Source organism: Alnus glutinosa, chromosome 12, assembly GCF_958979055.1.
Source record: "Alnus glutinosa chromosome 12, dhAlnGlut1.1, whole genome shotgun sequence".
Taxonomy (NCBI): domain Eukaryota; kingdom Viridiplantae; phylum Streptophyta; class Magnoliopsida; order Fagales; family Betulaceae; genus Alnus; species Alnus glutinosa.
In genome coordinates, this window is record NC_084897.1 from 2171282 (window position 1) to 2240318 (window position 69037).

Sequence of the window (69037 nt, forward strand, 5' to 3'; positions counted from 1 at the left end):
ACGTAACTAGAAGTTCATGAATTGGGTTCGTGGGGCATCCCACTCCGACAAATCATGACAACGAGAAAATTGATCAGTACATGATCATATACCCCATAACGCACAAAGCTTGGACAATTTATCAACATATGATCATGTGCTCCGAAACAAATACTAATTGCACAGTTGATCAGTATATGATTATGTACCTCAAAGAATATTATAGTGAGCAGTTTGTCAAGCACACGACCATCTATGTCCATCCCCATACTAGATTGAGTAATTGACTAGCATGCGGTCATACGCTCCATACTACATTGGCAATTGTTGACAAATTAAGGAAGCCCATTATGCCCAACACAGTGGTTCAACATATAAAAAGGACTTGACTAGTGGAAAAACAAAAATGGGCATGTCAGACGCAAGTTGAAGCGTTAACGCTAAAGGCTACAAAAGTCCCATTCAACATTTAATGTTATCCCATGATAACCTTTCCCAATAAAGCAGAGGTGCTTCGACGAACAAAATGATAGGGCGGCAACCCTGCACTCAAATAGATATCAAAAGGAGGGAAAACATGGCACCGACTCGCCAAGTTATGACTGAATTTACATTTTTCGATGATATCAAAACCATGAAACCGGGCTCATGCGTTACCCGCCAAGGGAAAGATGGATATTGTGGTTTGATAAATAAGAATGTGATTTACGACTGTCAAATTGTCCATAATGAGTGGCATTGTGTGGCCTAGCACGATGACAACTTGTACGAAAAGACTAACAGCAAGAGTGAGCATGACAGAGCATCTAACTTGACGGATCAACAACACTAGCAAGCATCGTGTCCTTGCAAATAAGCCATGAAAAGCGGTTTTGACACCAAAGCAATCGCCTAATGGGAGTGAATAGGTAATGTGCTGCAACAAACCCTAATTAAAAATTATGCAACACGCAAGATGAATATATCAAACCACATAAGATAAAGATAAACAATCACACAATCAACAAACGAGTTTTGTTGACGAAGTAAAACCTTTTGAAGAACTCTTTAAAGGTAAAACATTATGGGGCAGCCAAACCTTATAAATCAATTTATTGTAGAAAAATGAAAACTTCACAAGTAGTTCATACTCACAGAACTTTCATAAATGACAAATCCCATGTACTGAACACGTGGCCTACCACAATAGTTTTCCCAAAACCTCTGGATATTCTTTTATTTGATCTCCTTAAACCGAAACTCCCATTAGACTAAGGTTGTTGTTGATTGACGGTGTTGTTTGAATAAAAAACACTCCAAGAGATTATAATGCAAATCTCACTAAAAAAAACTCTCTTGTCACACAATGACACATAAAGGCTAAGCATTCAATATCAAACTGCTACTACAAAGAAAACCCTGTGCTTAGTAATTCTTATAAAAAAAAATGATGAAAACCCTAATATGCACGTTGGAAAACCTTCGAACTCATGCAAATTACGCAGCAGCATCATGACACATTAGTAGCCCCGTCAAGATGCCTTTAGGGTTCCTTGTGTCTCGACAATGTAGTAACAAAGACACCAGGACAGGTTGCTGACAAAGCTCTCTGGAAGTCCTCGCGTTAGGACGTCTTGATGACAACACATTCTGTAAGTCCTCTGTAACAAGTTTTGTTAGGATGGCTTCCTGACTCCAGTTCAGTTCTTTAACAAACCAACTCCATATCAAAATACCAAAAAACCTAAGTTTAAATTTACTTACACACATCATTTTGATCACCAAATAAACTAATACTAAAACTTCACAAACTCTCCCTTGGCATTTCGGTGACAAAATCAATAACTAAAAATACAAATAAAAAAAGAAAAGAAAAGAAAAGAATATTGTACCTTTTTTCTGAAACCACAAACAAAATGACCTTGAGATTTGGGAAATATTAAGGCAACCCATTGGCTAACCATCAAAGTATAACAACAAAAAAGTTCTACCCCTTTTTGTCATGAAGGACAAAGGGATATAAAACGTGACACGTAATGAATGAATAAATGTCAAAATGTAAATTGCATATGAAAAGAAAAACAAATGAACAATACTACCCCAGATAAGTTCACAAAGATAGTTAGCAAAATAAACAATACATATCAACACTTTTGATATGTAATGAATATTCTTCTCATCCAACCAAGTTCAACGTGTGTAATCAAATACATAGGTTGTTTCAAATAGGATGGATTTCAAAAATAACAAAACACACCATGCATTCATAGTGTAAAGCATTTAAACCATGAGGTGTGTAACATTTCATAAGCAAGATTAAGACCTAGGTTTAATGAGGGGGTTAGGCTTTGACATGAAACCTCAGAAGTGAATTAAACAAATCCTTAAGACCAAAAGGTGAACTATATTTCTAGGGCCTAGAGATGCTCATGCACACACACATGCACAAACGCTCACACGCTCGAGCATACACACGCACTCGCGCGCACACACACAACCTTTTAGACTAGCACTAATTCGATCATTTGTCTTTTTTCGCAGTGAATTAAACACCAACTTTTTCTATAAAGACATTGGGTTTAATTTCAAATTTTGCAGTGTTCACCTTTTCTCTTGCTTATGAACACTAGTTTTTACTACTATGCACAAGGGCTCTTAATCAACGAGATGTAGTGTATTAAGATCAAGTCTTAGGTTCTACTAGCAAGTGTTCACCTTGGCCGACTAGAGGGAGTGGCCAAACCACCTGCAAGCTTTTGAGAGTTGTTTAGCCACCCCCAGTTTTAGCAAAAGAAGGCGGTTGAACCACCTTCATGGCCTACCAAATCCACCATGTTGAATTTCTTAATTTTTTTTTACTATAGAGCGATACAGGTCACATTATTATTGGTGCTAATGTGAAACTATGATGAATTCTGACGTGATACTATGATGAATTCCATGAAATTTTCAAACGAAAGTTTGGAATAAGAAGTGATTTGTAATTTTTGCTTACCATAAGAATTTTTAAGCAACTTTTATAACCATATGAGGCTGATTACAAATCGGTGCAATTGGACTTATTTTACACTTTTTTTCTTAGTTTAAAATTATCGATCTTGATGTTTAATCATACATATCTCACTCGACTTTCTTTCTTTAATCGTTATTTCTATCCATAAAACCCTAGCATGCCTATTTGTATAATATATGTTTATACTTTAGGTCTAATAATCTTGAAGGCGAAACCGATTTTAATTGATAAATATGATAGAATAAACCAAAAAGGATTTGAGGCACGCACACGCATATAAATCACAGTCCTAAGTACAATTTAAATTCATAATTCGGACAAAAAAATGCAATTATGGAAAGAAGATATTTCCTGAAAATAATAGCACAAATATTTGTTTCCAAAATTTTAAGAGATCAATATTAACTACTGGTGTAATGAGAAATGCTACTTAAATCTTATTTTTTTTTTTTTTTTTTTTTTTTTTTTTTTTTTATGTGATTTTTAAAATTATTATTAGTTCAAATTTTAATAATAATTTATTCAAAATTTAATAATAATTTTAAAAATCACGAAAGTGTTGGTAACATTACTGATGTGTAATATACAGCTCCAAATTACAGTCAGCTCAGCTTCTATAACCATGCTATAGTCGACGTCGTTTCAGGAAAAAAAATACACTTCCTATATCTTTCGGTGAAATAGACATTTTTAAGACTGATTCCCACCAATAGCCAAAGTGTAGACACAGATATTATCTAGATTAGACTAATTCCCACTAACGGCTAAAGTAGACCTAGATATTAATCTTTAGATATTTAAAAAATAAAAAAATATAAAAATACAAACCATGATTGATAATATCTTTGAAAGCATTCTTTTTAAAGAGAAAAAACTTACTTTTCTTTTTTTTTTTTCAAAATTATTAATAAATAACTCAAAACGTGGTAAGTTTGTTAGAATTTGTCTAAGGTGATATAAAAAAAATTATAGAAGATTACTAGTACATTTTTATTTTTTTATTTTTTATTTTTTTTATAGAAAAGATTTTATCAATAAGAAGTGAGTTTTGCATATTATGCATACGTTTTCTCGAAATAAGCACATGTATTTTATAAAAATATTATAAATTCTAAAAAAATTAAAATATTACTTTTTTTTTTTTTGAAGGGTAATATTACTTCTTATTATATCACATTAAAACATTATTTTAAACTAAAAAAAAATACTTTTCAAGAAATGATCAAATCACACACCTACCACGAAAATGAAAGAAATAATGAAAATAATGAATATAAAAAAAAGTCATGAGCACCTTCAGCGTTCCATCTTTATTTGATAATTGATAAAGTTCAGCTTTTACCCCAAAAGCGAAAAAAGTTCACAAGAAGTCTGTGAATTATCATTTTTTTCTTTTTCAGGTGGCATATAATAATGGACTGCCCATAGCCAGCCCCATCTTAATAAGGTAAATATATATATAAAAATGTTATAGCATCTCTTATGTATTTTTTTTTTTATATATTTAAAATGATATAAATGTAATTTTTTTAATTAAAAAATTACATTTATATTATTTAAAAAGACATAAATATAATTTCAGATGTAAACACAAAAAAAACTCAAAAATACTCTAGTATTTCTCAAATATTTATGACGGCAAAAAGTGAGACACGAAGGCAATCGGGCGGGTCTCAACCAAACCGGGCGGGTTTGGTTTTGGGTTTGACCCAGTCACTAAACAATAAACACTAGAGAAAGAGTGACGTGTACATACCTCCAAGTGCAGGTTCAGTAGATGCCGGGGACGCAATCGTCATTGTGATAGAAGACAGGGACAGCTGGTCCTTTCCTTCTACAAGGCTCTGCCACAATAGCATACGCATTGTATATTACAAAAGTATTATTATTATTATTATTTGTTTAAAAAAAAAAATTGGGATCCTTTTTTATTTATATAAATATTAACCCTTGAAAATCGTATAATTATGTTTGGCCGTGGATTTCTATGGTGGAAAACGCAAAGCTGGAAAGGAAAGGTCTTTCCCTTTCTCTCTCTCTCTCTCTCTGTCTGTCAATCTCTCTCTAGAGCTTCACCTTCTGGAGCAAGCAGAGAGAGTGAGGGGAGAAGAGAGAGTAGAGAGAGGCTGAGGCGGCGCATTGTAGCGAAAGGCTCTTATCCTGCGCCCTCGTTGGGGCTCAGGGAGGTTTATTCTTCTATTCTTCTTCTTCTTCTTCTTCTTCGCTTCGTTCCCACGGCATCCTTACTTTGATTGATTGATAGAAAAAGAACAAAAGCCGAATCGAAGAACAAGAACTTTCTCTGTGCGTGGATTTTTTTTCCAACACTTATTCTTTCGGTACAACTCTGGCGGACCTTAAGGGAACCCTAGCGTTCCTCTCGTCGATTCTAGCAGATCGGTTCGATTTCAAGTCAAAGAAGAAGAAGCGGAGGGGGATTTACAGGGGGATGATGCTCTGGATTATGAGGTTCTCCGGCTTCTTCTCAGCAGCAATGGTCATGATCGTCCTCTCGCCTTCTCTCCAGTCATTTCCTCCCGCCGAGGCCATCCGATCGTCTCATCTCGACAGCTACCTCCGGTTACCGGTTCATGAGTCCACCTCCGATTCCTTCGGCCACTTTTCTTTTCGAAAAGCCCCCGCATTTCACAATGCCGATGAATGCGGCTCCGTCGGCTCCGGAACTGAGGTCTGCGATCCGAATTTGGTGCACGTGGCGATCACGCTCGACGTGGAGTACCTCCGTGGCTCGATCGCCGCCGTCCATTCGATCCTTCAGCACTCGCGTTGCCCGGAGAGCATCTTCTTCCACTTTCTGGTCTCGGAGACGAATCTGGAAACCCTTGTGAGATCCACTTTCCCTCAGCTGAAGTTCAAGGTGTACTACTTCGACCCGGAGATCGTGCGGGGACTAATCTCGACGTCGGTGAGGCAAGCGCTCGAGCAGCCGTTGAACTACGCGAGGAATTACTTGGCGGATCTGCTCGAGCCCTGCGTGCGGAGAGTGATATACCTGGACTCTGATCTCGTCGTTGTCGATGATATCTCCAAGCTCTGGACCACGAGGCTCGGCTCCAGAACGATCGGAGCGCCGGAGTACTGCCACGCCAACTTCACAAAGTACTTCACGGCGGGGTTCTGGTCGAACCGGCGACTCTCCGGCGCGTTCAAGGGCCGGAAACCGTGCTACTTCAACACCGGCGTGATGGTGATAGATCTGGTGCGGTGGAGGCGGGTCGGGTACACGAGTCGGATCGAGCGGTGGATGGAGATCCAGAAGAGCCACCGGATCTACGAGCTCGGGTCTCTCCCGCCGTTTCTGCTGGTCTTCGCGGGACACGTGGCTCCCATCGAGCACCGGTGGAACCAGCACGGGTTAGGTGGCGATAACGTGAGGGGCAGCTGTCGTGACCTCCACCCCGGTCCGGTTAGCCTCCTGCATTGGTCCGGTAGCGGCAAGCCCTGGCTCAGGCTCGACTCCAAGCAGCCCTGCCCGCTGGACGCTCTATGGGTACCCTACGACTTGTACGGACACTCTCAGTGAACAAAAATTACCACTCAGCCGGTAAATTCCCCCCCACCAGGACTGTTTTGTCACTTCTTTTGTTCCCTTCTGATTTTCCATTTTTTTTCTTCATTATTTTGTGTTTTCTTCTTTTGACCATGACCTCTACGAAAATTTTCTTCCTCTTATTGATTTTTATTTTTATTTAGTGTTACTACTATTAGCCCATTTCTCAGGAAATTTGTACTCTATTCTATTATTCCTGCATCTGAAAATAAAACAAAAAAAATGGATATTCAATTTGTTATTGTATCATGTATAGAGACTCAGTTTTAGATTTCGTGTAGCATCGTGGTCATTTTTGATTGTAGAGCCAACCAAACAGAGCCGCTGTATGAAAGAAGTTGAAGAAAAGCTGTCCTGCAATGGAGGCTGATATTGCACGTGGTAGTGGAGACAACATAAATGACCAAATTGCACTTTTAATATCCTTAAACATAAAATTATTAAGCAAGCATCCTCTTGTTCTTTTGAGTTTCCTCTCTTTCTAGGCTCTTCCTTAAAACTGCTCTTGACAAGCTTGTTGGGGTTTGGGCTAGCATTGAATGAGTGTGTGGATTGTGGAAGGCCCCTATGGGTGGGTATAGCTCTATTTCTTCACTTCTCCTATTTTGTTTAGCGTGGAAGATACGGTTAATAACTGATACAAACAGGAGAGAACATTTCTATGTTAAAAAATTGCCCCCGAAGTTGTCGATATCCTTGTTGTGGGTGGGTGTCGGCTGGAGAGCCAAATTAGGGAAACAGGGCAAATTCGAAGAATCTAATAGTGTGGGAGGGCAAGGCCACGAGCTTCATGAGGCAACATGTGCGCTGCGGTGGCATTGGCGGAAGACTTGTGAGCTACCCTCCCGCCGTGTCCCGTTGCGCACTTTGCTGGCAATCCCTTATTCTCTTTCACTTTTAAGAATTGGATTTGTATAAAAGATCTATAATTAATTTATCCCAACCAAAGGAGATTAACTAGTAATTGTGGATAAACTTAATGGTGGCATCGGGGAGGGACCCAGATGTCATTGTTACGTAGGATGTGTCCAAAGTAGGCGGGGTACGGGGGACCGATTCCTTTGGCCCTGGCATCACACGTGGCTTGTGGCCTGGGGCTTCGTAGAATCAGGGTCTTACATGTGGTCACTCTGCTCTTATGATTAGATTGTTCTATATTAATCTTCTGTAGTTAAAATATGTTCTGGCTTACTAAGTATAGTCTCTATATATGCTGGAAACTTCTCGTTCACATTCAAATAAAATAAAATAAAATGTTTTACCTTCGTTCGTTGGGGCTGGGGCCAGGGGCCAGGGGCCTACACAATTTGGGTGGTGGAAATCATAAAAGATCAGTCTGACTGACATTGACAGCTTTGCTGTCGCAATTATTCTAATCATTTGCTAATGCAATTTTTTTTTTTTTTTTTTTTTTAATCATTTGGTATGGCTAGCTTGTTGTAGAAGAGAGGTGGGCAAATTGGCAATGGAAGCGGGAGGCCGACCGACAGGCAGAGCAGTTTGATAGTCGAAAACCGGTAATGTAAATTGAAGCACGCGAGAAAGACAGCGAACGAGTGAGTAGATTCTTTCCCTCCCCCCCACCCACCCACCTCAAATATGTGTAATTTTTGGGTAGGAGAGAGTAGGTTATTCATGTGGATGGAATTGGCCGGTGCTTGCTTCATATGTGATAATCCAGATTCTTTTTTTAACAACTCTTTCGGCATGGTAAAAACAACTTGAAGGTGAATAAAAATGATTGCGTAATAAAATGGCTAAAATATATCATTCAAAGGTACCGAGAGGTACACCGGCCGTAGACGCTTAACCCCTTAGCAATCAGTTGGTCCACATGTAGTATGCCGTGCCTTCATACATACTGTTCACCAATTATTCTACTTATACCCTTTATTTACTAAATAACATATATAATCTATATATACACCTGCCCTTCAATATAAACAGAAAGTTTGGACCTCATGGAATGTCCGTGGTGTCGGTGTCTCAAGCTGCCTATTAAAGGGTGGGTCATATGGTTTGTTTGTTATTTTATTTCATTTGAGAAGAGAAAACGAAAGAAAACAAAAACTTTGACGGACGTAGCTATAATTAACATTTTTTCTTCGTCTTCTAATGGTAGCTGTAATTATCATGATTAAAGAGTTAAGGGACCAACAGAAGAAGTATCCATCCCCGTTTGAGCTTTATGGGTCTAAATTAACATATACAAGTTGTTGTAGCATGTGAGGAAAGGAACAAAAGAAGAAAAAGGGGGAAGCACATGGATTAACAGCCAGAAACAGCCGGCGAGTTGATCCGAGGTTGAGGGACCATGCATTAACGATCTATTGGTCCGCCACCAAAAAATTGTCCTCTAAATTACATGTATCTTTGAACGTATATATCAAAGTCGTCCCACATTTTTAAGGTTGCTTGCCCAACCTAATAGTCTAACTGTCTAAGGGCAGCTCTCTGCTCCTTTTTTCGTAGGACTACCCACATAAATGCCCGAAAAGTACCTAAGAAAAATGTGCTGTGGACGTTGACCCAGCTAACATCCATTGGTTGTAATGGTTGAGCTTGCTAATGACAGTTAAGCATACCCAAATCCGAATAAATTTTTAGGCGGATCAAATTCTAAAACCAAAGGAAAGGGGCTTAAATCTGACTATTTTGTAGGGCATAAAAGCAGCATTTGGCTGCGCTAGACTATGTACTCTTCAACCGTAAATTCTCCGGACTATGTATGAAGTCAATAAGAGTTAGCTGGCTAAGATACCAAGATAGGATACTAGGTGCAACTTTTATAGCCTATAAATTTTTCTTACTGTTGGCGCAAGTTATCTGTTGAAATTTCTTAAAGTGAGGCACCGGAGCCGAACGAAGATTCCATAGAATCAAGCTGTTTGATTTTTTTATAAAATTCGGGTAACCTAAGAGTTAGCTAGCCAAAATACAAAGTTAGGATATTAGGTACAACTTTTATAGCATATAAGTTCTTCTTACGGTTGGCACAAGTTATTTGTCGAAATTTCCTAAAGTGACGCATTAGCCGAAAGAGGATTCTATAGAATTAAGCTGTTTGAATTTTTTATAAAATTCTGGTAGCCTAAGAGTTAGCTTGTAACGGCCCACCCCAAACGACACAATATTGTTCGCTTTTGGCTTCTCTGAACCAAGCTTCCCTGGAGGTCACCCATCTTGGTACTACTTTCACAGAAGCACGCTTAACTGTAGAGTTCTGATAGGTTCATGGTCATCACGGCTTTAAAATGTGTTGTGTTAAGAATGGTGTGTTTATACATATAAGCACATCCCCATTCCCAAGCGATGTGAGACGTCACATAGCTCGCCGAGATAAAAAGTCGGGATACTAGGTGCAACTTTTATAACCTATAAGTTCTTCTGACTGTTGGCGCAAATTATCTGTCAAAACTTCTTCAAGTGAAGTACTAGAGAATGATTATTTGAAATTAGGCTGTTCGAATTTTTAAAAAATTTGAGTAGCTTAAGATAATGAAGCTACGAGAGCCACTTGTCCTTGGTAGCCTAAGGTGTCGGGCTCACTTAGCCGAGGCAGGTGGGCCCACAGACCCTCTAAACTCCCAATCTATTGTAGCCTACCAATGTGCTCCAACAGGTAAAACTTGTTTGCATCAAACAATGCCATTGAGTTGAAAACTACAGGTTTGGCAAGTAAGGCTGTTCGAATTTTAAAAAAAATTTGAGTAGCTTAAGATAATGAAGCTGCGAGAGCCACTTGTCCTTGGTAGCCTAAGGTGTCGGGCTCACTTAGCCGGGGCAGGTGGGCCCACGGACCCTCCTCCTAAACTCCCAATCTATTGTAGCCTACCAATGTGCTCCAACACGTAAAACTTGTTTGCATCAAACAATGCCAATGAGTTGAAAACCACGGGTTTGGCAAGTGAGGCCAGAAATAAATATGAAAGGGATGATGGGATATGATAGAAACGTCCCGAGTTAGAAAGCAAAGAAATAGACTTGAAGCTTTTGGGCCATTGCAGCTGGTATCGCCAAGTAAGACAAACAACACATGCATCTCCTTTGCTAATCCCACTCCGATACAACAATGCACCTCCATCATGATCGTGATCAAGGGGACCATCTCTAAAATCTCAGCAACAATATGAAACTCTGACTTTGGAGGGGACACTTCAGCCTCTGCCCAGAATATAGACCTGCTTGCCATGCACCAGAATAAATGAAGTTTTTCAAAAAAAACCTGCTCATGGAGGAAGACCTCCTAAAGATAAGACCTGCAAAAGAGGATCTTTCGTTTGTGTATTAATCCTGCATAATCTCGAATGATAAAAGGCTAGCAAACTGCATTTTCTGGAGGACTTGCGCCTGTGGCTCCTAATAGTTACGTGGGACATTAACGAAGCAAGATGTATGATGAAATTGTTGATAAGATGGATCTTATCAACAATTAATGCAATTGTCACGAAGCCCATTTGGATTTTCACCCAAAAATAACTTTCCAAAATTCATACACACACACAAAAGCTATTTGCAACAAAACAGAGGACAGGACAATGCTTGAGCAAGACTTATTTATGGGCAGTATACAAATGTGGAAATTTTTTACCATTGGAAAAGAAGTACAGAGTCATAGCCTGGTTCTTGAAAGGAACTTCTTGAAGATTCAGGAAAACAATTTATATGAAGCTTCCAGCTCTGTCAATTGTCTGTCAAATCAGTCTCAGAACATAAATCATATGTTAATGCTTTTTGAAGAGTGTTTAAATCACAGATTTCAACAACAGAAGCTCCTTGAAATATGAAAGGGGCAACCCACTACAACATTCAAAACTACAAAGGAGTAGTAAACAAAAAATAATAATAACAATAATTCAGAGTGCAAGCCAATACAATTCAATGTGAAAACAACAAAACTAGTAACTACAACATGAAGCTGAGGAACTTCATTTCTGTTGGCTGTAACTGAATTTACAGCTGCCAAGGGACATTCAAGGAAAATCGAACTTCATGTAATCCTGTGTGGCAGAGGGAGGGCTAATATACACCCAAAGCAAAGAAATAATGATGGAGAGCAATCCAGACCAGACAAAGACAATGGTCGGAACCCTTCCCCTCCTTCCCATCAACCCCTTTGCAAATGGATAGAGATGGCACAACACCCAGAAGCTGAAGAACACCCCTCCAAGGAGCTTGCTCCACTGAGGGAACGGGCTGTACATTGTCCTGGCTGCTCCAACAGCAATTGCAATCATGTTCACCATTATGATTGTGATTGGAGGGATCATTAAGAAGCTCCACTTAACCTCATATAGATCTGCAAATTCGTCATCTCCCTCTTCAGGAGTGTTGGCCTTAGAGGTCAATGTGAATGAGATGTCAACTCCTGCTATAACCTTCAACAATCCTTGTAGCACGGCAGCAGGATGGGCACTTGTTCCGCCGATCAACCAAAACTGTTCATTTCGCCACCAATCATGGAGAGTGATACCTGACCATTTGATTTCAAGAATTGCAAGCATGCACAAAGTGAGGGTGATGGCCAACAAGAACACTAGAAAGGTCACACTGAGGGATTGGACTATGAACTGCCCAGAAAATAGAGAAACTGCAGGCAAAAAGCAATAGACTATGAGAAACAAGGATGTGAAAGGGTACATTCCCACATTGAAATATGCAACCCTCTGCAAGAACTTCATTCGCGGACTCGCGAATAATGCATTGTTTCTTGAGAAGAAAATCTCAACAGACCCTGTTGCCCATCGAAGCACTTGGTGTAGCCTGTCTGTCAGATTAATAGGAGCTGTCCCTCTAAATGCATCCCGTTTGGTGACACAGTACACTGATCTCCACCCTCTATTGTGCATTCTATAACCAGTTACCACATCTTCTGTTACAGAACCATATATCCATCCTACCCTTTTTCCCCACTCAGTTTTGTCCTCATAGAAGCAAGAAATTACACTTATCGCCTCTGCCACAGTTGCAGCATCTAAAGGTTCACGAGGCACGGCAAGAGAACCGGCTGGCCTGCCTTGCTTGCCTTTTCCTTGTAAATCTTGAAGCAACCTTCCCTGGTATTCTGCTACTGGGATAGATGCAGCCAGAGAATTAGAGTTACCAAACCTTTTCGGAAGAAGCAAGGACTCAATATCTGCATCTTCATCACCATCATTGTAATCCTCATTGATGGGCAAAGCTATCTCATCCTCTTCCTTCTTTGCCACCTTGGCCTTCCTTAAAAACAACTTAATTTTCCTTCTACCAAACCACCCGTGGTGCTCTGTGGCTCTAGGAGGACTAAACCCATAAAGTGCAGTTCTTCTGAAAATGCAGCCTGTCCCTACATACATTGGACCCTGTATACCATCCAGAGCTCTCATGCTTACATCAAAGAACACTGTATTGTGATTTGCATACCGGTCATTTGGATCAATGCCCTCAAACCTTTGTGGGAATTGAACGTAACAGATCCTATCACCTCCCCTATCAAGCATAAAGCACATTCCTTCCCTGAGAGCGAAGGAGTTGTAAATGTAGTGATCACAGTCAAGATTAAGAATGAATGGGCCATTTGACATGATTGCACTGGTTCGCACAAGTGCATTCATGGCTCCAGCTTTCTTGTTGTGATCATAACCCGGCCTCTTCTCACGGGACACATAAACCAGCATCGGCAATCTAATATCAACTTCAGTTGTGTCAATCAAATTCTCCCCATCTGCTTCAGCACCATAAACCGGTTCTGCACTTGGTGGAGCTAGCATTGCCTGTAGAGAAAGACAAAAGTTTAGTGCTTGAAAATCACGAGCAATTCAAAAACCAAGTATTGTATAAATCTAATGTGAAGAATTACCTGAATAACACCAGCATGATCCCCTCTCGAGTGTTCTGTCTCTGCTGAAGCCCATGTTCCAGCCCAATGAGAACCATCCGACATCCAAATAGCCTTAGAAACATTAACGGGTTCAGAAAGATTGCCCCCCATTTCCATCTGTTTCTTCTTTGCTCGGAGCTCTTCGTGAGCATTGTAAGCATCAGATCTTCGTCTTATAGACTCCGGCAAGGAGTTTATTCTCACCTTGAATTCATCATACTCTCTCTTCACCCGCCTCCTCTCCCTTACGAAATCAAGTCGTACTTTGTTCTTGAGAAAATCTCGCTTCTGCCCAAAATACGCCTCAGGATTCCTCGGTTGTATCCCGTGTTTACGACAAAAAGGAACCCAAATTCTTGCAAAGCTGGCAGTCTCAGCAAGTGCTTCAAATGTCAGCAGAGCTCCACCATCATCCGACAAGTAACACGCGAGCTTTTCCACTGGATAATCAACGGCAAGTATGGAAAGAATGGTGTTTGCCGTGACAAGAGGGGGCTCTTTTTCAGGGTCCGCTGTAGAAACAAATATATCAATTCCTGGAAGGTCAGACCGCCCTTTGGGGTTGCGAAGGTTCGGGGATTCGAATCGTTCTTTAAGAACAGAGAGGTCAGTGACTCTGTTTACAGGGCAGAGCTTAGGGAGCTGATCCAGAAGCCATGAAAAAGCAAACCAGAGTTCACACACAGTGGACATTCCCCACAACCACATTGCATCGTGGTTAGGGTGTCGAATCCTCCATGTAAGAAAGAATCCGAGGGCGACAAGACGTAGGAGAATAAGTAATCTGCAAAGAAACAAATACCAATTTTTGATATTCAGATTTCCATCACCAACCGAGTAAAACTAATAACTTAGCAAAAGCATAAATAACAAACCAACAATTCAAATAGCCATAGCACAAAATAGTCAGACAGAAACAATCACCATAAGAAACAATCTATGAATCAAGAACCGTTGAACATACAGGAATTGAATTGGTCACTAGCAAAAAATTGATCACCCATCTTCTAATACTAATTGACATTTACATTGCAAAAAATTATACTTGAGTTAAAGTTACCTGTATGGACTGAGAATTGCAGCAGAAATCCCAACTTTCCTTGTCAAAGGCCTCCTGCTTCTCTCTCCAAAGTCCGGAGGGTGTTCAAACCCATTAGCCCCAGATCCGAACCCGTACTCATCTTTAGGCCACACCGCGTTCCCATACCCGTACGTCCCCTTTGTCTCAAACAGCCACCGGGCATGATCGAAATCCGGCGGATGGTTTTGTTGTGCCTTAAACGATTTCACAAGGGAAAGCCGCTTGTCAAGCTTGAACTCGGCCATAGAAGGTAATGGCAAGGCCTGGTCCTCTGCTTCAGACCCGGGCTCATCGTCCTCATCTTCTTCTTCTTCGTCATCGCTGGCATCCTTATAAGGCTCTTTGCAGCCAGGACACCTCCCTCCTCCACTTCCCACACAATCCAAGTAACAATCCCGGCAAATCTTGAACCCGCATTCACACAAACCCCGCTTTGATTCCTTCCCTTGAATCGCCTTCTCGTCACAACCCTTCATCCCACAAATTAGTCCTGGTTTCACCACCGGCTCAGCCCCGTCCGTCGAGCACTCAATCACATGCCCACGGGTCACCGAATTGTACCCGCCGGTAAAAATAGTACCCGAAATGAAGCTCCTCTCGGGCTTTTCAGCACTCTTTCCATCTCCGGTGAGACTCGTCTGAGAGGCTGACATGGGCTGGTGATCAGGGGTGGGAGGCATATGCACTGTGTAACTCACATACTCCGAGTTCACCTCCTCCGTGGTGGTCTCGTCCTTTGACATCGAACTGTACATTCCGCCGCTCGAAAGCCGTCGGTTTGCTCGGCTACTGAGAGGCGAATTGGGGTTGTTCGAGACCGAAGCACGCGGTACCGGACTGGTTAACCCCATGCTTCTGATCCCTCCCACTTTTCCTCCGGACGACACCGTAATGGTCACCGGAGAGGAAGACGGCGACGAAGCCGATTTCACCATTTTATTGTCAAGTTTTCCCTTTCACTTTCCGGGAAAGAAAGAGAAAAATGCAACTGGGATATGAAAGAAAGCACACAAATGGACAAAAAGGAAGGAGAGAAAGAGAAAACCTCAAATACCCATAAGGCAAAAAACTCAAAATTTTCGATTTTGAAGTGAAAGGCGGTGAACAGCAGAGGTAGCTGAGAGACTTGAGGACGAGAGACTATGAGTAAGAAGAAAAAGAAGAAGAAGCACTTTAGTGCAACGGTCGAATTTGAATTGCGAGTGACAAATGGGTTCTTGGGGTTTGTGAGAAAGGATTAAATTTTCAACGGTCGGACGATTTGGACCGTGGATTAGGATAGATCCTGCGGTTGCTTTTTAACTGAAACGGCCAGTCCACGTTGGAAGAAAAAAGTCAAAAAAGCTATGGGCTTCCCAACTTCAACGGTCGAATAAACTAAAAGTTTTAAAAAGGGGCAGATGGCTGAGATGCTTACATATATATATTATTTATTGTGTTTGTAGGGTTACTTTTGCTCCCCATGCATTTATTAATCATTTGGATCTGGACTTAAGCAAATAAAGTTCATATTTTTAACACCTTCCTCCCTAAAGTCTATCCTTTTTGGTTTTAAAATTCAAATTTTATGATGTATGACTTGTTTTAGTTAATAAATTTTCGGATTTTTTTTTTCTTGGGTGAGACTTTATTCAAGAATCTACAAATGGATCTTGAACAATATTGAAATAATTTTAGTATGGGTACTTTCTTTTTCCTATGCTTTTTTTTTTCTTTTTTATATCTTTTTTTGAAAAATGTTTGAGCATTTGATATTATAATTTTTCTTACAAATTTACATAACAGTTCACGTGAGTATCACTTCGCATAATATGGGTGAAAAAAAATTTAAGTAACAAAATTTGACAGATAAATTTAATTATTTAATAATTGATGCGGTAAGTGTCATGTAGACTTTCCTATCAATTTGTTAAAAACTTATATAAACTTTTTTTTTTTTAGTTCATAGATGCTTCCATTGGGCGTTTTGATTTTGCTATGGGCCAATATGGATCCATTTTGATTGCCTAAGAAAAAAAAAATCCACTTTGATTTATATAGTAGGTGTCCTTTGGGTTTGGTTTTGATCATTTTGGGCTCCTCCATCTTTTCCTCTCCATTTTATTTTATTTTATTGAGGATGAAAGGCAAACTTTCATTAATAATTAAAAAGGGTACATCAAACCACCATATAGGTATACATAAGACACTAACACAAAGGTGTATACTCAAACTAAGCCAAATAAACTCAAATCAATACAAACAGTTGCTACAAATAAATCCTATCCAACCAAAATGATGCCGTTGTATTGATATAAAACTTTACTTGAGCCGGGAGTCGGTCACAAATTTTGAGCTAAAAGCAATGACTAGAATAATTTAATCATAGAGCAAATTGCCATAAACACACAGGAGAAAACCAAACAGAACTGCCATCCAAAGGAAAACTGTCACCGGATGATCATTGAGTTGGTTTGATAAAATAGCCAATTCCATGGGAAAAATGACGAAAAGGAAGAGGGTGGAGGAAAAATTAAGGATGGTGTAAGCACAGCAAGGAATGAGGTTGGATGGAATGAGGTTGGATGGAAATAGGGGAGGAAAGGAAATGGAGGGCCTAGAAAGAGGTTGAAGAAGAAGATGAAGAGGTTGAAGAAGACTTTTAAAGGTTGATGAAGAGGGATCTGTTGTGAACAATCAAAAAATTTAGTCATCTAATTTTCAAAATTAAAAGGTGAATGGGTGAATTCAAATCGCGCATTTACTCATGAATTTATCATACATTTACCCTTAATATAATTATATGAAAATATAAGAAATATTTGATAATTTTCCTTTCTATCCAAACGCTAATTTTTATTTTTTTTTAACTATTTTGAGGGTTGCAAACAAACAAAAAATAAAGATTAAAATATCTCTTCATTTTTTGTATTCATTCTATGATCATTTATCATAGAAGGTCCCTCGTTACCATTAGAAAAATGATTCTCTTACAACTCCCACACAATCTCCTTTCACATCGGGTGAGATTCACATGCATGGGTCACACACAATGTGAGAGAGATTGTAAGGGGATCACTTCCTTAAGATGTGTTTGTTGTACAACTTTTACACAATTCAAGACATATCGATGAGACCTATGCATGGTGAGTTCCACCAATGTATTTATAGGTTATGTAAGAGTTATGCATTTAAATTGTGTAAAAATCATTTTCCTACGTGTAAATAGGCTATTCTATTTGTAATTGTACTGATGTGCTGGAGGGCAGAGACGGAGGGAGGGGGGGGCTGGCAGGGGCCATGCCCCCCCCCCCCCCCCCCCCACCCAATTTCCTTGAAAAAAAAAATTTCTTAGGTTAAAAAAAAAAAATCTCAAAAATATATATATATATAAGCTAAAAAACTAAAAATTTAGCCTATTAGCCCCTACCAATAATTTTTTTTTACCACCGGCCTCTGCCCATAAGAACTTCTGGCTCCGTCCCTGCTGGAGGGGGTGGTACTTAATATTTCTTTGTCCATTAGTTCTAAGTTCTTCTATTCAAAGTTTCTTAGAGCTTCTTGTAAGGATTGTCGGAAAAACCCATTGTCGGATTTGATCAATCGCTTTTTGTTGTTCAAAATGAATGGCTTCTATTTTGTTAATTTCTAATTGTTCCAAAGTTTTATAAGTTGGATTAATCAAATTCCATTTTTCTCGAAAAAAAACAAATTTTCTTTAAAAAAAACAAACGGGCCTTAGTACCCAAACTATTGTAATGTGTCTTTATAGGCAAATATAAACGGGATCTTAGCATCCATCTATCACCATTAAATATATGATTAATGAATTTTAATTCAATAATAATTTTTAAAAATAATATCAATTTTAAAATAACTTAAAGAAAATTTGTGTAGTCCTTGTAGCATTAATAGCGTTAAATACCACTTATCCACGTAATACTTTTCAACCATAATTAAATTTAATTATTTAGTGTAAATTGTCGAGTGTTATCTCTTCAACTTTGTCTCCACTGTCCACAGCTCAGTGAGCTCACCAAAGGCAAACCAAATGTATGGGTAAGTGTTGTCTCTGTCATCTCGGCTTCTCTTCCCTCCTCAGAGCCATGCACAACCCAACCAAACTCTTTTTCTCCACAAACAGCGCCAAAACTCCCTATAAACTTAGCGACTCTGTCTCTAAATATAGAGAAGAGTTCACCAACCTCTGCTCCCGAGGCCACGTAAAAGAAGCGTTTGAGAGGTTCAAATCTGAGATATTTTCAGACCCACCTCTCTTCTCTAATCTCGTCCAAGCATGCATACCCCAAAAGGCAGTATCAGTAGGAAGACAGCTCCATTCTATAATAATCACATCTGGGTGTTCCTCAGACAAGTTTGTTTCCAATCACCTCCTTAACATGTACTCCAAAATCGGAGAATTACAAACGGCTGTGAAACTGTTCGATAATATGTCTAAAAGAAATATAATGTCTTGTAACATTTTGATCAATGGGTATGTGCAAAGTGGTGATTTGGAGAGTGCCCAGAAGGTGTTTGATGAAATGCCTGACAGAAATGTCGCGACATGGAATGCGATGGTCACGGGGCTGATCCAATTTGAGTTTAATGAACAGGGTTTGAATTTGTTTTCAGAACTGCATGAGTTGGGTTTTTTGCCTGATGAGTTCACTCTTGGAAGTGTGCTCAGGGGGTGTGCAGGGTTGAGAGCTTGTCATGCAGGGCGGCAGATTCATGCTTATATGTTGAAATGTGGGTTTGAGTTCAATATGGTTGTGGGGAGTTCTTTGGCTCATATGTATATGAAGTCTGGAAGCTTGGAAGAAGGAGAGAAAGTGATTAAGTTGATGCCAACTCGCAATGTGGTTGCTTGGAATACGCTTATTGCAGGAAAAGCTCAGAATGGGCATTCTGAGGAAGTGCTAGATCAGTATAATATGATGAAAATGGCAGGTTTTAGACCCGATAAGATTACATTTGCAAGTGTTATTAGTGCGTGTTCGGAATTAGCAACACTTGGACAGGGTCAACAGATTCATGCTGAAGCAATCAAAGCCGGGGCTTGTTCGGTAGTTGCTGTGATTTCCTCATTAATTAGCATGTATTCAAGATGTGGGAGTTTGGAAGACTCTGTGAAAGCTTTCTTGGAATGCGAACAAATGGATGTTGTTTCGTGGACTGCTATGATTGCTGCTTATGGGTTTCATGGGCAAGGAGAGGAAGCCATCAGACTGTTTGAACGTATGGAGCTAGAAGAGTTGGAGGTGAATGATGTTACTTTCTTGAACTTGCTATATGCTTGTGGTCATTGTGGTCTGAAAGATAAAGGGATTGAATTCTTTGACGTGATGGTTAAAAAATATGGACTGAAACCTAGACTAGAACACTATACATGTGTGGTTGACCTGCTTGGTCGGTCTGGCTGTTTGGAGGAAGCAGAGGCTATGATAAGATCAATGCCCATAAAACCGGACGCTATCATATGGAAAACTTTGCTATCTGCCTGCAAAATCCACAAGAATGCAGACATGGCAAAAAGGATCTCAGAGGAAGTTATGAGGCTTTATCCTCTGGAGTCAGCTCCATACGTGCTACTTTCAAACATTCATGCTTCTGCTAAAAGGTGGCAGGATGTTTCTGAGGTGAGAAAAGCCATGAGAGATATGAAAGTGAAGAAGGAACCAGCTATAAGCTGGCTGGAAGTGAAGAATGAAGTTCACCAGTTCTACACGGGTGATAAATCCAATCCACAATCGGTGCAGATTGATTTGTATCTGAAAGAGCTAATATCCGAGATGAAGTTGCGTGGTTATGTGCCTGATACAGGAGCTGTTTTGCATGACATGGATAATGAGGAGAAAGAATACAACTTGGCAAACCATAGTGAAAAGTTGGCAATTGCTTTTGCTTTACTGAACACTCCTGCAGGTGTGCCAATAAGGGTGATGAAGAACTTGCGTGTATGCATTGATTGCCATGTTGCCATAAAGTACATATCGGAGATAAAAAACCGAGACATTATTGTACGTGATACAAGTAGATTTCACCATTTTAAAAATGGGAAATGTTCTTGTGGAGATTACTGGTAAGAGGAGATATCGTTGCCTTACTGCTGATAGGATTACTTTTTATTTATATGATTTTTCTCAAAACTATTTTTCTGCTAGGACACATTACATCCTTTTTCTTCTTCTTCTTCTTCTTTCTTTCATTTCTTTTTTTATTTTTTTTATTTTTTTTTTATTTTTTTATTTTTATATGATTAATAAGTATATCGATTTTCATTCAAACTAAACCAAAATACAACTTAAACAAGAGACAGGGACACAAGAAAACCTTCTACAGAAACATAAAACCCTAAAACAGAAACTGAAAATTACATCAGCACATTAACATTGAGATTCCAGTTTTGACAAAGATTGAAGTTCTCCCATGACTTTTTGAATCCCCCTTTCCCTGAAATTTTGGAACGGACCTCCTACATAATATGTTTTTGGTCGACCTTTATGCTTAAGCTCATTTCTAGCACACCACAGAAATTCAATCTTTCCTTCCTTTTTAATTCTTTCAGGGTTGGAATTGTAACGTTGTTTTATACATTTTTATAACGTACTGTTCTTGTTCTTGCTTTTACAATAAAGTTAAGACTCCAACAAATTATAGGCCAATATATAGCTAGCGTTTCCTAGTATCTTGTCACGACCTTATGAACTTGAAAAACTATGTAATGCCCCACACCATTGACATTTGTATACTATCTGAGTCTGAGAGGATCCTAGATATACTGTAAAAGTTAGACAGCAATGTGTGAAGGGCAGAAAATGAAGGCTGATGTATGAGAGTAGAATAAAAAGTACTCAGCTCAGTTATGTTAATACAACTGAAAGACTAGAGTGGCTGTTAAAAGGGGAGGTAAATGTGGAGTATATTAAGATATTGAGGCAAAAATAAGTTTTTTTTTTTTTTTTTTTCTTTGCAAAATCTTTTGTGTGGTGGCAAAAGGATTAGTTTACAGTCTGGCATGGCTCCTAATTGCATATATCTCTGAACTTCAACAACACAACGGGTTAGCTTGAATTTTATATAGGTTGTGGTAAGGTTTTTCCAAGTTAATTTTTGGTTTAGATTGAATTTTTAAGCTCATCGCCATTTTCATATCTTCATCAACTATGTTCGTGAAGATATCGGTTTTCCAATTTAATTCGGAAAGTGGCTTGGAAGATGCCCTCTTTCGTCCGGCAGCTATATCCAATCAAATCTTATCGTATGCCAGATGTTATGGTAATATCAGAAACCAGGCTCTGTGGATAATGGTTGACATATTATCAATAAACTTGGTTTTTCTCATGGAATTTCATGAGACTATATACGAACAAAGTATCTTTAAGCCTTTACGCAACTAATAAATTAATAATTAAATAAATTTTTCGTTCATCTATATATCTAAATTAATTCAAGACCTAATTAATAAACACTATATTAATTAATAGAAAAGTTGTCATATTAAGATTTAACGATTCTTTTTCATTTAATATTCACTAATATAATAATATTTTCTTGAATTGAAGCCTAGACACAAACATTTACAACATTTTCATTTTGGAGAATAGAACAGAATCGCCAAATACTTATAGAATCAAGCAAGTTTCAAGAGTCTCTCTCCCCCGCTTTTTGCTTTAACAACTCAATTTTTTCATTTTAAGGCTATCTAACCAATCAGTTGCTTGCTAGATGTTTAGTAATCTTAATTCACACATGCATTAACTGATGGTGTATGCATTAATTTGATCTTTCTAGATGCCTTTAAAGTACTCCTGCATGGATTTCGGATTGAATTATTCAAGCTGTTCCTAGCTCCATTCATTTTCCATATGAATTAAGGCACATCGGACTTGTTCCCATTCAATGCAATGCAATGTAGTTGGACTCTCTTGTCGATTCGAATTAATGAATCATCATTTTTGCGGAGGTAAATCTTTGCCTGTTAGGCAAGAGGATAGCAAGTTACAAATTCTATCTAGGTAGGACATAAATTTTTATTACTATAAAATTCATAAATGGCAAAGATATCTACGGGGCGATTTGTCCTATTCAGATATTCACGATCAAGAAGTACTAGATTCTCTTTCGGATAGGCCCACTGAAAAATATAAAGAAGACTCCAAACAACACTATTCAAATCATACTGATAAAATATTACACATGATCACTAGAATATTATGCATTGTCACTATATAACCAGATTCAGCATTAGAAGCATCACAAAATAAGAAACAACCTACTAAAACTAACCTAATCTTCTAAAATTCATTGAAAGAGCAACATTAAAAAAAAAAAATATAGTTGCCCAGAAGAGAAGCTCAAAAGAAGTGAAATTAACGATGTCGTTTGGGAGTAACAATGAGGACAAAACCATCTAGCTCCGATCCTACATGGAAGCTAGCATTATCCTTGGGAAGGAGTGCAAATCTCATTCCAGAGGGAACTATAATCTTCAGAATTATCCCGAAAAAGAGTATATTCATTTAAGAGTAATCCACAATCTCCAGAAGATCTCCGAAGAGGATTATTTTTGAAGAAGAGACTGAAATCTCCAGAAGTATCGCGAAGAGGAGCATCATGAAGCATACTCCCCGAGAATTCAGATTTTGGGTTGCATGTTGAGCCATCGATTTCCACTACTTTTTCATCCAAGACCTGATCATGACCATGAATTTTATTGGCATTTAAATTTGTTGACCTTCCTTGATCTCCCTTGATCTCATTCCATATCTGCTCGGACGTTGGTGTTTGATCATGATCAGCCATCTGGGTTGTCAAAGACTTGTTCTGGTAGGCTTCAACAGGCACTGGTAAATTCTGAAAGCCTCGAGTTACTATGCTAAGTTGCGAGCTTCTGATCATGCTCCTTACTGTTCGAGCTCGTTGTAGTTGTGTTAACAAATCTTGCTGATTTGGATATGTGTTCTTCAGGAATTCATTGAGTAAATTCACCTGTGGATGTGGAGGAACTTCTTGAGGAGGCCTAAGTGGTGCCAAATGTTCAGTTTTTTGCCGTGCATCATCTTTTTGTTTTTGGAGATATAAACGGTATTTCTGTAACATTAATGGAGGTGAAACTGTGAGTGTTATATCTGTTCTTCACAGAAGGAATCTGACCCAGTTAAATAAAAGAAAAAACTAGTATTACCTGAAGATGGCTGGCAACCTTTTCTCTTGTAAGGTTTGGGACGCCCATAGCTTGCATACATTCCAAAATTTTCTTGGGAACAGCCCCTTCATCAAGAGAAGATCGACAATGAATAGCAGTTGTAGCAGTCTGATTTTCACTATATATATATATAAACATGTTCCGCAAAACTTTTTGTTCTTCCTTGAAAACTATCATCAATTGTTTTTATAAGAACATAATCAAGAAGCTAATAAAATAATTATTATCATCAGCATCACCGGAGTCAGTCACCATGAACTTATGATAATTCCAAAATTTGTACGTGAGTCAATTCTGGCATTGAGTATGATATTTAGTGAATGGTTGAAAATAGTTATACAAGCTAAAAGGATTCATGCATACTTTTGAGGCCAAGTTCATTCACAGTTGCGACAAACTTTTGATGAAGATCCGGTGTCCAAATCATCCGTGATTTTTTTGCTCCAACCACATGATCATCATGATCTCCAGAGGCCTTGCATTCATGATCTTCACCATCTGTTTCCCTTTTTAATCTTTTAATACCTTCAATATTTATGGGGAATATATTGTGTTGATCTCTATATATATATGGCCTGAAATGCACTTCACCGTACTGTCCCACATTCCATAGCTGCTGAACTTCATCCAACTTATTTCTTCTCTTGCAAAACACATATTTCCACACCATTTTTAGAGCTTCCATTGGGATAGGCTTCACCAGATAATCGCAAGCGCCATTGATAATACCCTTCTGAATTGTGTTATAATCATCATCCGATGATATCACTAAGTAACATAAAATAAAATAAAATAAAATGTTGGATAAATGTTGGATCAAATGAAACACGTGGAATAAAAGGCAAAAGAATCTGTCATGATTGAGGGAAAAAAATTAAGTTACCTATAACAGGCAAATCTGCCATCTCTAATCCAACGATTTGAAGAAGCTTAAATCCATCCATTCCAGGCATATGTAGGTCACATATAAGAATATCAAATCTGCTCCTGTAGGTACGAAGCATAAACAAAGCTTCCTCCGCTCTCACGCATTTGGTAACTGAACATATTTGATAAGAAATAATGAATTTAATAATTTAATTAATTAGTATTCTATCACTCTCCTGATTACATGTATGCTAGCTTAATTAAACTCCCGGCCATTTAATAAGTAAGGACAACATGTTAAATATTTAATTTATTGAAATGAGATGTGAATTAAGGCTCTAATACCATTTAAATCACAACTTTAAATTTAATCTTTTAATTAGTATTCTAACATTTAACCCCCCATAAACTTAACATCATTAAGTTCATCTTTCTTTTTATTTATTACAAAGCCTATATGTCATCTCAAATTGGATCTTTAGTATATATATATATAAACTATATATTCTTTGAATAAGAAGCAAATAAAGACATTCTAAACAACAAATATCTACTGTATTAACAAATATTGTAATCACAGTAGGCTAATTCATACTTTGAAAAAAAACATAATTTGTTAATATTAAAAAATATTAGTTATTAGGAACTATGTTTTTTTTTATTTCTAATATAATGTTACCAATTGTAGGATCGAAAGAGAAGCTCCCTAATGGAGAGGTTTCCTACAAGGTCTGATCAATCCTCATATATATCTTCAAACATGAATATCACTTTACTGAACCAATATAAAAATAGAAATTTATGTATAATTTTCCATTCAGAAACCTAAAATTCAAATGTTAGAAACCTAAACAGAGTGAAAGATCAATTTATTTATTTATTTATTTTAAATAGACATATTTTCGTCTCTCAAAAACAAAATACATCGATCCTTGGTCTTCAATTAATTAGTGTTTCCCCAAAAAGCAAGGGAAAAAGAAGAGGATTAATTAGAAAGCATACCTTCATAACCACAAGCCTGAAGCATTCTTCCCCATACTTGGAGACATGTCCGGTCATCATCCACCAGCAAAACCCTAAGGCCGACCGGGAACTTATTCTTAGTCAACATGGCCGCCTTCCCTTCGTTAGTATTTCTATCCATTTCAGAAACAATAGGCGGCTGGAGACAAGCAACTATATTATTGAGAAGATCGAATAAAATAGAGAAGTGGCAAATGGTCGTTAAGAAAACCCTAGTTTAAGAGAGTCTATGCGGACGCTTCTTTCTCTATTTATGGTTAGTGTATCTTGCATGTTTTTGATTGATACGGGTTTTTTTTTTTTTTTAATGGGTTTTCATTTTGCTTGTGAGACTAAAACCCTAGCTACAACCCAGCAGGTAGCTAGGGTTTTGGAACTATTAAATCACACTAACATATATATATATATAACTGGATCTTGCATGCATGCCAGGGTTTACGTTCGTTAATTTGGTTTGTAAATGGGGTTCTTGATAATATACATGCATGCTCCCGTGGTAAAGGGCTTTTAATTTGTTGAAATTCTTTTGGTTTAGAATTAAAGAACCATGTGCATGGTAGGTAGGATTGAGATTATTTTTATTAGGTAATTTTACAGAAATTTTAAGAGAGATAACTGTGGGGGCTTACCTATTCCGAGTAGATGAATCTAGCATCTTAGGTTGCTATGGTCCTACGGTCCCTCTCAGGCTATCTGAGTTTTAAAAATAAATGTTTTGTTTTATTTTCTTTCATGTCTCTTGTCCATGTCCGTACATTATCATGTACAAATTATCATTAAATTTATGAGACCAAATGTGATTTATACATATTCAATAGTGGATTTACAAAAGAGAAGTATTGAATTCTTCGTGAATTACGTACATAGGCTGCGTGGCATTTAAGTCACCTCTTCTTGTAATTGCTGTACAATAATCACAAGGTTTGGCCTTAATAAAATCTAATTGTGATTTTTAAAAGTAGGAAGATGAAAAAAAGCCAGGAGGATGTGATAGCACATCTCTTGTTATTAGGTTATTCAAATTTCTAAGTTGAGATATGTTTGATGTCATTTTTTTGTCTATCTCTTATACATCTTTTTTGCAAATTAAATCAACTATTGAATATGTGGAATTTACATGTGGTTTCATAGATTCAATTGTGAATTTACACATTTCTTATACGGGAATGGACAAGAGAATGAAACTAAACATTTTTCTTTTAGAATTTTTAAAATGAGATGTGTTTAGTGTCATTCTATTACACATTTTTTACACTTCTCTTTTGCAAATGTATTGAACTTTAAAAAATTTACACTTTTCTCAAATTTAATGTATTGAACTTTAAAAAGTTTACAATTTCACCCATTTCCGTTAAATTCTTAGGAATAGCTATTTTCCAATGAAAATGAATGAAATAAGTTTTTCCCAAAAAAAACAAAAACCTTCCCCCCCGCCTTTTTCTGCTAAACCTAAAAAATAAAATTCACAAACATTTTATGGCCGGTGGCCGACCACCTGACAGAACCACAGGGTGGTCGCACAATCATGAAATTGCATAATTTTCTCTCAATCCTTCTTCTCTGGTACAAATCACTAAAGAAGTTCAAAGCATCAACACTTCTTGCTCTCCTTGAATAACTCTGCAACATAAGAATGTCAAAACTCAAATTGGGCTCCATCTTACTTTTCCGCATCACCTGGCCTCAATAACTTTTCTAGTTAACTCGGGCCTTTTGGCATGCCGCCTCCATGCATCAATAAAGAAGTTGTAAATCTGGCAATTGGGTTCCTAATGAGACAACTGCATTTCTAACAATTTAAGAAACTACTGCTTTTTCGTATGCTCATTAGGGGTGGCTGCGACTACGTACCTTCGTGGTTCTGCCATGGTGATCGGCCACCAAAGAATTTTTTTTTTTTTTTTTAAAAAAAAAATATATATAGAAAAAGTATATATATTTCTCTCAAATTATTACTCAATTGTCAATATCCTTCCAAAATACCAAAAAATGTCAATATCATCCCTAAGACCAACAAAAAAATAAAAATGTCCATAATTTTTTTTCAATAAGACAAAAAAATGTCCTAATGAAATAGTCATTCTACATATCAAACGTGTCCTAAAAGACTATATAGCTTATTTGTTTTTTTAATCAATATCTACATTATTTGGTATGATTTTTCATTTATTTTGTACTCTCTTTATACAAACATACAAATATACGTGTGATGTTGGACTAGGTACCGCTCGAGCGATGACCCAAGCCAGAGCAACAAAATGCTTCGCTCAATGGGCGCTCTAGTGGAGTCGGAGTAGAGTGCTTCACTCGAGCAATTGCTTGAGCGTAGTCAAAGTAGAGTGTTTTTGCTCGAGCGAAGAAAGGCATAATGCTCCGTTTGAGGGGCACTCGAGCATAGCGTCAACATGAAATTTTGTTTGAAAGCGGCTCGACGGATTTTGACCGCATCCCCTATATGGAAAGCCACCTCTAAATGCTCCCATTCCAAATCAAATCTCTCCTTAGTTTTTGACTTATATTGGTCGTAATATGTTCCATGTTGGATTAGAGACATCCCATCTTTCTTCTTCTTTCTTTCTTTCTTTCTTTTTCTTTTTCTTTTTTTTTCTTTATTTTCTTTTTTTTTTTTTTTTTTTTTTTTTTTTTGGGCAAATTTAGGACTTGCCTTTTTAAGCTTTAGTTTTCCATCGTTAGGGGATTCTTTCATCTTTAGAATGTTTTGTTGCCTTTTTAAACGTTTGGTTAATATTATAAGAAAACGATGGATGTATCGAGAAAAATTATAAGTTTTTGACTAATGAATTTGAAATTTTAGTAAAATTTCGAGTTCATTTGCATTTTAAAGCTAATTTCTTATCTTATTAAGTTTTATAATTAAAGACGCATTTCTTCTTATCTTTTTAATCGGTTCCACTACGTTAAGTGGTATCAGAGTAGGTGTTATCCTGATCTGATGACTAACTAAGGTAACGGTAGCAACTTTTCTAATGATGTCGATCTCAAGGGAGGGGTTCTCTTGAAAGTCGAGTTTATGGAGTTCCAACGTCAAACCTTGCAAGCAAAGTACAAGACGTAGCAGGCATTACACAAAACTTGAAACGCAATTGTTAGACTGACAGGGAGCTCGTTTAGAATTTCGGTGATGACATGGTTCATGACGACGATGGAATTCACGCTCGACCTACTCATAACCGTAAATCTAAACCTCTGAATAGACAACCAACCTACAAAGAGAATCTCAGTTATAACACTCTGCCGATTATAAATGCAGTAATTCGCATAATTCACATGGCTACTACTAATACCTTAAACAAAGCAGCATAATTCGCCATGTATATTTTTTTTGAAACCGCAAACCCATTTGACCAAAAGGGGTGGCTCAACCACCCCATCCATTTTATATTTAGTTTTTAATATTTTTAATTTTTTTTTATTATAAATGACGTGTCATAATATGATTGATATTAATGTAGCACATTTTCAATCAACTTTTTCTAACAGCTTGGGCTTTTAAGAAAATGTTAAATTTACAACACCAATACAATAATCACACAACAACCCCTCACATGAGGGTGGACCCCACACATTGGGTCCCACCCTCATGTGAGGAGTTGTTGTGTAATTGTTGTGAAAGTGTTGTGTATGAATCAAATCCCGAGCTTTTATTATTTTTTTTTTTTTTTCCCCTTGCCGTAGAAAGTGTTTAGTTACTTTTTATACCTCGAGAAACTATTTATCACAACCTCAAACATAGGGACCAATTTAGCAATTTTTCCTTTTCTTTTTTCCTGTCCACCGGATGAGCCTATGTGACTATTTTTAACTATATCCTTTATGAGAGCTGCTGATGGTATCAATTGAGGTAAAAGTTCAAAGTTGCATCACAATTCCAAATGCACTTACAATATTGCCTTTGCCTTTCTATTTGTTTGAAGAGTAATGCTACTCTTTACACTCATTTATCACTTATTTCACTTAAAACACGTTATGTCAACCCGTGTGAAATGAGTACAAAAAATAACATTACTCTGGTCGGAAATATCTGCATGAAAAAGTTGGTACAGAGATGTCCTCACAAGGTGAACCACGTGCCCTGCATTCATATTCCAGAGGCCTTCTGAAAATTTTAACACAGCCCCCTCTCATAACATTCTCATTAATGTAGTATTTACAATAATTTTCCAATCTGTTTGAATTTCCCATAGCCAAAGTGAGTCGAGATAGGTACCTCATGCTGTCTCAAAAAAATTCGCAAAATTTTTCCTCTGTTATGAACAAACTCGGCTGCACATTTTAACTAGCGGGCAAGATTTTCATGAACTAAAGAATATCTCCTTGAGTATCAGGAGGACTAGCATGAAGAAGCACATGATAACAAGCACTGTTGCACACATCACCATTCCACCTTTCTTCTGTGTTCTCTCTGCCTGCAATTGCAAGACACTAAGCATGACAGTGTTTCAAATAGACATACTACTTAATGTTGCTACTGATGTTAATAGCTAACTACCAACAAACCAGCAACACCATGCATTAAGGTGATATAAAAGTTGTTATACACACCACGTATATACAGTTTAGCAAAAAAAAAAAGAACAATGTTTAAGAATGATGGTTGGTTTATCATTTATTTGTTTGAGACAGAGAGAAAGAAAGAACCTTCTGGAGCTGTTTAAGACCCTCGTCAACTGATACAGCAACAGTCTGAATGTTGTAGTCTATCCGATCAACAATTGTGCCCTGCTAAGATATGAACTTCATTAGTAAACCTGTTTTGTTAAGTCTGTCCATGACATAATACAAGGATGTAGCTTTGACCTGGTCTATCACAAGAACTGAGAGGTCCTTCATGATTTGAGCAAGATCGTTCACGGATTGCACAACCTACAACAAGTTTCTTTTAAATTTAAATGAACAAAGAGGTCAATTTTCAGACAATAGATCAAGCTTCTTCATATACCTGTTGGATCTCTCTTTCCCTTTCTCCTGTGATTTGCTCACTCTTTTTTAGCTTTCTCATTTGATAATCATTAATACTCTGGGTTCATCAAACATCAAACTATATTATCAAAGAGATACAAATGGTTTAATCTATCGACAACGCATTTAGACTCAACTTAGTTCAAATGCCAACAATATGGATTTCCCACTTGAAGGAAGGAGGGTTGGGGAGAAGAAAAACAAAATAACCCCATAAGTTTGAACTCAAACTTGAAGGGAAGGATATTCAGAGGTAGATATTTCCCATAACCGAGAAGATCCTACTGAAAGTAAGCCATAAAGAGGAAACAGCATACCATGTCATTAAATTCATCATCTTCTAATCTCGATTTATTTCCACTCAAGTTCATCTCCAAATCAACCCCATCAGGTCCCTACAACACAAAATTGAATAGCTAAATAAAAATAATAATAATAAATAAATAGCAAGAAGAAGAATAAAAGCAACAACTAATTCTTGAGCTATTAAGTGAATCAAATATTTTTTTTTTATAAGTAAAGTGAATCAAATATAAGTCGCAATAAATCAAAGACAAATTTTAGAAAAGAAAACCAACAGTACACAACCACAAGGAAAGAAGAAGAGAATTTGCATGAATTTGAATCAAGCAGCCAACGATAGCAAGTATGGAAAACAGTTTTCAATAGGTTTCAGCGGCCAGATTGACCGCATATTCTTGATACAAGTTAAAAAATACACAGACCTCTTTTTGCTGCTGCAGCCGTTTCAAATATGTTGACTGTTTTCTCCGGAGGTCCATGGAAAGGTTCTGAAGGTCTGTTGCAAGAGAACGCTGTCAGAAGAATATTCAGAAGTGAGTCGATCCATTGGGAAAAAAAAAAACCAAAAATATCATCAGAAATCTACATATCATAAATGCATGAATCCTATTTTCCCTTTTTGCAAGTAAAATTCTCATGAAACATGACAAAGGAGAGGCAACTTGACTACATGGGAAGTATACTTAAGACGTGAGACCCAAAGAAGCTATAAAACGAAAATCGGTTTCAAAAATGCATACATGTTTGGGAAATCAGTAAAAAGCCCCACCCCCTTTCCTGAAAAAAAACCTAGATGAAAAGTGGGGTTCACCCACAAAACCAAAGGAGAATGGGGAGGGGTGTTTTGGAGAGAGAAACACACATGCTTTTAAAATGTGTACATGTTGGAGTGTATGAAGGAAACCAAATTACTCAGATCGAACTACAACAGCATAGGCATTGCACTGAGGCAGCAATCCATTATTCCCTGTTATGTATCTTTTTTTTATGACAAACGTAGGAAAAATTAAATATATCTGCTCCATTACTATAAAAAAACCTTTTGAAATTCAGCAACACATGTTATTAAAAAAGTGTACATGTCGGAGCGAATGAAGTTTTTTTTAATGACGAGGAACCCCTCCAAGGCAGTGCCACTTCATGTCCCTACCCCTGTCGGGTAAACCTCGGACCCGTGCAAAGCGCCCCGTCCACACGGATTGGGTAATAATCCGGCTTCGTCGGCGGGCCAGCCCAAAAGAATTGTTTGCACCTAAGGAAATTCGAACCTTAGACCTTATAGAAATACCACCAAGACCAAGATTGTTACCACTTGAGCCAACCCAAGGAATTGTTTTATAAGAAGCAAAACAAATTACTCGAACCGAACTACAACAGCATAGGCATTGCACTAAGGCAGCATTCCATTATTCCAAAATGTATCTTTTTTTAGGTCAAACATGGGGAAAAAAATTGATAAGTAATAAGTCAATCTCATTGAAAGCATAAGCGTCCCTTAGTACACTGGGAGTATACAAAGGAAACGCTTAAGTAGAAAGAGAAATACGATCAAGAAAGACATCAAAGCTAAAAGACAAAGGGTACACATAGGCTGTAGTCCAAATGTACAACGTATGGTAGAAAGAGGATAAAATCTCCTCTAAGGACATTTCCAAATCCTCAAAGCTTCTATTGTTCCTTTCTCTCCAAGGGCACCAAAAGACGCAAATAGGCGTCATTTTCCACACTGCAACACTCATTGGCCTTCTAAAGGACCACCAACAAGCAAACAAGTCGATAATCCATCTGAGTATAACCCAGGACAACCTGAAACAACTGAAGACAAACGTCCACAAAGTAGAAGCCACGTTGCAGTGGAGAAGAAGATGATTCACGGACTCACCAGCCTTCTTACGCATGTAGCATATGCCTATCACGATAACATGCCACTTCCTAAGATTATCCAGGGTAAGAATCTTGCCAAGAGCCTTTGACCACGCAAAAAAAACCGCGCTTGAAGGGGCCTGAGTGCGCCACACACTTTTCCAGGTGAGCAACTACCTCCAGAATAGGTCAAGGAGCAAAAGAAGACTTGACCTTGAACAAACCTTTTTTGGAGGGGACCCACCACAACTTGTCTTTTCTGTCTCTTCCCACTTGAACTAAATGCAGCGCTTGGAGAAAAGAAGCAAAAGCATCCACCTCCCAATCGTGTGCTTCTCTAAAATAGCTCATGTTCCACTAGTTGGCATCGCCCAAAAATTCTAAGTTGTCCACAATAGAGGCGTCTTGTGCTCGAGCAATAACAAAAAAGGTTGGGAAAACTACCTTAAGGGTCTTGTCTCCACACCATAAATCATGCCAAAAGCTGATCCTGGAGCCATCCCCCACAATAAATCTAGTAAGGCTAGAGAAAGAATCCCAACATTTTTTGATGAACTTCCACACCCCCACCCCAAAGGCTCCTGCTAGCTCAGAAGAACACCACTCACCCCAAGAATCATCGTATTTGGAGTCCACCACTACTCTCCACATCTCCTTCAGTCCATACCGCCACAACCATTTACCTATGATAGCGTGGTTAAACAAACACAAATTTCTGATCCCCAACCCACCCTCAAAGATCGAAGGACAAACCTTAGACCCAATTAACCAGATGATATTTAAATTCTTTGCCTATCCCTCCCCATAAACAACCTCAAACATGGGAAAAATTAAATATATTTGTTCAATTAATATAAAATACTATTTAATATTTAGCAACTTTTACAATATTAACTGAAATATAAAACAAAGAAATGATGAAACCCCGCGAATAAATCTAAAACCATATGGCATCAAAGTTACAAAAAAATAATAAATAAATAAACATGTAAAATTTTCCTCAGAGAGTACACCGGCCCTCAAAACTTACCTGTACATTTTTCCTAATGTTTGAGTCCTCAGCAGACCCACTTGCAGAAAGTTTCTGTAATCTCTTCTCTGACCTCCTCAATATATCTGTAATCTCTAGGGTAAGAGCCTCAATCATATGTTGATCTTCTTTGCCATCTCCAAATGAGGGCATTAGAGCCTTGGCATGAACCTTGACTAACTCAGTCATTTTGACCCGAGCCTGTTGTATATTTACAGCCACTTCTTCAGAATCATCCACCCAAGCTGGCGGTAGACCCACCGTAAATGCATCCCTACTGCACCAAGAATACGAGTTCCACAACTAGGAAGATTTACACATTTTCAAAACACAAGTTTGAGTACTGCAAACTTGAATATGGCTTCTACAAGGCAAACTTAAGATCTAAACATGACTTAAATGTGCATGTGCACAAATGTAAAGTATATCAGAGCGAGAAACTAGAAGGCCAATGGAAGATATTTCAAAAAAAAAAAAAAAAAAAAAACAGAATAAGAAGCCAGACATAAAAGCCTGTGAACGTATGAATCCTTAAGTAGATATGCAGACACTCTATAGAAGCTCCCACTCTCCCTTGACTCGGTTTTTCCACCAAATATATTTGCAACTTCCAACCCATAAGGAGCCACCCACAAAACCAAAATGGATCAATTTTTTTTTTCTAACAATTGCATTCTGATACATACAAAAACTCTATCAAATACATATGAAGTCAGTGCAAGAGTCAGAATAAGTTCATACTTTACTCAGATAAGAGCATGAGCTTTCTCCCTAATCCAAAGTTTCCCATAACCTTTATATCCTAACAAAGTGATAACGAACCCTTCCTCTACAACCGATACTAGGGTGATATAAATTATCAATCACTACAATTTAACGGACAGATGTGAGAGGTGGAGAATTAAGTCAAAGTGTGTCTGTTGAATCACTACAATGTCAAGTGATTCCCAAATGTCAAACTTGTCACTATGTTAAAAACATAACTCCAAATTTAAGTCTTAATAAAGTGAGAAGAGAAAGTTATATTTGAGTAGAATTTAAGTGAAAAATTATTAAGCAACATCTCATAGTCATTTAAAATTTAACCAGGAATCATTTACTCTCACCTGCCCTTTCCAGTCACTGCATTCTAAACTCTCCTGATTTGGACGCATTTCACATGCATAGGCATAGATTATTTAATCATAAAACACCAATTGTTCCCATTATCACATCCTTAAACCATAGTCAGCTCTCCAATTTTCCATAATAAGCAAACTTTCAACAAACCAAGACAACAAATACACATTGGCTTTGTTTGGTAGCTCAGAAAATAGAGGAAAAAGAAACTAAATTTCCAAACCTTCAATCAACCGACAATAACATAACCATTCCCCTCAATTTTCACAATAAATCAAAGAGGAAAAACTATATAACTGAATTGAGTCGGGTTTATCCTCTTTCATCACCAACAGAATCAATCAAAAACACAAAGACTCAAATTCTCCTTCCCTTTCAATTCTTTTCCTCCACTTTCTCACCAACCAAACAAAAAAAAAAGGAAACAACGAGAGGCGTACCTTGAAGGTCCTGGATCTTCGGTGCTAAGAGGAGCATAAGACGACCGATTGGAACTCAGAAGCGAAGCCATTTCGATAACCGGACCACCCGAACCGGACGCCGACGAAGACAACGGAGCTCGCACGCTCTTCACGGCGTCCCTGTGCTTTCTGTACATCGCGGTACGATTCCTCGTCGCCATTGAAGTTCAACAAACCTATGAATTGGAATTCGAAAACTCGAGAGTTTCTTTTCTGGATTTGGAATTTGACAGTAAGGAAAAGAATTTCCAGGGATTGAAACTTCTGGGAATTATTCATCCAAAAAAAAAAAAAACTTCTGGGAATTCATACTCCGAGGGTTCACTCGGAAACGAAAAGGCTTCGAAAACCAAACCGCCGCTTTTGCGCGTTTCCGTACAACTGGGCCCGTCATCAATTGCCCATGGGCCTGGAATCCAATTGGGGTAATGGTTTTCAACCGGGCCGCCCGGGGATTCCAACAAATTTCCCGGGGAAAAAAACAGAAGACGACAAAACAAACTAATAAGACGATAACAACCCCGGTACGGAGACACATTTCAGGAACTAAACTGTGGTAATTCGGTAATATAATCGAAGTTTTGGGGACATTGAAGTCCAGAAGGCTCCAATCCAGAATCGTCGGTCTAAGGTAGTTGAGGGTAGTTTCCGTAATTAAGCGAGAGTCCGAGGTCCTTTCTTAGTGAGAATTCGTGTCCGCTAAGAATCCCAGCAACGTTCACAATCCGAAATTCCTTGGTTTCTTCCCGGTATCTTAACTTGGTTGGGCAGACCCCATATAAATAGCACTAAGAAGAACTTGGTGTTCACTGTAATTTGCAAAATCCGACAATACTTACAGAAGTTTTTCGAGTGAAATTCAATGGAGGATGATGCTTGGAATTTTGGTGTTTCTATTGCTTCAAGGAACTACCACCAGTCAACTACTGAGTCTCAATCTGGTTAGCATCAAAGTTCCAATCTTTCTCTTTCTTTTTCTTTTTCGTTTTGGGTTTTTGTCGTTGGGTTTTATGGAGTGGGATTTGATGATGGTGGGCTGATTGTGTTGTGTGTTGAAAGCAGATCTTTTTATAGATTTGGAGGAGATTGAAGGGGACGATGAGTTAAAAGCGGAGCATCCGTGCCCATTTTGTCCAGAGGATTTTGATTTGGTTGGGCTGTGCTGCCATATTGACGAGGAGCATCCTATAGAAGCAAATTCTGGGGTACGTAATTTGTATCTGATTATGTAGTTCTAGACTTTCTAGTTACTCCTAGGCAATGTAAATTGCTAGTATTAGTAAATGCATCACATGTAATTATTTCAAGAACCTTCATTTCCTTTGGGTTTGTTTGTTTCCTTTTTATGCCTTTGCTGTTTCAGAGAGTGTATAATATAATTGTGGATATTACTCTTGTTCGTAATTATTTGTTTGCTGATGGGATTGAAGTAGGGATTAACTGAGAGACCAGGTCTAGCTACATGTATTTAACTTACTCAACAAAGCGTTATACCTCAACCATATGGCGGATTGGTAGATGAATCTGTTTTTGCAGTTTAGGTTTATCGAATTCTTTGTGAAGTTTGTGGCCATGGTGTCTTCCTTATTCTTCCCCTGCTCATGTGTTTTTTCGGCCTGCCTTCGATGCTTGCCGACACCAAATGTACATCAAACCCATTTAAACCAACTTAGACAATGTTTCTTCATATTGAGCTCTACTGCAACCTCAAGCTTCTCAGAAACGCTTTCAACCCTTACGTAGTTTATCATCATCCTCGATATTCTCATTTTTGTTTAGCTCATGCTGTGAGAATGTTATTTGTTCACTGCTACCCAACTTTGCTTCCATAAAGCACAGGTTACCTTGTAGCTAACTCATAAATTTCCTTTGCATGATTTTGATCATCACTCAATGATCTAGAACCACTTCTAGCCAACATGTGAGCATGTTAACTTACAATTGCTTTGTCATTATGCATGAGGTATTAGACTATACCGCTATTAGAGATCTCATGACTGTTTGTTCTCACTGTTAGCTCATGCATTCCTGTTACTAAATTATACCTGATGTATAATATTCCATTCCTATTATGGACCCTTTAACCACCTCTCTGTAGTTCTGACTCATAGCTACCCTACTGTACTTACTCTATTTGAAATTAGGCTATTACCTAGACCTTTGTCTAAATATGAATATCAGCCTTTCTCTAACAGAAAGAAGACAGTAAGCCTCAATGCTGATTTTCTCTAAGAGGAATTAACCTAGAGATGTTATAGTGCCAGAGAAGAACATCAGTCTTTTTTATAACAGAAAGCAGAAACAGTAAGGCTCAATACTGATTTTCTGTGAGAGGGTTAACCTAGAGATGTTATCATGCCAGAGAAGATCTTTGCTCATAAATCCTGAAAGGACAAATTTATATAAAGTTATAGTAGAGTTGAGGCAGGTTACACAATGGCCTGTAAAGTTATTGACGGGGTTCTATTTATGTGATGTGGAATGTCAGACACAAAATGAGAAACCTCAAATGGATTAATCTAATATGAATCTGACCTTGAAATCAGCTTGATAGTTTGCTGCTTAGCAGTTCCAGGGCATGGATATGACTTAATATGTAAAGGTTTTGAGCATACTCAGGGGCTTTTTCAATAGCCTCTCTGAACTTTGTTTATACTTTACAAATTACAGTTGTTTATGATTGGCCCTACTTTTGTTTGTAGGTATGTCCGATTTGCGCTACAAGAGTGGGGATGAATATGGTTGGACACATAACAACACAGCATGGAAACATTTCTAAGATATCCTTTGTTTTCTTATTCGACTTCGAAATTCATGTATTGTTATGACCTTGCAAGATTTATTGCTCATTTATTTCCTTATTTATTACAAATCAAGTTTTCTCACCATTTTTCTTAATTAGAATTTGTGTAGTGCTTCTCTCCTATTCCTTATTTTTTTATAGGATGTGATGATACGTCGTTATTATGCTCTGGTTTCCATGACTTCAGATTACAGTTGGCACAAATTAAAACTCCTTAAGGATGAGACGTATTCAACCCTTTCTTTTTCAAGAAAGAAGTTTCAGGATGGACATTTCCAATCTTTTCCTGTTGGGTCATCTTCTGTGGTTTCTACCTCTAAGATGGCACCTGATCCACTGCTGTCATTTATTTACAACGCGCCTGCTGTTGACAAGTCTGAAAGTATACAGCCTGATTCTTCAACTGAAGTAAGCATAGAGGATGAGAACTCTGACGAGGAAATGTCAGAAAGGTATAACTAACTGCCACTACTCATTGACTGGTTACATGCATGTTGTTTTGTATGGTGTCTATAATCAACTAAGAAACTAGAATCTGTTCAGTAAGCAAGTTGGTTGAGTATGGGTTGTAACACTGTCTTTTTGTTTTGATGCCTATTTTCTAGATTGTAATGTCTACCAATTGTTGTTGAGTGAATTGGTCATCGACATCATTTGATAAGGTTTAAATCTTGGAGAAGATATATAACCTGATGATGAGAGGCAGGGAACTGTAATGAATTAAGCATATTAAATTTAGTGGATTGAGATTCAAAAGGTCTGAAAGAGTATGACAGCAGAAATTATGAAGAGACGGATTTAATTCATCAAGAAGGAAATAAATAGAAAGGGAAAAAAAACTTGTGTATGGAGACTATGTAATGCTATGTGAGCCAATAAAGATACCTCAAAGGGAAGGGGGGTGGGGGGGGGGGGGGGGGGGGGGGGGGGAGAGATCGAATCGCTGCACACTTTGAGTGAAGTTTTCTCATAATTCATGTTAGCAGTGTAATAGTTGATAGGGAAGCAAATGGCTATAAGAGACTGGAATGCTAATGCCCAATAGTGAGAGAAACCAATATGAACAATAAATATAATAATCACCAGTGAACAGTCAAAAGTAGAAGAAAAGTTGGAGATGTATTGAATAATAAATATTGAGAGAAGGCTCTTTAAATGACCTATGTAATGATCATCAAGTGAACAATGAAAAAAAAAAAAGACAAGTTGGATACATATAGAAGTTTGATGTGGACCATTTTAAGGAGAGCATACTGCCCCGGTCATCAAGACTATCATATATCCTATGATTGTTTGGCAAGTGGGAAGTATAAATATATAAATAAACAATACAGGGGAATAGGGACTAGTTGATAAGAAATGAATCCAAGTTTAGATGGAAAATTTGTAAGAACCTGATGCAGTCAGGTTCTGCTTCCTTCCTTTCCAACCTTGGTGGAAAGGCCAAAGGCAGATTTTGTAGCATGTTGTTTCGTGTTTTTTTGAATGATAATTTCCAAATGCAATTAGAATATTATTTAGTAGAAGCCTGAGACAGAAAATCATGGTTTAAACAAATTGAACATGGGCTGATGTGTGATACCCCAAATTATGTGGATTGTATGGATTATGAACATAAACATGGACATGTGCTGAGTGTTGAGTATACACATTTGAGTTAAAAATAAATAAGTCCCACATTGGAAACATATCATAAGGATGAGTGGTTAATATCATAAGTTAATGGGGCCTAAACCCATTAGCTTAAACTTTTGGGTTGAGTGGTGTCCTAATATGTTATATTATGGTCTCATTCAAAGATCTCCTTAAGGCTTGAAAGACTTAAGCCGCAGAAAGAACATGAGAGATTGGAGCCGCAAGTCTCAGGTTTTCATACTTGTGTAGTGTTGCATGGGGGCACACTGAGAGAACTAGAGAAATTTTCTGTGTCATAATTTTCTTGTGTGAGATTGAGATTTTGGTGTAACGGGACTTTGGGTTTTGGGTTGTTTTCTCTTTATTAGTATTTGTGGAATTTCCTCTTGATCGTAGCCGCCTTTGGAAGTAGGCTTATTATGCCGAACCACGTAAATTTAGGTATCTTTTGTGATTGGCTTATTTTTATTCTATTATTTTCAGCTTCTTTGCAATCCGAAAAATTATTTTGTCACAACGTTGAGTCCCATATAGTGTGTACTAGGTGGAAATCTGTTGTATAAATGATTGTAGAAAGTCTCAATAGTGACTAGTGTTTTGGAATATAGCACAAATGGGCTAGGGTTTCATGGGGTTGTAACATGACATGAATAGAAACGCAAGTGCAGATCGTGGTGTTTCTTTGAAAGATTCCTAGAGCACTCATAAATGGCCAATGTGAGTGTTTGCCTTTCTGGATTGACTTGTGAGTCTGATATTTTTTGTTTTTGATCTTTCAGTATTTCGCACTGATGCTGTTACAGTATGTGTGGAGAATGATTTTGCTAAGATATTTAACATTTTCTAGTACTGATAGATCTTCCCATGCTGTATGCAAAACTAATAGTCCTTTTATGATCACAGAAACTCTCAACTAAATGCTTTATCAGACAAGGACCAAATGGAGAAGTCAAGGAGATGCGATTTTGTGCAGGGACTATTATTGTTCACCATCCTTGATGATGACAGCTTATGATTGGGATACTTGTCAGTTTCTCAGATTTTGACAGAGAGGTCTGTGATCAATGTTTTGAGTTGAATATGCTGATAGCTTTGATAGAAAGAGCCGAGTTAGATATAGGATCTGAATTACTGCATATTGGTAGACTGGTAGTCAATGTAATCTGAATGTACTGCATGTCACTATTGCTATAATGTAGTGAAATTTACTCTTGGGAAATTTAATGCTATCCAAAAAGGGGTTTATTTGTATTCACCATGATAAAGAATACAAGCAGCCTAGTCTGTTAGAAAATCTATGTATGAACATTGAACAAGATCTGGCAAAGTGCACAACATAGAACTTCCAAACATCCTACTCCTGTTGCTGTGGGCGAAGTTTCCTCGATAACCATTTCTTTCGTAGCTTAACATCCAATGCAAGAAAAGTTTTTGCTTTCTTTTCGTCCTCTAGGAAATCACATGCATCCAATACAAGGTCTTCATCCATGTCCGGTAACGCTTGGATTGCTTCAATCACATTCTCTATTGGGATAGAATTTGAGTTCTCATCATCTTTCTTTTTATCTGATAGGGAAGAAACTGCACTTGCCATCTCACGAAGTGCACTAGCCATGCTCTTATCCTTGCGTAATTTTTTAATATGACCAGAATTTGAGCAGTTCTCCAATTGACGCTTGTTCTTCTGATCTGCAAGTGTAGATTCCTGCTCCTCATCAACTTGGTCTTCGCTGGAAACAGACATGGCAGATTCAGTAGTATTTGACGTTCCGAGGAACTTGATTTGTTCTACTTCGTTTTGCTGCTCTAAACCCAGAAAGCAGTATTTTTCATCAGCACTTGGATCACAAATCACGCACAAATCTTTGTAGTATGGCACGGGTCGAGTCATGAATTGCCGCGCATCAGTATGTGCCTACATTATATCATAACAAAGTAAGGCATCATGAAGAAAATATCAAGGGTCTTCTCAATGTCAGTAAATGATGAAATTCTTTCATCTCGTTTCCCTTTGCATATGAAAGCCCCAACTCATCCTTGGAGCAGTTGAACAGATTAATTGTAAAAAGATGAGCAAGCAAATTCATTCTTTTCAGGAATGAAAATGAAGTTACTGTAGATATTGATTTTTGAACTTGAAAGTTATAGAAATTTCACATGAAATTCATTTCAAACTCAACTTTATGACAAATAAGGTAACTCAAAACACATGAGAGATGGTGTCTAGATAAACAAGCATTGCCAAAATAATCAATTCCATGAAATACTGAGATCAATGAGCTTGGTTCAATGTTTCAGAACAAGCTGTACTATTGCAGACACGTACCTTGATGTAATCTTGCCAGACAAAATCATCAGCAATCACCATCTGGCGTGTATCATCCCATGCAAAACCATCCAAGTCAAGAAGATTTTTAATGACATTATATTGCCTTCTCAGAGTTTTGTATCGATTCTTTAGAATATCCATGCCATAGTTGAATCCAAATTCAGAATTGAATGACACAATCATCTCCATCCATGCCTGTTTGGTGAATACACCATCGACCCGGTTTCCTTTCCGCACTTGTTCTAGCATAAGGTCAATAAAGTAACGGTCCATTGGTGGCTGCCAATAAGTCCTGGACCTGCTACCCAAAGTGCTTCCAGTTACATTTGGTAAAGCTTCTTCATCACCTTTTTCTGATATGGAGATACCATAATATTCATCAATCAGGATTTCACCAACATCTGTTAGCTGTGTGGCTGAGTGTGTTCCATTCTCACTTGTAGGTAACGATAATTCTGGCACATTGTCACCTGATTAATCCATCATCAAGAAGATTAGCAATAAAATGACCGCTAAAGAAATCAGCTGTCCTGGATCTTGATTTTTTATTTTATTTTTTTCAAAGTAGCATCAAGGCTAGAATAATCACCTTTCTGTTCAGTGGTTACATTTCCATATATCATACACAGATCACTATAATATGGGATGCTTTTGATTCTGTATGAACGTGCATCCGGATGTACCTGCAAGTATAGACTGTAAAGACTCCAGGAATACATAATAAGTACAAGAGAAACGTATCAAGCAAATAGAATATTGCACCTTGATATAATCATCCCAGACATTATTATCGGCAGTCACCATTTGACGCTTTTCATCCCAGCTAAAACCCTTCTGGTCAAGGAGATTCTTAACAATCTTGTACAGATTCCTCAGTGTTTTGTGCCGATTTTTCAGAACATCTTTTTCATAATGAAATTTGAATTTTGCGTTGAACAATGAGGTCATATGCTTCCATGCTCGTTTGCTGAATAAATGATCATCAAATCTATTTCCTTTGCCAACCTGCTCTAACATGAGGTCAATGAAATATCGATCCATTTCAGGCGTCCAAATCGTCCTCAAGCGATCACTACCATTTAGGGCTCGGACACCCATACTTCTACAATTCGAGAAAAGGTATAAGTGAAAATATCAAAACATTTATAACAATGAGGTCAGATCTATGCATCTCTTCCGTAGTAATTCATCTACTTATTTGATTAAAGCCAATGGAAATCAAGATCAGAGTGGTCATACTTTCATGTTATTAAGAAGGAGCTGACACCAGAAAGGAAGTTATGATCATTACTAGAACTTGAAGCAAGTCCCTTATTTCCTGCAAAATTACTTGAAATGCTATAGATAGCAGGATGGAAGCATTTTTGCTTCCATGTCTTATCCAAACATCCCCAAGTTTGAACCCCTTTCATTACTTAGGTTAATGCATTCTTGCTTCGCACCATTTACTCTTCAATATGCAAAGTAAAACCACCAGAATTGTATGCAAGTTGTTACAACCATGGGGGGAAATGATCTGCCTGGGTAAAACCTAGTGGATGGAAAATAAAGGCACCCAAAGGAATTCCCTATACTATCTTCTCGTAAAATTTTGGAGACTAAGGACAAAGAAATGAGACAGAAAATTGGTAGTTCATAATGAACCACATGAGCTAACAACCATCCAATGCAATCGTCCAAATATACACTTTTTTTTTTTTTGAAATACAATGCCGAATTAAATATCAAATATTCAAACATAAGGTTTCAATATCTTTTGCCTTACATCCAGACACCATATCAAGCTTTTAGCAGTCAAAGCACAAAATGACACCAAAATAACATTTTATGTTGGACCAAAAGTGGATGTTATGTTTAAGATTACAACCAATCCATCCAATGTGAGGTTTACTTTAGAACAGATATTATTTTGAAACATATTTCCACAGGAGTATGATTATCCTTCATAACTTCATATATATCTCAATGTGAGGCTTTCAGTAGAGAAAAGATCACTGTGGAACATATTTTCATAGTAATATGGTTATCCTTCGTAACTTTTTCTTTACACAGGATCAAACAAAGACCACCGCAGTCCCACCCATCAAGCCGCCATGCTAAAGACCTGGAAAGAGCACAATGGATTCTCTTTTTAGGATAGGCACGTTCTATGATCCCAAAACCCCCCTTGGAGAATAAGATGCAAGTCAGCTTAGCTAAGGTATCTTGAGCAGAGAACTCAAATCATATCCCACCTTCAACTAGATTGGATGACAAACCATATCATGTCCCAAACACTTGAAAAGACTAACAACATTTTGGAAACAAATATGGTTCATTAACCGTATCAATCCTCTCTTGTTCTCAACTTGATTAACATACAAAAAGGACAACCAAAAATGCCACTTCATACACTCTCCCAGTAGCATCAAAATTCCATATTTACAAGGAAAAAAAAAAAAAAAGATACCCCATCTTATTCTTTAACATCGAAAGGAAAAAAACAGCGGATATCCATCTTCTTCGCTAATTAGATAAACTAAATTTAAGGTTTTTGGACCATAAATCGCATTAATTGTAGAACCAAAAGAGAGATACCCAGAAGGCGAAAATAACAGATAAAGGCATCCAACAAAACCAAATTGATTTCAAGAATAAAAGTTAATTCACACAGATAAAAGCGAAATGCTGTTGGTAGTAAGGATAAAGGAGAAACCCACGAGAAGGATTAGAGAATTAGCTTAAAAAACGCACCTTGGTGTCGATTGGGAAGAGCAGGGACAGGCCCGACCGAGTGCGTCTCTGAAAGTTTAGGGATAAGGTTTTCCTAGACAGGGTTGGAGCTGCTTCAATTCGTAGCTGGAATACTACGCTAACCCGGATTTTAACCAGACCCTAGCCTTCATTGGGTTATCCGGAACTTAGAGCGGCCCTTCACCCTCGAGCATTTTAGGGTTTTTTTTTTTTTTTTGGTACCTGGCAAAAGAAAAATAGTGAAAGAGCGAAAAATAAAATAAAATAAAATTGGTTTATAGTGAACAAAATTAAAAGATAAAGTTGAACAAAAATTGATTTAAAATATTAAAAAATATAAATATTGAAATAAATAAACAATTCAAATAAATTTAATTATCATTTAAAACATATAAATGTAACTTGTAATTTATTTTTTTACTGTTAGCATTAATTTATTCAATTGTGTTCGACAAGCTTTTATATTTTGAAATCATTGCATATTTTTTTTCATTGTAGATAGTCTTCGAATTTGGTCTCTATCATTATGAAATTGAATCTATAATTGTTATTAGATATTTTCTTTTTTAAGCAAGGATCTACTTGTAGATTTAACGTAAGAAAAATACATAAGGAAGTAGAAATTCTAGAAATTAGAATTTTATAATAGAATAATGTAAATAATATATATATGGGTAAATAGATTGAACACGATGGAGCTCGTAGGCGTTGGATCAAAAAGGGACTTGAATATTAAGTTTAAAACTTAAGAATTTCAAAATTGTAATATCTCGTTTGAATGAAAATTGATTCGTTCGAACAAGATGGAATCTCCACGTGTCGGTGGGATTTGCACGTAGGAAAAACAAACGATCGGGATTGGATCATCTTGTTCGAACATGACATGTGCTCGTTTGAACAAGAATGACATCTCCATGCGTCATCATGCACGTGAGTGGTAGGTGAAGATCAACCGGCTTAGATTTAGTCACGTGTGGATTAGGTGAGATTTGGCGCGCTTTAAATACACTGCCATTTTTGGTTCGAACAAGATATAATCTCGTTTGAACGAAATCAAATTTTCATGTGAAAACAAAGAAGTTCAAAGCATATGAATGAAGGGAAAAATCATTTTCATCTTCATTCATTCCAGAGAAACAAAGAGAGACGAGAGAGAGTTGGGAGAGAGATTATAACAAGAGGGAGAAAAAAAAAAAAAAAAAAAAAAAAAAAAAAAAGAAAAAAAAAAAAAAGAAAAGGAGAGGAAGAGAAGAGCTTGAAAGAGAGAAAGATTGAGGAAGCTCCAAGAGGATGTGATTATCAAAAAAAAAATCGCCATTTATTGTTGAGTAGTTGAGCTAAAATTGATTTAAATGTTGATTTTTGGTATTTTGAAGGTTGTATGAGGTTATTTTATGTTAGAAAGTGTTGGTCTGCGTTTTTAAAATGATAATGTAATTATTTGTGTTGTAGATGTTTAAAGTTTGTAGTGTTGTTTAGATGTGTGAGGTTGGGTCGTGTTGATTTTTTGTTTTGTTTTTTGAAGGAAAGTTGAAACTTTCATTGATATAACCAAACATTACAACAAGCATTACAGCATACATACAACAAGCATCCATTGCAGTATACATCCACCCTAGGTGTACAATCAATTTGAGTCAAAAGACTCAAATAAATACAGACAGTTGCAACTAAAATAATCCAACCAAACAGAATGGTGTCTCTGCATTAACATACACATTTACTTGAATAAGGAGTCGGTCACACAAACTGGGCAAAAGCCAATGACTGAATTAGTACACGCACAATGCAAACTGTTAGAAAAAACCCACAACTAAAACAAACACAAGAGAGCTCAAAGAGGAATCTGTCTTCCGGGAGCGCCACCGTCTGTGGTGGCGCGTGTAACACACGCGCCGGCGTCAGAACATCCCTTCAACCCCCTAACACCAAAAAACCTCCGATCTCCACAGCCCCAACTTACACGCCGAAAAAACATGCGGTTTGAAGCCCTCACGCGCGCCCAAATCAGAAAGAAAGCACTGGCGCGTGAAGCCCACGCACCGACCACCGTGAACCCGCACAGCCGTGAAGAGCGGCAGAAACACTGGAGACTGACGACGAAAAAGGCAAGAAGGCGCGTGTCCACCAGAAGACGACAGAGAAACGTAGATCTAGCCACCAAAATCCGACCATGAGAACGCAAGGCCATTGAACTCCGCCGTCAACACGCCGAGATCAACCACACCCCTCCGACATCCTCCACAGAGAACTCTCTTGCCGCCACAAACTAAAACTAGGAAAACAAAGTAAACTCCTCCGGCTCAACACCGAGGAGACAAAACTTTCACACCCCTAAAGGGTGGGAGACTAACCAACACCCAAAAAATCAAAGGAGGAGGGAGGCGTGAAGCCTCCCTCCCCCACCGCAACAACTAAAGACGCCCTCTCTCTCTCTTGAAAAATCGGGAGCCTCTCTCTCTAGGATTTGGGGGTTTGGGTCGTGTTGATTTAATGAAGGTTAATTGTATTGTTGTTTAAATTGTGGTTAGGAGGAAAATGAATTAAAAGGAAGTTCAGGGTTTTGGAGGAAAGGTGAAATTTTTGGTAGTATTATTGATGCTTTTGGGATGTATTGATGCACACCACTTCTGAGGATGACTCGCAGGCAACCCTTTTCTTTTTTTCTTTTTTAAAAAAATAATAATAATTTTTATAGTTTTTATTAGTTTTATATATTTATATTTGTAAGTTATATTTACAAATTACGTTTACAAAAGAAATGTCTTTCTTTTGTCAAATGATTTTTGTGTTTTCAGCAAAATATTGAAGTGCTTACCAAGGAATGTTTTCAGAAAATGCTGCAATGATTTCTATAAAGTTGTCTTATGCATGTTCATGAATGAATAAGATGAAATGTTCACATTAGTCATATACTAGCATCAGTCTGCTTGCTTAATGAGCCGTTGACTCATTTTTTCACCTGTAAACATTATTTACAAAGAAAAGAAGAATAGCACAAAAGGCAAAACAGAGACGACACAAATCAAGAACTCAAGTTAGACAGTTGATAGGAACCGTGTCCTTAAGGTTATGAAGCATAATCCACGTTGCTTTGATTAAGCCTTTATGTTAGAAGTGATCCTTATCACTTGTCAGATGAGTAGCTAAATTATGTTATATTTATCATTCTGTTTGGTAGGCTATGTTTAACTTTATGTTTTGATAATGACTAGAGAGGTTGAGACCTGTTAGGAATAATAGAAGTAACTGATCTATTTAAGGAAGAGAATAGTTAGGAGAAGGATATCAAAGATATAAAGAACAGTGTGTGTGTGTGTAAAGTGTTTCCTACTTCAAGTGGAAAAGGTGTTTTCCTACCTCAAGTGACATACTTATCAATTCGATTGTCATTTTTCATTCTATTTCATTCACAACCCATCTATCGATCTAGTTGATCCTTATCAACAGTAGTAAGGTAAAAAAGCCTAAAAGGTATATGACATAATATGATCGGTATGTAAAAAATTGTAATGAGTAATATGGTATATAGAGTTGATAGTTATGAAGATTGTTATGCAATGAATAATGAGTTGACAATATGTTTAAATGCTTACAGTAATTTACAGTTGATTAGATCTATGGTGAACTTGTATATATGTAGTAGAAAAGCTTTATATTTACTTGCTGCTCCAGCTTTAGCATATTTATTATTATTTTGTTGCATATGGTAAAATAATAGACTTAAAGGTCAAAGGTAAGTGTATCGTGCCCAAATAATAATTATTTATAGGAATTATAAAGTATGAAACGTTACACTACTGGTAGATTGATTAAATTTACCTCGATGTAAGCTCGTTTAGAGTTTGATTAGAACTCAATAGAGTTATTGTTCTCTCCTTAATCTCAAGTAACTACAATTTTATATTTCATCAACAATTAATTTAAAATAACATCATAAATATAAAAAGTTTATATGGATAATTTTAGTACTTAATAGTAAATTTAAAAATAAATCAATAAAAAATATTTGATTACAAACCAGAAAATTTTCAAGAAATAAACTATATGCAACAAAGTGGCAGCAGGAAATAGTATGGACATGGGTTGCCTGGTGTATGGAAAGGGGAAAGGGGAAAAGGGCTAACTTTTCATTTTTCGTAGATGCTTTGTTAAAAAAGGGCTAGCTTTTTGCTCTATTCTATGCCCTATCTTTCCACCACACAATAGCTAGTTCCTTGGGCATGAGTTTTTAAGCACTTTGAAAACTTTGAAGAGACATATCATGTGTGGGTTTCTAAACACTTTGAAAATTGAACTCTGAATTCGTAGGCTCTTTGTTTAGCAAGTTTAATCACAACCCCCCCAAATCTCGCTTGCCTTTTAGATTGTCATATTCCATAATGGTTGTCACAAGTTCTTTGTCGGCAGGTCTGTATAAGGAAAGTAAGTAAAAGGGAAGGACTTTGAACGAGCAAAAAGAGAGAACTTTGAACTGAGTTGAAGTGAAGAAGCTGCGTGAAGATAAGATACATGGCATCAGGAAAATGAAGCTTATCAAGTGGTGCGAAACAGTTGGAGGCAATTGGAATTGATCGTTCGTACAGCTGGAGGAAAGTTAAGAGGATGAAACAGGGCGTTTGAAGGAAGGTTACAAGAACAAAGTAGAGAGATTGCTGTGCCGTTTTAAGTTTAGTAGGGTATATTTTGTTTACTTTGGATCAAGTCTTGTGCATAGCTGATTGTATGAGCAACTATATAATGCCCCAGCCTGTAAAATAAGGCAGCTTTTGAATTGCAATGTTCTGTAAGAACTTGGAGGGAAGACATCCTCTAATTTGCCAAACAATTTCCAATTCCATTTTGTTCGTCAATCTATTCGATTTCACTAGTTCATTCCTATTTCTATTCCATATTCATTCCTAAATCCAAACACAGTTTATTAAACTGTTACAATGGCGGTTGTAATTGCTTAAGTAACCAAGGACATATTTTTTTGTCAGGGTGGGCAAGGGGCAATTTTACTTGGACTAGAGAAACTTTTAGGTGGGCCAGAGGTCGCTTACCCCGCCTCTTGCCCGGGGCCTCTGCCTATGCCAGGGCGGAGGTTAAAATTGTCTGCCACACTACAATTAGAGGTCCGGCTTACATTCTGGCCAATCCATTCACACCCGAAGGGATCAATAGGAGCAGACTGCAAAGCTGCACCACTAATGCAACAATTCAAAAACCCTGATAGATATCTCCTCTGGAAACTGTATACTGGTATGGGTGTACACGTGATGATAAGAGTATAGATTTCCCAAATTTTCATCACTATTTCTACAGGCTTGTCAAAAAAATCACTGATGGGGTCAGTAAACCCCCAACATAAGGAGATCACATATTACGAGATGCCCCCTCCCAAACACAACAAAACAAGTGAGGCCATCCGATCCCAATGTTGTCTGTATCCCTGTCTTCCATGCCCTGCCCAATACAACACAACAGCTGCCTTGTGCCTAGCAGCATTTCCTGCACCTGCAGACTTCTAGTTGAATAACCAATTTCCTTTCCCTTACTGAAGCCAAAAGTTCCTGTTTTTTTTTCTTTCCTCTTTCTTGTCAAAAGTTCTGCTTCTGAGTAGAAACTTAAATAGTTTTATGGATCACAACGATGAAAATCAAGCCTTACTTAGGAGGGTTTTTAGGCTAGGGCAGTTATCTTCAATCACATCCCATTCCAAAAAGCGACAACTTGGAACTTATATCATCTCCATTGTGAGTTGTGGGAAACAAAGAACTGAAAATCAGGAAGATTAACCTGCAAACGCCGGAGCCAATTGTCAGCAGCCTGCAATAGAGAGTTTGCTTGCTGACACTCATAGGCTCCACTGGGGGTCAAAATGGAACCTCTTAACTTATAGGATGCAAGGCCGAAAACAGGCAAAGAAATCTTTGAGGATGAATCAACTCCATAGACCATCCTGCCACTTGAAGCATGAAACTGTGGTTGATTTTTTACTGCACCAATTACAAAAGAAATGATAAGTGTAAAAAAAAAAAAAAACATCACTTGTATGATAATGAATGATAATAACAGAGATAAAGAGAGATGGATACTCCTGGAGTTTGTCGATAAGGAATGGAAGGTAAGAAAAGATGCATCCAGACTTTGTAATGTTGGGCCTACAGGTATTCTATATATCGGATACCTGGAAACCAGGTTTCAGTTCATTAAAGAGGCAAAGGCCAGTAGCATTAGCGACTAGAAAACTCAGTCACCATACTGACATCCTGTACTCAATAAGGCGGAAAAAGTAAACATACCAAGCCACAGAAAGCCAACTTGCAGGCAAAAGATCACAGCTCTTGTACAACCTTAGCTCTGGAAATTGAGATGCAAGATTTGAAACCTGTGGATGTGGGTGGGGGCAGGGGCAGAGTAAGATCCAACAAGCACCCAAGTCAAGACAAAGAAAATGAATGAAATACACAAATCTCAAAGAAAATGGACCTGCCTTGTCAAACAAAGGTGGGCGATGATGTGGTTGTTCTTGTTCAAAATATTCAAATACAAGCAGCCCAGGTGGGCTGCAAACCTCAGCTTCATCACTGGATGAATTGAGAGGAGGTTTATCGCTCAATGTAAGTCTGCTCATTCTCTGGGAGTTTAAGGTCATAGGGTTGTGCGGACCCCGCATTCCATCAACTACACTTTTGGCTCGCCTTTCTGGCTCACAATCACTGCTGCCAGCACTACTTGTCTCCCTTGAAGACTCGGCATCACTGTCCTCACCAGGCTTCCTGGTAAAATATCAAAACAGACATCCACAAGATATAATGAAGACATGTCTTCCACTTCTGTTTACTAGACCAAATAAAAATTAAAAAATTAAAAAAAAAAAAAAAAGAGTAAAAGAAGACGAAAGAAGTTGCCTACAAAATGTTTGCAAAGGCACACAAGTGCTTTAAGAAATGACTTCCATGAGCTCATATTTCTCTAAGTTATTTTATCTACAGAAACAAACTACAGAATATGATCAATCCTTTTCTCTTTTTTATTTTCTCTCAATTGACAGTTTTCTGAAGCATTGATATTGCAACATGGTCCCTAGATTTTTTTCTTTTTATATATTGAGGAGCATATGTCAATTTTGAAGTGCTTTTGTAAAGTTCTAAAGTGCTTTTGTAAAAAGCTATTACTGCTGGTAACAATTTTCCCCAAGTTCTATCAAGACCATAAAAGAAAATTTTCTCAACCAAAGCCCTAGTAAGTATGCAAAGGATCAGGTCAACCATATAATAACAAATAATACTGGCTCACTGACAAAAATATACTACTGGCATCAATCTTACCATTAGATAAATTTCTCAGATGGTAAATGAGACCCAATAGGGACATGAATAATCACATTTATTTTATTCCGAACCAGCATGTTAAGGAAACTTGAAAACTAAATGATATGGACAACAAAATTAGCAAATCCTTTTAAAGTATTCATGCTAATCTAGCATGCCATAGTTAACACAAGTGCTCTAATGCATCAATTTGGAAAGAGAACAATATCTATATCTGCAAACCTAAATCCCAAAGCTGTGAAGGTCAAAAAGAGCAAGTACTAGTTTAGTCCTCCAATTATAATCTGAATATGCAAAAGGCTCGATCTAGCAATACCTAATGCATAAGGAAGTGCTAAAACTAAAAACAGCTAGGAATTAGCCTGTACATGATTATAATCACAGAAGTCAAAGAACCTCTTGAACAGAACACTTACCACCAAGAATGTGGACATGTGGCTCTAGAACTGCTAGATATTGTTTATTGTTAGGCCATGGCATGATAATCAGTCCATTGCCCAGAGTCTCAGGTTCATTTTCAGGTATAGGGTTTAAGTAAAACTAGCTAGTCTCCAAGAAGGAGGCTATCAATTGCTTTCAATCTTACATAAAATTTGAGCATATTTTTGGTAACGTATATTTTTTTTCTTGTATAGTTTAAATAATACAGTTATGGTCCTAAAAAAAAGACAATTTCAACCTTTTCAAAGAACGAATGAGGTATTCACTGGTTTCCACTTGGTAATTATTGAATAAAGAATTAAAGTCACTTCAACTTAGCTCTCTCAGTTTATCTTGAAACCAAAGAGGAAGGAAGCATGTGACTGTAAATTGATAGACTTCAACAAGCAGCAAAATCACCAGGACAAAAAGCAACAAAACAAGTAAAAAGAGTATTTACCTCTTTACCCGCCCTGTATCTCACTGGACCAAACAACTAAAGTTGAGATGAAATATCTTACACAAGAACAAGATAGTAACCACTCCTTTAGCAATTAATCATTATCCATATAGCTGTTCATAGAGAGAACAGGAATAGAATCAAGGCTAATTGATGTAGGCAAAGACAAGGAATAAAAGCTCACCTCAGCCTATGTGGGTCTATGTACAATTGTATTCCTGACAAATATGGGACAAAGTACTGTTTAACGGAGTCATTGGCATTCAATAACAGTGGCACCCCAACTCCATACACACTCCACTCTCTGAAAGACTCCCAAAGGTTACCAAGAGTAAAAGATGGATGTATATCAGCTTCACGAGTTCTCCATCCCTTCCCTCTTGTCTGTAGACTCAAAAAGCCACCAATTAAAACATATACAATAATGCTAGTTGCTGAGAAACCACAAGAAATATTTTTTTTTATAAGTAATTGAAATATCATTAAAAAAATAAGGCACCCCCAAGTACACAGGAAGTATACAAGAGAAGCCACCTAGCTAGTAGGGGCAAAAAGAACAAGAAAATCATGATAACTAATCACAATCATCAAATGAGAAACAAAAGCAGTTGTCCAAAGATACAATGTGTTGAAAAATAAAGACTTAATCTCCTCCAAAGACCTCTCACAATCCTCAAAACTTCTATCATTCATTTTCCTCCATAAACACCACGAAATGCACAAAGGCACCATCTTACACACAACAGCACTCCAAGTATTGCTAGCGGTCCACCAACAAGCATACAAATTGACTACTCTTCTCAGCATGACCCAAGGCCACCCAAACCAACAGAAGAAAACAATATTCTTTCTTAATTTTAAACCAATGTAAATGTTAGATTTTCCTTTATTTACAACTTCAAAAACAAAAACCCAGAGTTCCCAACTACAAGAGACAAATTCAACTAGTTAGCTTGGCTTTTAACAGAAGACATAATCCTACCCTATAATATAATTAAACAAGTAAACCAAAACGCAAATATGGCAAAGATAATGCCTTTTTCAAATGCTTAAAATAAGTAAGAACCAAATGTATAATATGGCAAAACCTAAGGCTCTGCCTAATCTACGACAAATGGAGGTACATAAATGTAACTAAATAGTTCAATTCTGAATATTTCACCATCTTAAACTACACTAACTACTTGACTAAGTATAACTGAAAACATTAATATTTTTCAGACGCACCAAGAAAGAAAAATCATCGTTTAAGAAACACATACCACATATATCATTCAAAAAATCTATTCTTTATCTCTCTTTTTTCAGTTTTCTCCTCAACCAAACAAACCCAACAACAACAACAAAAAATCGTTAATTTAGAATCACATAGCAACATTTTCCTTCATTTTCTTATAATTTCTGGGCATACAAGCAGACCCATGAAGCTGTACACTACCTCGGAGAAGAACTGAGCTGGGACAAAGGGAGTGACCGATTCCATAACCCGATCCAAGTTGGTCAAATCGGCTTGTCTCGGGGGAGAGGACGAACATGCCGAGTTGGGCCTGGACAATGTCGACTCGTCCGAGTCGGTCCGCGTCTCGGCCTCGCCCGATTCGACCCGGTTCACCGACTTCACAGCCCTCCGGAGCTGCCTCTGCTGCTGCAGTAACAACTGCTGGTGCCTCCGAACTGGCGGTGGGTTGTAGAACCGGTCAGTACCGTGTGTCCGGGTCAAGGCGAACCCGCCCGAGTTGGACATTACCGTAAATTCACTTGAACTTCAAGGATCAAAAAGGATATAATGATCAGAGACAGTGGTTTGGGTTGAGAATTCAGTTGCTTGCTTTTTATATTCTCTGAGACGAAGATGGTATTTTGGGGGGTTTAGAAGGGGTTTTAGGGGATAATATTTGATGGGTCAGAGAGAAACAGCCATTTGAGACTTTGAGTGAGTTGGGGAAAGAAAGCAACTGAGACTGTGCGTGCAAGAGACTGAGAAAGGCAACAAGTTTTTGCGAGCGACGAATTTGATGTAGCCGACGAATTCGGCTTCGGCCTTTGAACACTTTTTTGTAGCAAAATGTCCAAATTGGCCTTCTCCCCCTTCACAACCCATGTGGCCTTCCGGTCAACAACTTCAGTTCCAAGCAACGTGACGGTCACGCGGTTTTTAGTACATGCTAGTCCTGACGTCACACGAGTGTAGCGTAGTGTAGTGACCCCCAATCGAAGTAAAGTCAACAACATTTTATAGCCATTTTTACGTGGTAAATCTAGTAAAAAAAAAGGTTTAAATACATATTTGGTCATGTGTTTTAACAACTTTATTTTTTGCTCCCTCAATTTTGTTTTGTACCAAAATTGGTACTTGTGGTGGTATGAGAAAAAATGAAAATGGTACTTCCGTCCAATTTTTCGTCCAAAATTAACGTTCAGCCACGTCATCCTACAGGTGTCGGCGTACATGCGCGACACCTGTCCCTATGGCACACTTCAGCATTAACGTGGCTACCATTTTTTTATTATTATTTTAATGATTTATTATAATAATAATAATAATATAAAAAAATAAAAATAAAAAATCTGGGGTAGCTGCCACCCCATTTTGGCTAAGGGAGTGGCTGAGCTTATTCAAACCACATGGGACACATCATGAAATTTATAAAACTACAATGGTATATATGAAAAAAAAAAATGTGTTTAAGTAACAAACATTTAGTCATTTTTTGGGTTATATCAATTGGTCACGCATATAATTTTGTGTTTCCAATTGTTACACATGACTAATTGTGTTTTGTTTTGTCTTTTTTTTTTTAAGGATTCAATTCTTGTCAACATGTTATTTTGATATACGACAAGCATACATGTTACTTTTGATTCAAAACGGGCATACCAAATATTATTTGTGTATAGAGTATCATTTATGATATAATTACAAAACTAAAGTACCATTTCTGGTACTTATTAAAACCACATGGGGCACATCATGAAATATATAAAACCACTGGGGTATATATTGAAAAAAATTGTAATTTTTAATTTTAAGGTTTTTTTTTTTAAATAAAAAAAATTATAGCGGTGGCTCAGCCATCCCTTTGGGCCACATGGGGTGGCCAAATCACCCCTAGGCCAAAATGCGGGTGGTCGGCCAACCCCAAGGACCAAAGTAGAAAGAAAAAAAAAAAAATAGGTTTTGGCCCTTGGCCAAATGGGGGTGGCCAAATCACCCCTAGGCCAAAATGCGGGTGGTCGGCCAACCCCAAGGACCAAAGTGGAAAGAAAGAAAAAAAAAAATAGGTTTTGGCCCTTGGCCAAATGGGGGTGGCCGAGGGCCAAAACCTAATTTTTTATTATTATTATTATTATTTTTCATTTTGGCCCTTGGGGGTGGCCGGTCACCCATATTTTGGCCTATGGGTGATTCGGTCACCCCATGTGGCCCAAAGGGGTGGCTAAGCCACCGCTATAATTTTTTTTTTTTCAAAAAAAAAAAAAAAAAAAACTTAAAATTAAAATCCACAATTTTTTTTTTCCAATATATATCCATGTGGTTTTATACATTTCATGATGTGCCCCATGTGGTTTTAATAAGTATCAGAAATTGTACTTTAGTTTTGTAATTATATCATAAATGATACTTTATACACAAATAATATTTGGTATATTTGGTATGCCTATTTTGAACAAAAAGTAACATGTATGTCTGTCGTGTATCAAAATAACATGTTGACAAGAATTGAACCCTTCAAAAAAAAAAAAAAAAAACCAAACACAATCAATCATGTGTAACAATTGGAAACACAAAATTATATGCATGGCCAATTGATATAATCTAAAAAATGACTAAATGTTTGTTACTTAAACACAAATTTTTTTTCCCATATATACCCCTGTGGTTTTATAAATTCCATGATGTGCCCCCTATGGTTTGAATAAGTATTAGAAATTATACCTTGAGGGTGGCTGCCCCATTTTGAAAGCCACCCCAATTTTTTTTTTTTATATTATTATTATTATTATTATTATATAAGAAATCATTAAAATAATAATAAAAAATGGTAGCCACGGGGACAGGTGTCGCGCATGTACGCCGACACCTGTAGGATGACGTGGCTGGACGTTAGTTTTGGACGAAAAATTGGACAGAAGTACCATTTCCGTCTTTTCCCATACCACATGTACCAATTTTGATACAAAACAAAACTGAGCAAGCAAAAAATAAAAGTTTGTAAAGCACAGAGATGTCTAGCCTATTTAACCCTAAAAAAAATTGTTATACAATTAATGCTACGTTAGTTTAGACGTAAAATATTTTCGGTTAAAAAATATTTTTAACGATTTTTTTAAAAATATTTTTCAGTGTTTGTCTCGAACAAAAAAATAAATCATCAACAATGGCCGGAATTTGGCTATTGTGGCATATTCCAGCGACGCTGATTAAAATCCAGCTAGTGTCACCTGATTCAGCAATCAAATCTTGAAATTCAAGGACTTTTGGCGATAGATTCGGATTACCAACAAACTTCAATGGCTGACAATGGTAAATTTCCACAAACAAGCGTGCAATAATGAAAAGTTTAAATTCATAAAATGATATACGGTTTTAAAAACAGTAAATCATTTTTCAAAAATTAAATAAGTTTTTTCAGTTAAACTGAAAATTATTTTCGTTCACCATCATTTTCAATTGCATTAAACACCGAAAAATAAAATAAATAAAATATTTTTCAAAAAAATATTTTACGCCTAGACAAACGGAGTCTAAAATGATTTGATATACAATTAAGATGGTTTTATAGTAAAAATTATCATCTGATTTTTTTATTTTATTTTGTTTATAAATGCTAATTTAAGGAGTGTTTTTTTTACTACCATATTATTAATTTGTATGGCAGTTATATAATAGTATATTAAATATGATTACTCATTTTTACATGATCCAAAATTTACATGGAAACTACTAACAGTAAGTATATTAAATAAGAAGGTCCACTTTAAAATTTAATTTTGTTGTATTTAATGTTATTTAATATCCGTTTTATGAGGCATGGTCCTTAACCAATTGAACTACTCATTTGAGACATGTTTTGTGATTTCCTTGTTTTCCTTTTAGGATCAACAATGAAATAATTAAAAAAACAATCGGAAATCATTAATTCGAATGACCTCTTCCCCTCTTGTGGACATGTAAAAAAAAAAAAACAATAAAATAATTAAAAATTGTGAATAATATAGTAAATTAAAGCCTAATAAATGCAAGTTGAGATAAATATAAATTAGATTTTTTTTTTTTTGTTGTTTGTTCAAAAACTTATGTTAAAACCATGAAGTCAAAGATGAGAGAGAGAGAGAGAGAGAGAGAGAGAGAGAGAGAGAGAGAGAGAGATGGATGACTGTAAGTAAAGTAGTAAACCCTAAACCTAGACTATAAAGTCAAGCCCATCGTCTGAAGCTTCTTCTATTGTTGAAGAGTTGGTGTAATTAGACGATAAAAACTCAACGGCACCGGCCTGCAGCTTCCATGCCTCCAAGGACCACAGCTTCACGAACATTGGAATCACTCTAGAACTCAACGGTACCCGCAGCTCCCATGCCTCCACGACGGAGACCACAGCTTCAGGAACATTGAAATTGCATTTTCCGTGCATTTAATATGGAATGAGTGTTAAAGGTTGTGTTTTGATCGAATTTTGTTTCGTTCATTCATTTTTTACTTTAATTAAAAATATTACGTGTTAGTCCTTATTTATTAAAATGAAGCTTAAACTCAACCTAGAAAAAATTATTAAAGTATTGATTAAATGATTAAATTTATATATTTTTATCAACTTAATTTTTTAAGACAAGCAGTATAACACTCTAACCATTATTCTCCGACCACTCCATCTGTGTTCTCTCAAATCTGGAAAAAATTCATCGTTTGGTGTTAGATCACAATTAGATGGAAGTGCTTGCTTGTTTTGTGATCGGGCAGGTTTTTAAAATTTAAAACCTACGGGCATGTTTAGGTAGCATTTTATTTTTTAAAAATATGTTTGGTTAGACTTTTAAAATTTAAATTCTACTCAAATTTTATTTAATTTTTTTTCATTCCGTCTCAGATTCTTTAAACTATACAAACATAATTTCAAAAAATAAATTTCTTTAATATTTGTAATTTTGAATATAGTAAAGAATAGTAGAATATAATACAAAAAAAGTCTACACCCAAACGAGTGTACTAACGTGGTCTTTCAAAAGGGTAGTATATTGTCATATATCTGTTATGCTTTTAAAATTATTATTCAATCAAAATTTAATAGTGATTTATTATAAAGTTAATGGTGATTTTAAAAGTTAGATCAACTTTAAAAGAATAAAAATATGACAAAAAAAAAAATAGTTCATAGCATTACTCATGTGTGTGTGTGATGACGTTAAATTAAAAATTAGTTTTTAATTTTTTTATTTAAAGACTAACTTTTATTGCAACATTCTTAAATTTCATCAAGTTATAAGTGTACTAAATAAGGTTAATCCTTTCAAAATCATGATCAAGCGTACCACACTCACCACACTCTGAAATCATGCACCGGCAGGCGAGGTTATAATGGGAAACGTGATCACACACCTTCACACTTTTTTTTTTTTTTTTTTTTAAAAGGAAATACTTATATTATTCGTCTCATAAAAATAGAACAGTTTACTATAATAAAACAATATCATAAATACAAGAAGGAAAGCTTTACATCCAAATTTGATTCATGACATGTTTAACTGCCGCTTTAGCTAAACCACGAACAGACGAGTTTTCCTCTATTTTGACACGAACTACTTGCCAAATCGGCACCATTTTAAGCACATCTCTAGTTTCGTCCACTAAATATCTATAGCTACTCTTGCATCGTCCGCCAAAATGTTGACACATTTTGTAAAAATGAGTAATACTATGAATTATATTTTTATCTCCAATAATGCTAAATGTAAAACTTGTATCTCTTTTTAGTGTTTTTTCAAAATTGATATAACTTTTAAAATTATTATTGAATTTTTATTAAATGATAATTTTAAAAGTCACATCAATTTTAGAATGACATAAAGGGGACATAAGGACTAGCATTACTCTTTTATCCCACTTTCATTTTACTTTATTGATATGACAGTGCTCGTCAATTTTTGGACCAGTCATTGTTAAAAAAAAAAAAAATCAAAAATCAAAAACTGACATGCACTGTCACGTCAGCCTAGTAAAATATGGATGGATAAAGATATAGTATTTAGCGTTACTCTTTAACATTAGATTATATTTTACATATTTAATGGTGTATTATGTTGTTGTATGATGAATTTCTAATAACGCTGTATCATATATATATATATATACACCCACACACAACTAAATGCAACAAAACAAAATTTAAACCATAAAACAGTTTTTCTCATTTTCTATGAATGGGAAAAATTAATATGTAATTAAGGATCACTGTAGACCTATAATTGTCCTCCGATAACTTGAGAGAAGAGACCAATGTGCTCTGCCGACGGAGTCACAAGTCATAGTACTTCAAAAGCTTCTTTACCTGAATTTTTCCTTGTACTCCTTAAATTATTCAGTTTACTTTGTTGACCTAAAAGAAAAAGGAAAAGGGTGGTTGAAAATTTTATAAAAATTAGAAGGAAAAAAAAAAAAATGGTATCCTTTCATACTTAAAGAAAGAGAGAAAAGTGAGGTTAGGAGCTTTTGAATAAAGGATTGGGAATTTTAATGACAAGTTGATTAAAAAAGGAGTTACATATTCAAACCAATTACTTTATGGATTAAAATTGGTCACATTTGAAGTGACCATAGTTGTACGTTACTTTTGTTGTTGGTGATCAATGGCATAACATAGATTGATGGGTCTAGATCAACGGGTAAGGTGGACCATTAGAGGAGTGGTGCTCATTTTTTGGACCGAGAAGTGATACATGCATAATAAGACACATTAATGAGATTCATATATATAAGACCCACGTGCATGAGTCTCACTTACGTGTCTTATTATGCACACTTTTATTGTGTAAAACTCATTTTCCGGACCATTATAATCTTGAGTCCTTGACTATGAACATGGCCGTTGCATTAAAAATACATGGAGCCCTTTGATTGTGCTTCATAGACTAGGCTCTAGAGTGTTCTTTGTTAATTGACGAGATTATAAATTTATAATGAGATGGGATTAGATTGACCGTTTTTAATTTGCAACATTGACCCATCAATTACCATCAAATGGTGGTAGTTGGGTGTTGCATGGAATCACCAACCCACTCAAACACAGCAGATACAGTGGACTCTATGTCAAAGGATAAATTTGTATTTGCGATTTGAAATCGTGTTATTTAAAAAATAATAATTTTAAAATATATTATTAAAAATGTAATTTTTTTAAAATAAAGTTTAAAAATAATGATTTCAAAAGGCCACTCTCATCTATGAGGTGGCTTGCGAGTCACCTCAAATGGGTCCGAGGTTGCATGTAGCCACCCCCTCCCGAAGAGAAGGAACCGGTTAGTGTATTTAAGAGTGGTAAAATAATTCAAAAAATTAAAATAACCATTTTACCCTCATAAATACACAAACCGGCTCATCTCCCTTTCATTTGAAATGGAATTGATCCGTTTCCCCTCCCCCAAATGAGGTGCCCCCTTTATTTATTTTTTTTTTTAAGAAAATAAAAATAAAAAATAATTTTTTTTACTTTTTATATATTTAATATTTTTTTATTAAAAGTGACACGTGTCATTATTCTATTGATGCTAACATGGTACATTAACGGAATATGTCAAAACATTTTACAGAATTTGACTACAGAGACTAAATTATTATTTTTGGCCTACTGCGAGAATATCTTACTTATTTTTTATATAGTAGGAAACAATTTATAATTTAGGTCAATCACCACAAATACTGATTTTGCATTTATCATTTTTTAAAAAAAATTAAACTAACTGAACAAAAATCCGAGTTCAATTCTCTAAGTTATGCTCGGACCACATGTACTCTTATGGAGCATGTACAACTGTACAATGTACATGGCTACATATTTACGATAGAGTAATGATTCATTACCACCTAAAGATACAATTTTTTACCACCTTACCTATGTGGCAAGGTAGTCCCCTACTACTTTTTGAGTGTTTTTATTTTTTAAAAATAACTTAAGGTGAGGGACCATCTTGCCACATAGGCAAGGTGATGAAAAATTGTATATTTAGGTGGTGTTGAATCATTACTCTTTACAATAACCATGACACGATGATAGTGGTTTCAATCTATCATAAAACGCTATGAAATTGAATGAATAACACGAATTATATTCACATATAAATTGAGTGAGAAAACGTGAGTTGGAGAATATGTCTTCTTTCTATGTTCAAATATAGCATTACACGATACTTCTAAGGTTAGTCAGAGTACCGAAGAATAGGGGACCTCTATGTAATGGGCCTTTAAGCTTAGGGTAGACTTAACAATGCTCATTTCACAAGAGGCCGTGACTAAGGAAGATTTGATTGAGGTCGTGACTGTCGCTCGCCTTATCTGGCTATGCCGGAATGCAAGTGTTTTTGGAAGGGAGATGGCGGCCCCGGTCCATGTGGTAATCCTTGCACGGGAGGCTATGGAGAATGTCAAGTCAATGGCTTGTCAGTCGTCAGGACAAAACCAACAGGCGGGATTGGCTACCAAACAATGGAAACCTCTTGAGGTGGGTAGTCTTAAAATGAACTGGGACGCCGCAATTTGTTCCTCAACGAAGGCAATGGGTGTTGGGGCAGTATTGAGGGATGACAGGGGAAATGTTAGGGCGGCTTGTGCTTCAATAACCCCCTCAATTCGGGACCCCACAATGGCAGAGATAGCTGCTTTGTGGAAGGTAGTGTTGCTGTGTGGAGAGCTCGGTTGTAATCGGGTGGTCTTTGAGGGAGACTCATTGCAGGTGGTGCAGCTTCTAAACCACGTTCAGCCATGGAACTGATTTGATCAACTACCGGAGGATATTCGTTCCAGATTGCATGGTTTCCAGTCCTATGTAGTCAACCATGTAAGCAGAGATGCTAATAAGGTGGCGCACGGCTTGGCCAAGTTAGCAGTTAATCGGTCATTAGACATAGTGTGAGTTGATGAATGTCCTTCACCAATTCTATCTCTTGTAATTGCCGATCAGGGCTTTTCTGCCTGATGAATGAAATTCCACTATCTATAAAATAAAAAATAAAGAAATAAAAAAATAATGCTCATTTCACAAGAAGCACTACAAGTAGATATGCAATTGAAAAAGCCACTCAACACTTGGCATAACTAGAGAGAGAGAGGCTCCCATTTTCTAGAGATAGAGAGAGCCTTCAGTTTTGTCTTTGCTTTGGAGGAGGGAGGTTTCCACGCCTCCCTCCTCCTGGTGGGTGCCCTTTTTGTCCCTCCCTGGTGCGTATTAGTGGAGGTTAGGCCTCTCCCAGCCATTAGGGCTGTGAAATTTTTGTTCCCACTGGTTAATCCGATGATGGTTGTCTTTCCCCTAACCCTTTTAGGGCTATGGTGTGGTTTGTGTTTGTATTTTTATTTTTTGGTCTTTTTTTTTTCTTTTGTTTCAGGCGGGAAGGCACAACTCAAAATGTCCAACTTGGGGGAGTGGTTGGCCATACGTGTCGTCAACGATGTGCTTTGGCCGGATTTTCATTGTTTTTTCTTCGATGCTTGAAGCCAGATCTACACACTACCATTCAAGACACGCGCCCCTCGGCTGCATTCCTCGTCGTCCTCCGCTCTCGCTACCGAAATCATAGGTCATGTTGGTCGTCGGAGCTCGGCGCGTGGTCGTCACGCACCAGAGAGCTTTTGCTCTTTGGCTCGCGTGACGGCCACGCTCCGCTTTTTCAGGCTGTGCACGATTGTGGTTGGGGTCTATGGAATCTGATCTGCAGCTGGGTGCTACTGGTGACGGCGCGTGGCCTGCACGCGTCGCTGTTCGGCTAAGCCAGCTTCTGTTCCACTACTGGCAGCTTGTTTTATTGGTGTTTTTCTGCTTTTGTGTTGTATATTCCTCTTGTTCCTCCAATACAGTTTGTCTGCGTATTATTCAAATTTTATTAGAATTTCTGTTGGCTATATGCTAAATCGGCCCTCTTTTATTTGAGAGTAAACATTACTGTAAGAGAGGCTCAAATGTAATTCTCATAAGATTTGGTGTTTCTGCTCTGACAACTATTTTTTAAGTTAGATCCTTATGGCTTAGAGTGTAGGGGTCTTGTACATCTTTCTCAATATGTAAGTCTTCGGCCTTTTTCAGCAATATATAGTAGCGCATGCTACATGTTCAAAATGAAAAAAAAAAAAAAAAAAAGATATGCAATTGAGCCGAGCTTTAAGATTTTAAGATTGACTCGTTAGTTTATAAGTCGAGCTTAAATAGTCAAACTCAAGTCGAGTTATGAAATGTGTGTTCAAGTTCGGCTCGTTTAAAACTTAGGTGAGCTCGTTAAGAATGCCATTCGAGCCGAGCGGGGTTACTTGACAAGCTCGGCTCAACTAGAATTCGAATTAGGCTATTAAATTTTTCAATGTGTGATAAAAACGGAGTTCAAACCCGAATTTGTGAATCTCTATACATTTATTAATAGCATAAATATATAATATGTAACTATATAAGACACATTATAAAATATAGTATATAACTATAGTCTACCAGTAACAAATTAAAAATATATTATTATATATAACTATAGAGTAGAAACTATGCTATATATATAATGTGAGCAAGTAGTAAGTCTATTATATTCTATATAACTAAGTAACTATAATATAAGTATAATATATATAACTATTATTAGCCATGTGTCATGTGATATATGTGTGTTTATATATATATATCAACGAGCTAACGAATCGAACTAACAAACCGGACGAGCGATTCGATCGAGCTTTAAACGTGTTGAGTTCACGAGCCCCTATTGAGTTTTGTCGAGCGAGTCAAGTATGTATTATTTACTAATCGAACGATTTTCTACAGTATCGAGCTCGAGTTCGGATCGAACTAAACCGAGTGGGTTGTCAAACAGACTGATTTATTTACAAGCCTAACTACAAGCAAGTTAGACCCAATCATGTCTTAGACAACGAGCGTATTAGTAACAGGAAAACAACGTCAACATAAGATAATAGCTGAGCCACGTGAATCCTAACGGCCCGATATTTTCAAGGCATGAGAGAGTAATCGCCTAACGGAGCCGAGTATAGGGAATCAAATCAGTTTTTTTTTTTTACATTACAAGTAAGGTCACCCGTACTTGTTTTCCTTCCCATTAGAAGTTCCATGAGCCTAAGTATGGTGTCCGATTAGCCAATTAAATAAGAGTTAGACACGTCTCAATTACAATTATTATTTTTTTTTTTTTCAAAAAAAATTCACAAACATGTGATGTTATGTAACAAAAATATTTATTTTGATATAAATGGTTAACAAATTAATTTAAAATCATATGACATACGATAACATTCTAGACAGTTGTAAATTAACGTTGTTTCCTAACTGTTGTTCTTTGTATCATACACCAATCAATTAAATAGACAAATAATTCAAATTCATAAATAAATTAATCCCAAAGAAAATTTACACAAACATAAATCCAAAAAGACTACGCGGTTTCCCGTAAAAAGAGTAACGTTTGACACGAGGAGTCACATTTGCGGCGGGCCGTCGGTGAAGACCTTTTTGTGGGGGGTGAATTGGCGAGTTGGCGTTGACGGAGAGAGAGGCAGGAAACTGCGAAGCCCAACGCCTCACGTGCGTGCCCGACCCGCTTCGCCACCAAACCAATCAAAACCATTGAATATTTGTAGAATATGCACAACCGCGTGGCCGAATTGAGTTATCGATCTTATCGCTGAAGCTGCGGAGCCCTAGCTCGGACCGGTTCGCTTGGCCATGCGACTATGGTTGTCTGAGATCGGCCGCATCCTCTCTAGAGAGGACTCCTTTGTCTCCGCGAATTCTCGGGATTCTCGTACGAAAACCTGTGATGTCGCCAGATCCGCATGGCCCTAATCCCAAGGTTATCCTCTGCAACGCCGGCGCCGGCGCCGCTGCCGGTGCGTCTGATTTCTTATCTCGTTCAGTTTTTGTTTGGTTCCCGAGAAAGTCGAGGAAAGTAACAACGAGAGAATGTGGAAATTCTCGGTTTTACTCGGTCAAAATGTAGAAAACTTGACTTTTTCCTTTTGTTGCTTATTTTCTGTTTGAAAATTTTTGGGTTTTGGCGCAGGGGTTATTGCTGCAACATTCGTGTGTCCTTTAGATGTGATAAAGACTAGGCTTCAGGTTCATGGGCTGCCTCAGCTCAATGGGAGTGTTAAAGGTATGCCCTTTTTCGTTTTGGGTTTGTTTCTGCGAACTAAGATTGCTATTTCGTTACTTTTTTCTTTATATATCCAACTCTTACAGTGGGTTTAGTAGTTACAAGGTGCACATTTTTGTTTTTGTTTTTTTTATGAATTTCATTGAGCATTATTGATGGAGTTGTATAAGGTGGAGTTTTTATGATGGGTTTTTTTTGGTGGATCAGGTAGTGTTATAGTTGGTAGTTTGGAACAAATATTTCACAAGGAGGGGTTGCGAGGCATGTACCGTGGGCTCGCTCCCACTGTGCTGGCATTACTTCCTAACTGGGCGGTAAGTACTAGTTAGACTTTAGCCTTGTGGAGTTTTTCCTATTCCTTTTTCAGTTGGGTGTGATTTGAGAAATTTGAGAAAATAAAATATCTATAAGTTCTGAAATTGTGTGATCCAATTCAATTTTCTGCATGATGCATTGAACTTGAGAAGCATAGCACTCTCTGACATGTTTTTCACCTTGCTACCATATGGTACAATTGGTACACCATCTACATGAGAGCTATGTTGCCCACTGTTTCAAAATTCTCACAACTTGGTCGAAGTTGCTTTTTTTTTTTCTTTCCAATTTCAAGTTCGCACTAAAGGTAAGGGTATAGTTACCAGCCTATGATAATCGTCTGAATACAACTGAGCAATGGAACTGATGTGCGTAAAGACAGAATTGTTAGAGAAACAGTGATCCGTGCATGAGTATCTTGTTTTGGCTTTCGGTTTTGATAGTTTCTTTTTTGGGTCCTAGATTATTCAGTCTGTTGCTCATATTCTGCCTGGATTCTCTAGTGTCTGGAGGAATCGTCCTAGTTCATTTAATTATAATTTTTTTTGCATGACCCAGTATTGTACTTGTCGCAGGTTTATTTTTCAATGTATGAGCAGCTGAAAAGCATTCTTTCTTCTGATGGTTAGTTCGTGGCCTATTTCTTCTATGACTTGAAATGTAGGATAATTTATGGTTAAACTTGTCCCTAGGAATAGATTTCCTTTTCAGTCTTCGTGATTGAACTTATTACCTTTCATGTTTAGTTTTTACTGATGTTTTTGGCCGTGTTCCATGTGTAGATGAGAATCATCATCTGTCAATTGGTGCTAACGTGGTAGCTGCTTCCGGTGCTGGAGTTGCAACATCCATTGCTACAAATCCTCTTTGGGTTGTGAAGACAAGGCTTCAAGTGCGTCTCTCAAGTACCACATGCCTTCATTCAGCTGTAATCTAATTAATGTTATCACATATGTGAAAAAAATACAAGGAACCTCAAGGGGTTGGCTCAAGTGTTAAGGGCCTTGGTCTTGGTGGGATCTCATCAGGCCTAAGGTTTGAATCCTTTTGAGTGCAAACAATTCCTTGAAGTCATGCCGGCGGCGAAGCCGGAGTCTTGCCCAATCCGTGTAAAGGCAACGCTTTGCACGGGTCCGGGGTTTGCCCAATAGGGGCGGGTACACGAAGTGACCCTGTCTTTGAGGGGTTTCCTGTCATAAATTTTTTTAAAAAAAAAATACAAGGATTTTTTTTTAAAAAAAAAATAAAATTATTGCCTATAATTTGGTGCTTTTTTTTGCTGTATTGAAGAGAAATTTTCCTCCTTAGTATCTCTCTAATTATTACTGATTTGAGCAGTTGCAGCTTTAGGATTATCTTTCAATGCTACCATACCTTACCACAACTAGAAGAGGATGAAATAATGAACTTATTCTGTTATTATTGTAGTTTTATTCTTTGTTCTTTCGATGAATGATCCCATTAATTAGCATATTCTTAGACTTCCGGTACAAATTATTTAGGAGTACTTCAAATATCTACCTGAATGGTGTTTGTGCAAGATAACCGATTACTATGAACCCATCATAGAAAATGAGGAGTAAAAGTAATGACAGTGGGAATGTAAGATTAGATGATTTTTGGCTGCACGGAAAAACCTAAACTGTGCCACTGAGGAATAATTATATTGAAGACACAGCAGTTATGAGCAGACTTATGATGTTAATTAATTCTTGTCATGGATGGTCATCTGTTGAAGCAATATTTTGCTACTAAACAGAAAAGATTAGTGTTTGGTGAATTTCACATACCCATCCCTCATTTCATCTCCATCATGCCTCTTTTTTTTTTCATTTCATTCTTATAGTCCAATATGAGTACAACCATGTGCTCATCTACAGTGCAATCTGTTTTTTTGGGTCAGAGATTGTCTGTGCATATGGTGATAACCTTCAAGCATTACTTTGTATCTTATTCTCTGCAGACTCAGGGAATGAGGCCAGGCATAGTACCGTATAGGAGTACGTTGTCTGCTTTGAGGAGAATAGCTCACGAGGAAGGCATTCGTGGGTTGTACAGGTTTGTAACTTCAATCATCGACATACCATATTAGTCATCGCATTTTTATTGTGAATAGGATTTTAATGGTGCTTGTCTTGTTTTTAACAGTGGTCTTGTGCCTGCTTTGGCTGGTATCAGTCATGTTGCAATACAATTCCCAACATATGAGAAAATAAAGTTCTACTTGGCCAATCGAGGTAATAGTTTGCCTGTTTTTAGTTTCTCCTTGAATTTTTAAGGAAAATTCTCTTTTAGTCTCATGTACCTAACAAGTAAAAAAAAAAAAAATCAATTTTGGTTAGATGTATAAAA

General features: G+C 37.2%; 9 protein-coding genes and 1 long non-coding RNA gene across 17 annotated transcripts in view; 4 read left to right on the forward strand and 6 right to left on the reverse strand.

Moving 5' to 3' along the window:
- Positions 1 to 1145: 1145 nt before the first annotated feature.
- LOC133851353 (uncharacterized) lies at positions 1146 to 8038 on the reverse strand. The gene is made up of 3 exons (XR_009895798.1): positions 7805 to 8038; positions 4728 to 4815; positions 1146 to 1608 (listed from the first exon to the last, which is right to left on the reverse strand). It is a non-coding gene; the product is annotated as an uncharacterized LOC133851353 (long non-coding RNA).
- LOC133851352 (probable galacturonosyltransferase-like 7) lies at positions 4938 to 8239 on the forward strand. Of its 2 annotated transcripts, none has more exons than XM_062287727.1 (2): positions 4938 to 6536; positions 7986 to 8239. In XM_062287727.1, the coding sequence occupies exon 1, from the start codon at positions 5421 to 5423 to the stop codon at positions 6513 to 6515; it is 1095 nt and encodes a 364-aa protein (XP_062143711.1). In that variant the 5' UTR covers positions 4938 to 5420; the 3' UTR covers positions 6516 to 6536; positions 7986 to 8239. The 2 variants fall into 2 exon arrangements, with proteins under 2 accessions (XP_062143711.1, XP_062143710.1); XM_062287726.1 differs by having other exon boundaries at positions 4939 to 6536; positions 7976 to 8239.
- A 3111-nt stretch (positions 8240 to 11350) lies between these two features.
- Positions 11351 to 15637, reverse strand: LOC133851350 (cellulose synthase-like protein D5). Its single transcript, XM_062287724.1, has 3 exons — positions 14462 to 15637; positions 13381 to 14185; positions 11351 to 13294 (listed from the first exon to the last, which is right to left on the reverse strand). Exons 1-3 carry the CDS (start codon positions 15415 to 15417, stop codon positions 11516 to 11518), a joined length of 3540 nt encoding a protein of 1179 aa, XP_062143708.1. The 5' UTR covers positions 15418 to 15637; the 3' UTR covers positions 11351 to 11515.
- A 2836-nt stretch (positions 15638 to 18473) lies between these two features.
- LOC133851351 (pentatricopeptide repeat-containing protein At2g41080) lies at positions 18474 to 20627 on the forward strand. The gene has a single exon (XM_062287725.1). The coding sequence runs from the start codon at positions 18517 to 18519 to the stop codon at positions 20548 to 20550; it is 2034 nt and encodes a 677-aa protein (XP_062143709.1). The 5' UTR covers positions 18474 to 18516; the 3' UTR covers positions 20551 to 20627.
- Positions 20628 to 22906: 2279 nt separating this feature from the next.
- Positions 22907 to 25683, reverse strand: LOC133851492 (two-component response regulator ARR2-like). The gene is made up of 5 exons (XM_062287933.1): positions 25542 to 25683; positions 24556 to 24711; positions 24036 to 24440; positions 23652 to 23737; positions 22907 to 23557 (listed from the first exon to the last, which is right to left on the reverse strand). The coding sequence occupies exons 1-5, from the start codon at positions 25681 to 25683 to the stop codon at positions 22907 to 22909; spliced, it is 1440 nt and encodes a 479-aa protein (XP_062143917.1).
- A 3951-nt stretch (positions 25684 to 29634) lies between these two features.
- Positions 29635 to 35693, reverse strand: LOC133852466 (syntaxin-43-like). 3 transcript variants are annotated; one of them, XM_062289226.1, is made up of 8 exons: positions 35298 to 35693; positions 33739 to 34012; positions 31268 to 31357; positions 30860 to 30937; positions 30523 to 30600; positions 30381 to 30446; positions 30222 to 30302; positions 29635 to 29989 (listed from the first exon to the last, which is right to left on the reverse strand). In XM_062289226.1, exons 1-8 carry the CDS (start codon positions 35477 to 35479, stop codon positions 29876 to 29878), a joined length of 963 nt encoding a protein of 320 aa, XP_062145210.1. In that variant the 5' UTR covers positions 35480 to 35693; the 3' UTR covers positions 29635 to 29875. The 3 variants fall into 3 exon arrangements, with proteins under 3 accessions (XP_062145210.1, XP_062145209.1, XP_062145211.1); XM_062289225.1 differs by having other exon boundaries at positions 33739 to 34015; positions 35298 to 35691; XM_062289227.1 differs by having other exon boundaries at positions 33739 to 34041; positions 35298 to 35431.
- A 333-nt stretch (positions 35694 to 36026) lies between these two features.
- On the forward strand, positions 36027 to 41930 carry LOC133851551 (protein DEHYDRATION-INDUCED 19 homolog 3-like). 4 transcript variants are annotated; one of them, XM_062287997.1, is made up of 6 exons: positions 36027 to 36259; positions 36381 to 36523; positions 38021 to 38098; positions 38314 to 38573; positions 40660 to 40809; positions 41330 to 41930. In XM_062287997.1, the coding sequence occupies exons 1-5, from the start codon at positions 36181 to 36183 to the stop codon at positions 40769 to 40771; spliced, it is 672 nt and encodes a 223-aa protein (XP_062143981.1). In that variant the 5' UTR covers positions 36027 to 36180; the 3' UTR covers positions 40772 to 40809; positions 41330 to 41930. The 4 variants fall into 4 exon arrangements, with proteins under 4 accessions (XP_062143981.1, XP_062143982.1, XP_062143980.1 ...); XM_062287998.1 differs by having other exon boundaries at positions 41453 to 41930; XM_062287996.1 differs by having other exon boundaries at positions 36028 to 36259; positions 41458 to 41930.
- LOC133851550 (L10-interacting MYB domain-containing protein) lies at positions 40976 to 45000 on the reverse strand. Of its 2 annotated transcripts, none has more exons than XM_062287994.1 (5): positions 44819 to 45000; positions 42848 to 43187; positions 42675 to 42768; positions 42083 to 42555; positions 40976 to 41671 (listed from the first exon to the last, which is right to left on the reverse strand). In XM_062287994.1, the coding sequence occupies exons 2-5, from the start codon at positions 43181 to 43183 to the stop codon at positions 41111 to 41113; spliced, it is 1464 nt and encodes a 487-aa protein (XP_062143978.1). In that variant the 5' UTR covers positions 43184 to 43187; positions 44819 to 45000; the 3' UTR covers positions 40976 to 41110. The 2 variants fall into 2 exon arrangements, with proteins under 2 accessions (XP_062143978.1, XP_062143977.1); XM_062287993.1 differs by having other exon boundaries at positions 42848 to 43184; positions 44819 to 44999.
- Positions 45001 to 50095: 5095 nt separating this feature from the next.
- LOC133883061 (uncharacterized) lies at positions 50096 to 55044 on the reverse strand. Its single transcript, XM_062322252.1, has 5 exons — positions 54456 to 55044; positions 53202 to 53401; positions 51106 to 51582; positions 50899 to 50990; positions 50096 to 50799 (listed from the first exon to the last, which is right to left on the reverse strand). The coding sequence occupies exons 1-5, from the start codon at positions 54759 to 54761 to the stop codon at positions 50546 to 50548; spliced, it is 1329 nt and encodes a 442-aa protein (XP_062178236.1). The 5' UTR covers positions 54762 to 55044; the 3' UTR covers positions 50096 to 50545.
- Positions 55045 to 65676: 10632 nt separating this feature from the next.
- Positions 65677 to 69037, forward strand: part of LOC133851958 (nicotinamide adenine dinucleotide transporter 1, chloroplastic) — a 4660-nt gene continuing 1299 nt past the window's right edge. Inside the window, exons 1-7 of the mRNA XM_062288593.1 lie at positions 65677 to 66104; positions 66278 to 66370; positions 66578 to 66684; positions 67261 to 67309; positions 67468 to 67577; positions 68649 to 68743; positions 68834 to 68922. Of these exons, the coding sequence (XP_062144577.1) occupies positions 66035 to 66104; positions 66278 to 66370; positions 66578 to 66684; positions 67261 to 67309; positions 67468 to 67577; positions 68649 to 68743; positions 68834 to 68922 (613 nt within the window). The 5' untranslated portion in view covers positions 65677 to 66034. The remainder of the gene's footprint in view (positions 66105 to 66277; positions 66371 to 66577; positions 66685 to 67260; positions 67310 to 67467; positions 67578 to 68648; positions 68744 to 68833; positions 68923 to 69037) is intronic.

Excerpts from the sequence above, each read along its gene's own strand:
- LOC133851352 (XM_062287727.1), top strand. The coding sequence starts at position 5,421 with ATGATGCTCTGGATTATGAGGTTCTCCGGCTTCTTCTCAGCAGCAATG.
- LOC133851350 (XM_062287724.1), bottom strand. The coding sequence starts at position 15,417 with ATGGTGAAATCGGCTTCGTCGCCGTCTTCCTCTCCGGTGACCATTACG. Across the intron at positions 14,186-14,461 it reads GCAATTCTCAGTCCATACAG|ATTACTTATTCTCCTACGTC; the intron begins GTAACTTTAACT and ends GTTTCTTTGCAG. Across the intron at positions 13,295-13,380 it reads ATCATGCTGGTGTTATTCAG|GCAATGCTAGCTCCACCAAG; the intron begins GTAATTCTTCAC and ends CTTTCTCTACAG.
- LOC133851351 (XM_062287725.1), top strand. The coding sequence starts at position 18,517 with ATGGGTAAGTGTTGTCTCTGTCATCTCGGCTTCTCTTCCCTCCTCAGA.
- LOC133851492 (XM_062287933.1), bottom strand. The coding sequence starts at position 25,683 with ATGGATAGAAATACTAACGAAGGGAAGGCGGCCATGTTGACTAAGAAT. Across the intron at positions 24,712-25,541 it reads TCAGGCTTGTGGTTATGAAG|TTACCAAATGCGTGAGAGCG; the intron begins GTATGCTTTCTA and ends AAATATGTTCAG. Across the intron at positions 23,738-24,035 it reads GAATGAACTTGGCCTCAAAA|GGGCTGTTCCCAAGAAAATT; the intron begins GTATGCATGAAT and ends CTCTTGATGAAG.
- LOC133852466 (XM_062289225.1), bottom strand. The coding sequence starts at position 35,479 with ATGGCGACGAGGAATCGTACCGCGATGTACAGAAAGCACAGGGACGCC. Across the intron at positions 31,358-33,738 it reads ACATTAGGAAAAATGTACAG|CGTTCTCTTGCAACAGACCT; the intron begins GTAAGTTTTGAG and ends TTCTTCTGACAG. Across the intron at positions 30,601-30,859 it reads ATGATGAATTTAATGACATG|AGTATTAATGATTATCAAAT; the intron begins GTATGCTGTTTC and ends TGATGAACCCAG.
- LOC133851551 (XM_062287997.1), top strand. The coding sequence starts at position 36,181 with ATGGAGGATGATGCTTGGAATTTTGGTGTTTCTATTGCTTCAAGGAAC. Across the intron at positions 36,524-38,020 it reads CTATAGAAGCAAATTCTGGG|GTATGTCCGATTTGCGCTAC; the intron begins GTACGTAATTTG and ends TTTTGTTTGTAG. Across the intron at positions 38,099-38,313 it reads AGCATGGAAACATTTCTAAG|AGTTGGCACAAATTAAAACT; the intron begins ATATCCTTTGTT and ends ACTTCAGATTAC.
- LOC133851550 (XM_062287994.1), bottom strand. The coding sequence starts at position 43,183 with ATGGGTGTCCGAGCCCTAAATGGTAGTGATCGCTTGAGGACGATTTGG. Across the intron at positions 42,769-42,847 it reads TCTGGGATGATTATATCAAG|GTACATCCGGATGCACGTTC; the intron begins GTGCAATATTCT and ends CTATACTTGCAG. Across the intron at positions 42,556-42,674 it reads TGTAACCACTGAACAGAAAG|GTGACAATGTGCCAGAATTA; the intron begins GTGATTATTCTA and ends TGGATTAATCAG.
- LOC133883061 (XM_062322252.1), bottom strand. The coding sequence starts at position 54,761 with ATGTCCAACTCGGGCGGGTTCGCCTTGACCCGGACACACGGTACTGAC. Across the intron at positions 53,402-54,455 it reads CAGCTCAGTTCTTCTCCGAG|ACAAGAGGGAAGGGATGGAG; the intron begins GTAGTGTACAGC and ends TTGAGTCTACAG. Across the intron at positions 51,583-53,201 it reads ATAGACCCACATAGGCTGAG|GAAGCCTGGTGAGGACAGTG; the intron begins GTGAGCTTTTAT and ends ATATTTTACCAG.